Source organism: Strix uralensis, chromosome 9 (assembly GCF_047716275.1).
Source record: "Strix uralensis isolate ZFMK-TIS-50842 chromosome 9, bStrUra1, whole genome shotgun sequence".
NCBI classification, from domain to species: Eukaryota; Metazoa; Chordata; class Aves; order Strigiformes; family Strigidae; genus Strix; species Strix uralensis.
The window spans coordinates 6,009,768-6,072,982 of NC_133980.1; the positions used below are offsets into that span (position 1 = coordinate 6,009,768).

At 41.0% G+C, this 63,215-nt stretch overlaps 2 protein-coding genes and 1 long non-coding RNA gene across 6 annotated transcripts; 2 read left to right on the forward strand and 1 right to left on the reverse strand.

Annotated features, from left to right (window-relative positions):
* Positions 1-16,592: 16,592 nt before the first annotated feature.
* Positions 16,593-25,166, forward strand: SAMD7 (sterile alpha motif domain containing 7). The gene is made up of 7 exons (XM_074878166.1): positions 16,593-16,693; positions 16,830-16,966; positions 18,084-18,162; positions 20,930-21,609; positions 23,040-23,161; positions 23,863-23,973; positions 24,894-25,166. Exons 1-7 carry the CDS (start codon positions 16,593-16,595, stop codon positions 25,164-25,166), a joined length of 1,503 nt encoding a protein of 500 aa, XP_074734267.1.
* Positions 25,167-34,299: 9,133 nt separating this feature from the next.
* SEC62 (SEC62 homolog, preprotein translocation factor) lies at positions 34,300-53,093 on the forward strand. 4 transcript variants are annotated; one of them, XM_074878478.1, is made up of 9 exons: positions 34,300-34,450; positions 42,772-42,880; positions 43,274-43,379; positions 45,983-46,193; positions 47,586-47,678; positions 49,982-50,042; positions 50,934-51,053; positions 51,651-52,139; positions 52,685-53,093. In XM_074878478.1, the coding sequence occupies exons 1-8, from the start codon at positions 34,415-34,417 to the stop codon at positions 52,115-52,117; spliced, it is 1,203 nt and encodes a 400-aa protein (XP_074734579.1). In that variant the 5' UTR covers positions 34,300-34,414; the 3' UTR covers positions 52,118-52,139; positions 52,685-53,093. The 4 variants fall into 4 exon arrangements, with proteins under 4 accessions (XP_074734579.1, XP_074734578.1, XP_074734581.1 ...); XM_074878480.1 differs by adding an exon at positions 35,152-35,287 and having other exon boundaries at positions 34,395-34,450; positions 51,651-53,093; XM_074878477.1 differs by having other exon boundaries at positions 51,651-53,093.
* Positions 53,094-53,343: 250 nt separating this feature from the next.
* LOC141947406 (uncharacterized) lies at positions 53,344-58,737 on the reverse strand. Its single transcript, XR_012630106.1, has 3 exons — positions 58,675-58,737; positions 57,222-57,338; positions 53,344-53,613 (listed from the first exon to the last, which is right to left on the reverse strand). It is a non-coding gene; the product is annotated as an uncharacterized LOC141947406 (long non-coding RNA).
* Between the last annotated feature and the right edge of the window lie 4,478 nt (positions 58,738-63,215).

Sequence of the window (63,215 nt, forward strand, 5' to 3'; positions counted from 1 at the left end):
ATCCCAAAACAAAGTAGGATAACCAGAGCAAGGTGGCTGCACTAGGCTGAAGACATGAGCATTACTTTGCAATAGGCCCAGGCCGTGCTGTGAACATGCAATGTATCATGAGGGCCAGGCCCAGCCGTGCCCCCGTTAGCTGCTAGACCAGGCCTTGCTGAGTTGGGTGCTGTCTCCTCCATGGCATACTTCTGAACATGTGTCCTGCTCCTGCCTCATGGACCTGTGCAACTGCTTCTTGCAGTATGTCAGGGACAGCACCAGGCAGGCTTAGCTTTTGGAGTTTAAGAATAATAAACGCCTTCCCCTTTCTATCCAGTTAAATGGTTTGTGACCATCTGCCGAGTGCTCAGTGTCACACTTGTTTATATCTACTCTTCCCTCTGTGTAGACCTGGGGCAAGGTTAGGAACAGAACCAATTTTGGAACAAAACAGTTAAAGTTGCATCCCACACTGCATCCACTGGTGAGAGATTAATGTGGATTTTTGTACTTTGCCTCATTGTGACTCCTTAATCCGGCATATATTCCAAAGAAATAATGCCATTAGAAGATTAGTGCCGCAAGTTCATTTGAAAAAAAGGATTTGCAAACACTGAAATCCTATATTCTATGTACTTAATCACTGAGTATCATTTTGGGGATTTCCTCTCCCTTTAGTAGCACCTCTTTCAATGAAACCCAAGCAAAGTAGCAACTCTGTTTTGGATGGCCCTTTTTATCCATTAAAGAAAAACAAAACTCCAAGCATCTGGCTAAAATAATACAGACTCTAAACACACTGGACTAAACCCATTCTTGCTGTTGTACAATCCTTGCAGTTAAACCAGGGAGGCACTTGACCCAATATGCAGAATTTAATTATTTGGGATATTTATCTGCTAGGGATTTTTAACATTCTGAGTCCTGCATCATGTAGCACCACAGTGACCCTTGTTTGCTTCTAAGGCAGCTCCCCCTCCCCACCTTTGCTCACACCCAGTGAAGCCACTGTTCCCCTCTCTGTGGGAGGAGGACACTGAATCACTGCCTTGTTATCCTTCCTCCCTTTCCTTAGCAGGCATCTCTGCTGCTCTGTTTCCCCTTTCTGCATGACTGTCACTGCCTGCAGCAGCCTCCATGGGCTTCTCTTGCTCATCTCGATTTGTTGCAGGCTGCCTAGGTGAAGTGGGCAGTTACATGGGCCAAGAAATTGCTGGGGATGGAAAAATGCTGACTTGCTGGCTTTGCCAGTGCCAGGTGACTTGCTCTCGGGCTGTGCTGACTCAGAATACACATGCCAGGAGCTGCTGCCAAATGAGGGCAGGGGAAGACTGGCCTGCTCCAGTACCAGGTTCACTGCCCTCATCTTTCCCAGTCATGTACATCAAACCATGTCCTCCACAGCTCTCTCCATCCTCTCTCTCCTGCCATGTCCCTTCCCTTCATCCTCCAACTTTGACCCAGTTTTGACCACTTATAACTGAGGCAGCAAAATTCACCCTTGCCTACACAGCTGAGAAGCCTTCAGCTGGCACTGATGCTATGTTGCTAGCGCCACAGGATCTGTGTCATCCACTGATTTGATGTTGACTCTCTTTACACCCAGGCAATTCACAGAGCAGCAGAGATTGGCATTAGGGCCTGACAAAAACCTTCAGAAGAGACTGCACACAGGACGGGCTGGAGGGACCATTCCCCAGGCACGAATGAATAGATGCAGCTGCACTCACTAGCAAGCAGCGCTCTGCAGAACCCAGGTTAGGAAACGTAGCTTGGGCTTCCAGATAGAGCTCAGCAGTGTGCTGCTGTCTGAATAAACACTTTTTCCATATATTCTTATGCTCTCAGAAATATTGTGCAACACTGACACTTCCCTGGAGCAAACTAATTTCAGACTTCCCTGCACTTAGATCAGTGTGCATGCCTGAGGATTCAACTTGGGCCAAAGTATTTGAGTATTCTCATAATTGCCTACAAAATAAATACTTGGCCTTCTAATTTTAATGGCCCATTGACCTACAGTAGTCCCTGAGGCAGCTGTTTAAAATACATTTCACTGGGTTATGAAAACTAAATGCAACCCCTTTGTTCTTTATTTATGTACAACCACAGACTGATCACAGGAGGGGTTAGAAGAGGCACTGAGAACATACAAAACCAGCTAAAACCTTGGGTTCAGAAATGCATACACCTCTGAGTAACCTTAAACAGTCCCCTAAACTCAGTGAGACCTTTCATGGGTGGAAAGGCTGAGGAAAATTTTGAAATTTCACTGCACTTTTACACTTTAAAACATAAGAAAAAGTCAAGCTATGAAACTCTGGTGCTAGCATGCAAAGATGGGCTCTGCCTGACCTGAAGGGGCTGCACACTTGGCAGGACAATCTTGCAAGTGCACGTGCTGGATGAACTGGTCATGACCAGAGGTGTCCAATGGCCTCCATTGCCACTGATTTATTGCAGCTGTAAGAATTTCAACCTGGCATATACCAGCTAAACATGAACTGTAGAGTTCTAAAACATATTCTTTTTTTCAAAGACAGAATTTGCCTTACCTACTGTAAAATAATAGCAATGAGAGGTAGATGTTTCCAACTAATCTCTCATATTGAATATGCATTTTGATTTCCATAAAGAGCATGACTAAGAGATCTATCACAGCAAATGTATATTTATATCCACAATGCAGATATTTTTAACAGTCTGATATTATTGAGTTACTCTTTTTTAAACGGAACTACAAAAATTCAAACATAAATGTTTCATTCTCTATTACAATATACTAGTCTGAGGGAGAAGATTTTCAGGCTGGAAAATTCTTTTTGGTTGAACTTATGCCAGGATTAATCCCCTTTCAGTTAATCATTTACATGAATGAGTAATCTGCAGAGTTCATGCAAGGCCTACAAACTATATTAATTACTAGAATCCTAATTAGAAATCAACAGAGTCAAAGGATCAGTGTTACTTCCATACGGTACCATCTGGTACAACGGGTCTGGATAGTTCAGCAAAACCCCCCATTGCATTTTGTGGAACTTCATCCTGAAGATGTGTTGCCAGAGAGAGCAAGTTTATGCTGATATATGAGCTGGTTGTAAAGTATTTTTAGGGTCGTCCTAAATGACAGTATCTGAGTTCTTGTATTTCAGGTTGTTATTTCAAAAGTTACTTCCAAAAAGAGTATTTACTCAGTTTTCTTTTTGAATGCAATACCGATCAGTTGTAATTTGCCTTTCCACATTCAAAAGTACCCCAAATCCATATACGTGAAAAAAATCCCCAAACAAGCAAATACGAACATATGCCATAAAATGGTTTAATTAAAGATGGTAGGTGTGCGTATCATCATTTGCTTTGTTAATTATTACTCAAACGTAAAAAGGCACGTCCACAGTGAAGAGTGAAATTCTACAGATGACACAAACAGGGTAGAGTGTGGCTTCCATTACCTCTGGCAGGCGTGCGTGGAAGTGGTAATTAATATTACCAAGTGATTTGCTCTCTCAGCATGCAGTCAATTTCAAAATTTTGACTAAAACATTTCAGTCCTGTTAGCCAAACAAGAAATCAGGTGTTTGAAAACTCAACTTGTATGGTTTTAAATCCAAACCTTGCCAAATATTTTGACTCAGGGACACAAAATCCAGTCTTCTTTCAACATACAATGTCTAGTCAATTTAATTTTCAAAGGAACTTAATGGTTAGCCATATTTCATCACTTAGATTCACCCATTGGCTTTTGGAATTGAGATCAGCCACTCTAAGTAAAATTCAGTAGCTTCAGTTTTGTCCCTGTTTGGGCCCAGTTCTCTCTGATTAATTCCCAGATTTCCACTGGGAATGACAGAGCTGTGTAATTCACCTAGTCTCTCCAAAATTCTCTCAAGAGCTGTGGTAAATGTAATGCTTTTCCATTGAACAGCCAATTGTGTTACAAGCTGTTACCTTTCCAGCGAGTATTTGCTGATCTGGTCAGTATGTATTTAGTACACGTGAACACCAAAGTTGGACACTTCCCTCATCAGTGTCCTGCAACTCAGGAAGGAACTAGAGCACCCACCCTACAGCAAAGGGCTGAGAATTGGGAAAAAATCTGAACTCCCAAGGAGTGCTACAGCTTAAAGGCCATTCTGCATTCCTTGGATGTCAGATGATTACAGTGACACTGACACACAGCTTTGCCCATTCCCTTCTCTAGTTATTTTTCAATTTCTTGTGAGCAGACCCAGAAACAAGATCCTGTGTCTTTCTAAGCCAGCTGTGCCACCATAGAGTTCAGTTATTGTTTCTAATCCCAGGATTCTGGGACACCGCTTCTTGTTGAAGATCATTCTTGGGATTCACAGCCTGCCAGCCCCAGACTTCCCAACCCATCCATCAGACCACCCTATTTCTCACCTCTGCTGCCAGTTGTGGACACGCTACTCTTCTAGTTTAAACCTTTTGGGGAAAACATTGTAGTGAGGCTTAGCTAAAGAATTTAATATGTATGAACACAGATTTCATTTTGGAAAAAGAGAGAGTGATCTGTGATAAAGTTCTGGATCAGTCCAGCTCATTTCATTACACAGAAATAAGTCTCCACTGAAGTGTATCTTGCTTCAGTGCAGTTCATAAGAAATAAGGATTATCACTCTTTCCAGATTCCTCACTTATGGCAGACAGTGTTTAGAAACAGTGGATTAAAACCTGTTTAGACTCTAGTTTAGCAGGTTCTCTACTTATACAAATCCATTTCAGCATTGCATTTTGGTAAAGAACATAACTTTATTACAGTTCAAGAATTATCTAATACAATTTTTTGCCTTGCATTTCTGAAGACCACAAATCCCATCAGCTGAGCCATGTCTGTTATTGATTTTGTCAAAAGGGAGCAAAGAAAGTTCTGACCCAAATCAGTGCTGACAAAATGTCTGGTGACAACAGTAAGACTAGATCTACCTTAGTGCACAGAGCTGATTCCACGCTGCTAACCCTTTCTGAGACTTCCAAAACTGTGAAAGATGTGACAGTAGTATCCATTTCTTTCGAAATGAATTGAAAAAGAGAGCCTCCTCATTCATAATTCTGCTTTAGAATAGCACATAAACTGCCAAAAACTGTTGGGTTTTTGGTAGCATTCTTCCAGCTCCTTGTGGTCTATGACGAAGTGATGGTCTCTTGGGGCCTCCTGTACCAGATGGGTAAATTCCAGTTTTGAGGTTTCTGTGCTGCTTGCCTTAGAGGTAACCCCGGGCAATAAGCTGGGTAAGAGTGTACAGAAGGTGGTGTGACTCCAAATTCATCTTTCGCATTAGTAGATATCTGGTGTCAATACCTCAGGCTACAAACACCAGACACTGGGTGGGAGCTGTCAGGCTACAGTATCCCCTTTGTACAGAGGAATTGGAGTGTCAGGGTTTCCCCGCTCTGAGATTGCTCTGTGCAAAGGGGATAACGTGGGACTACACTGTCCTAAACCATTTTAGCTAATAGTGATACTAATTGACGGACCAAGGCCCAGAGCAATTTGATATACCCTACATTACTTTGTTCTATCATAACTCATCTCCCATGTCCCTCCCTCTCCCTCCTTTGCCATTTTTCCTGTAGGTGAAGATGACCAGCAGAAACAAGACTGCAAGAGACATGCAGACCACTGCATGATTCAGAAATAGACCCCTGCCTGACGCCTGTGAAATCCAGTCAAGAGCAACTAGATTTTGTCTGGAGAGGGACCATTAAAGCATCTTTTTGAATTGTGGTTGTCACACTTCACTACAGCACACCAGCAATCCTGCTTCTGTGCCAGAAACCAAAGGTTAGATGCCACAGGTCTTGCAAAGTAGCATGCTCTCTCTCCAAACTTCCCTCATTTGGTAAAACAGGAAAAAATAAACATATATCCTTATTATATTGCTGGTTTTGTTTCTACTTCAGGAAGTAGTTTTTCTGGTATTAAAGTTTTTGTGGTTTTCCTGAAACATGATTCACATGGACTAAACATCTGATGAAAAATGGATGCTGATACAAGACTTTGCTTTTAATTTATCCAGGCAATGCTGTATCTTACAAAGCATTTGCTTCAGCCTCGCCCAGACAATCTTGAAAAATCCCAGAAGAACAACTTTTTTCAAGACTGTATCTACTCATTACATTTCAAGTCACAGGCTTCTATAGGCAGTTACAGACTGAGTGGACTGAACAGAAATTGAAAATTATCTTTAAGCCTAGAATGCTTCTTCGATTCCTTGTCTGCCTGCATGTGCAAAGATCTGGACAACCACATGAAAATTATTCTCAGGTTCTTTTAGCTGGTCTCTAGTTTTTTCAAAGGAATTCCTAAAATTATTTTTAAAACCTATTATTGGAAATTTTTTTCAAACAATGATTCTGGGTGTGATTTTCTTCTTTATAAAGAAGGTCCAGACAGCAATAAAATACCCGTGATAGTATTTACAACAAAAATATTTAGAGAATCACAGTCACTTTAAAAAAAATGTTTAAATAATCCCACATTAGATACCATATATGTATTCCGTGCTATGTTATAAAAAAATAGTTTGTTTTCTGTAAGGACATGCTGAACTACAGTAGAATTACATCCCTTTGTTAATGATAACACTTCCATGAGAGTAATTTTCAACAGGAATGAGTCCATTTTCTCCAGGTTTAGGCACTATGTTAGCATTTGAGAAAGGATGAGGGGCAATTTTTTGTTGCAGCGAGCACCTGATGAACCTTAGGCAGGTGAATAAGGGATTAACAAACATCAACCCTGACATCCCATCAGCTGACATGGATATTAGAAGAAACTAACCACTCCCTGACATTTTAAAATCTGCCATTTACTGGCTATCCGTTCTGAGAGCTAACTCACTGACAGTGAGAATTAAAGGGTAAATTGCTGGCTTGAGCAGTATAACCATCTGATCCCTGTGTTAGCCTCACAATATGCTTAACAGGATTTCCATCTTCGAGTTCCCCCCAATCCAATCGGATACACAGTTCTGGGATAACACAGTTCTGGGGTAACTGCTTGCCAACAGTCAGAAGTACGCCCTTTCTGATAATGAGTATAAATAGGTAACGCAGTGAGTGAGAGCTAAGCAATTGTTAATCTTCTCTCATATTTCTTGTTGGAACAGGAAGATTTTAAGTGAATGCATCAAGCATCTTAAAAGCTAACAAGAGCTTAGCAGGTTAAATGTGAAATAGGTTTATCAGATCAGCACAGTGCTCTTCTTGTAATTATGTTTTTACAGCCTGGTTAGTGGATGGTATTGGAGAAGGGCTTGTGATGTCAGAGTGGGTAGGGCTTAGAAGCAGGGATGAGGGCTAGCCAAGATAAATTCAATCTGTATTTAAAGTAAAGTCAGCGTTAGTTAAGGCAGTTTTTGACATGTCAATCTTGATGTGTTTTAAAAGCTGCCAATCACATTACTGAGGCAGCTTGTGAGGAAGACTTATAGTGAAGGCACATACTCTTGGATGCTCATGGTGTCTTCATTTTACCCAAAACTAAGGTCTTCACAATAGATGTAAGTATACATGAAATAAAAATAAAAAGTGCTACTTTTTAATGTAAATGGAAATGCAACATCTGCTAAGCAATACCAAGAGGCATATGACTTTTCAGATTTTGACAGGAAAGACTTATCTCACAATAGAAACAGCACAGATCAAAGCAGACTTCTTCATGGTGTTTTTCTTTAAGAGCAGCACTGGACTTCAGAGAGTAAAGTCAGGAATTGGCAGGGGTGATACAAAAAAAGTAAAGTATGTGATTAACTATGTTCTGATTTCTCAGCAATCTGCTGTATCTATTCTTATGGGTATATAATCCTGCACATTCAGGTGCAAATGTTGTATTTTTTAAGACAAACTTGATAATTTTAGAAATATTTAAAGATCTATTTCACAAATGGAGAATTTTACTTCGGGCAGGCTTGTCATTGTATATTCAGTATTTTTCTAGAAAGCTCTGGATACAGATTGAGTTGTTTAATGTATATGCACAAATGTTTCACTGTCTTGTCTAACCGAAACAAAATATTCTTAAAAGCTAACTGGTTGTTAATACATATATTTTAATCTTTGTGCTACTTTATCTTTTTAAGGTATGATAGAAAAACCTCAATATTTTGCAGATACTTCCTGGAGCAGTGGATTTTCTAAGTCAGTGTGCAATCAGAATTAATCAAGGCTATCATCACACAGATATATTTGGATGTTTTAGTCTGATGTGTCTACATTAGATTTATCTCATTAAAATTTTGCTCGTGTGTATAGCCATTGTAACAAACCCCAGTGCTAGCAGCTTTGTGGAACACCAACAAATGCAGTGTGATATATTTTGTAAAAATAATATCATAAAGTGATGAGGGTTCCTTACATCTTGTTATTATCTGAATATGTGGGCGGAATTAACTGTAGACTGAGAAAGGCTTGGGCACTATTATATTGCCTTTGGAGCTAAAATTTCATGTTCCTCAATTACAGAATATGTGAATTTCTGTATCTCCCGGTGCCCCAGAGATACGGAAAGAGCGAGAGAGAGGGGCAATCCTAACTCAAGTAATTTTATCATGGTCTGATCCTGCACACTGGAGCTGAAAATGTTCAGTGTGTTCAAGATGCTGATTTCTGAATCTGTTTACAGGATCAGGGGTGCAATTTCACATGTTAATCTCACAAGGGGAAAAACTTTGTATTAAAACTTGTGACTTCATATATGAGTTGGAAAGCAACAGTGGTTTTAGTATCTGACATCTGTGACTTACATATATTTTAACATACCTGCAAATATTTTTTAAGATAACTGGATGCTGTCTTTTGCTTTGTAATAAAGAAAGCTAACCTGAAACGATTAATGATAAAACCCTGCACCATCTTGTTTTACCTTAAATGTAGATTTGGGGAAGTCCAAGGGATACTGCTGCAATATTTAATATCCTAACTGAAGAGGAACGGTACTGAGGATTCAGTACAAGTTTTCTAGATTCAAACTCTTAACCAGTGAAGTTAAAGAATTGTTAAATAAAAATAGTTTTAAATAGTCTTCCTAAAACCTGTTCCTCTTTCCACTACCCAGTTTCTTTTGGCACTGGGAGTGTTGTCATTAGCACTAATACTTCATGTTAAAGTGAGACACAAATCCCACTAAAATGCAACTGCATTTCATTTGGAAGTACTAGCCTTGCTCTCCAATCATCAGAAAGCTTTCCATCCCAAGACTTCCATTTCCAGTATTCAAAAATAAAAATAATAATAAAACCACCCCAAACTTTTATACTTTAAAAATGATTAAAAATATTAAAAATACAGAGTTTGGTTTCCCATTAACTGATCCCACATTTGGCAATCTTTAGGCTTCTAAAAGAATCAGAGGCAAGAGGATAATGTTTTAAATGTCATCCCTAATTATGAAATAAACCCACAAGGAAAACAAATTACATCATGCTTTTATCTCTGTGTCTATAACTGATATAACAGAGACCCATCCCTTGTGAACAGCTTCTCCATGTACCAGTTTGTCAAGATACAGGATGGGTGTACAATGTTACGCATGTTTATGCGTGTGTGCACACACCTTCTCTGCTACAACCGCTATCTTCATTAGTTCTTGCTTAGTTATTTTACTTAGTTTTTAAAAGGCATAATTAAAGCACTCAGTGTGATCCCAACTGGAGCCTTTGGGTGCTGCCACAAATACAAAGGAATAATTAGTACTATGGATCTGCAGAAACTGGTCCTGTGGTTACAGCACGGAGCTGAGGGAGAAGTGCTGAGCACAATTCCCACCTCAGCCGCTTCCTGTCCTGTACCTGTACACCTCCAGGGCCATAGCAAGTGGCAGAGCTGCTTCTTTGCCCCTCCCCATCTGTCTGTCTCACCCAGTAGGCTTTGAGGGCTCTTGCTGTGTGTTTGTGCTCAGCACGATGCATCTTCTCCTTCGGTTTTAGTCAATGCATTAAACTGACTGTTGCCTTAGTGGCACACAGGAATAACAGTTTCCCCTTGCCCCAGCCATTCCAGCACGAACAAGATGAACTTCTATTATGAACCTAACTAGTTCCTGAAGGATTGAGTTTGCCAGTACTAAGCCTTGATTTCTTCCTGAGACCAATGTGTTTAAAAAAAAAAATACGAGTGGCTTGCTGCTTGCAATCTTAGCTAGTTCAAAAATGGTGAAATATCCATGTCTTCATTTCAGTGTAAGGCACGCAATACAAACTCTACTGGCTGATACACACAGTAGAAATATATTTTCCTTTCTGTAGGGAATGTATCGTTCTCAATCCAGTTTTAGGATTACACTCTAATCACAGTCTCTGAGCAGTCTGTGCCCACGTATCTAGGATTAGAATTTATCCCTACAGCCTCTCCAGTGGTACCTTACCCCAATTAAGAAGACACTTTTCATGCTCCTATATGACATAATGTTGGTATAATTGCTTTCCTAAAGTAATTTATTTTGCTGACTGTGGGTTCTTGAATAAGTACAAGCTCTAGCTTTATGATTCTTAGCATAGGTTTAGGGCAAGAACCCTTGATACTACAGTTAATAACATTAGAGTATTAATAATATTGGAAAATTTATCTATTTTTTAAAAGAACATCTGATTTATCAAGTAATCAGGAGAGCTTTTTCTAAAAAGGGAGGCAACAGAAATGAAGATGAGACTACGTATGGAATTTATTCATGTATTTCACTCACAAGCACATATACCTGTTTATATTCTATGTTTAACTGATTTCTGACACAGATTTACTTGACCATTTTAAGCAGTACCCAGCTTCTTCCAAACAGTCTGTGGAGCCACTGCAAAGGTACACTAAACATTAGGTTTAAAAAAATGCTAAAAAAATTCCACGTATTGTCAATAAAAGCCAAATTAGTTAATGAAATCTTAATGCATTTAACTAAAAAAAAAATTGGTCTTCCAACAAGTCTCTATTATACATAAGACTATACTGTATTTTGCCAATGCAATGAAACAGACTGCTATAGACATTTTGAAACCGCGTAAGGCATGATTAGATTTGCAACTGCTTCTGGTTCATGAAGTTCGTGTCTTGCCACTTCTCATCTAATAAATTGAGACAGAATTAGTACTGGGTGAGTGGTTCTGCCTGCTGCCAAGAAGGGTTTGCTAAGGCTAAGACTCTAAAGGTAGAGATTAACTTGTCTTCATCCCTGTAATGTGCTGGACAGCCAGGATTTGTGCAATAGGATCACAGCAAAGACATATATGAATGTAACACTGGACAGCTGGTGTGTATGAATTTACATGAACCCTGATGTAAGATTCTGAGCTACTCTTAAATCCCAGCTAATATATGTATCAGAAGTATACTTTCTCTGTTCACTCAGAGATCTTTTTTTGCTGATGCTGGTTGCTAACATGCTAGTTTTTGTGGAAATAGTATGAACTTTAAGTACCCTAAATTTGACCTGCAAGTCAGAACCCCAGCTAAGTAACCAAAAAAGGTGTTTTTCCAAATGGAATAACATAGATTAGTCAAGTCCAGTATCTACTCTTGACACAGGGTTACATACAAGTCTTTACATTAGGTTATTAAGCTATTTATCCTGTCTGATCTATTCAATACTTCCCTGAACAGGAAATTCAGGGAAATAAACAAGTAATTTAATGCAGATGACATATACATACGAAATATGTCCTTTAAGCAAAGTTTACACAACCTTGATATTCTAACATTAAGCTAGGAAAAATAGATTAGCATTTCTGTTGAAATAATATCTGAAAACTTTTACTACAAATACCAGAGTTATTTTTATATATCTGAGAATAAACCCAAGCTAAATTAGCAGGATTGACTAAAAATGAAAAAACCAGAATGACTTCATGGAGCAACTCCAGTGAAAACCTCAATAAGAAATCAAACAGACCTTTTGGCTCATGACGATTCAAAAACAGGCAGTGAGAACAGTAAGCTAAAGCTTTAGTTGAAGAAGATACCAATGAACTTTCAAGCCATATTATTCCATTACTTTTTTCAATACTATCTCTTTTCCATGTCAAACCAACAGACCGCCTAGTCAACCTTTGCAAGGATAAGTTGCTTATGTAATGCACATTACCTGAATGTTGCTCTGTGAATCTTGGTTATTATCTAACAGATAATTATCAATAAATATGGATCAACTCCACTATGGACGCTGCTGTATAGGGTACCCTATATTCAGTGAAAACTCCATCATTTAAAAGAAAAATCATACTTTTAGAAAGAAAGATTTTAAGAATAGTCTTAAATCATTTCTGCTTCAGTCTGAAAGGAGGCTGTGTGAGAGACTACCTGTCAACAGACAGTATGTTAATACTTCACATCCAACACAAAATCCAGACTTGCTTTGGAAACTGTACAGACTACACAGAGAACACCACAGGGATACTGGTTTCTAATCACAGTCACTACCGTTTGGTTGTTGGTAGATGGCTGTCAGAACAGGCAGGGTATATGGGATCCCATGTGGAGATGGTGGATTTGGGTCAGAATAGATGAGTCTTTTCCCACTAGGTTTTCCATAATTCTACACTTCAAAGTTGTATCAATTAATTTTAGTCACAGGTGTGATTTTAGAGAGGAGTGGAGTGAGGGGTGTTACTACAACAGTAAGAGTGTAGAAGTACTAGGTAGACCTGATAAAGAAAAGTGTCATTTACTTGTACGTCTTTTTCCCCACACAGGGACAGCTTCCCCAGAATAAAATGCATTCACAGCTGTGATTAAAACAGGGGATTGCAGCATTCTAGCCATTCTTGAAAAGCCAAAATGGTACAGCTTGTCAGACATCTGACAGACAAAACTTTGTCAGTGTTAATACTAGCTTTTAGATTTTTTTTTTTTCCTGATTTACTAGAATAAAAAGGTCAAAACCTCCTGTTTTTTCCATTATGTCTATCTGAACCTCTGCTGGTTGCTTTGCACCTTCATAGTCTCTAGTCAGGTGCACCAGGCAAAGGCCAAAGACCAGGCTGTAAGGAGGTTAGCATGAAATTTAAAATTGCTGCTTTGTTTTCCAGAGTATTTAATACAGGGTCACTCATCTGCGAAAGGAAACCACCTAAATGTCTCCCTGGACCAATACGGTAGGGCAAATACCATCATCCCAGTTGCCATCTATGTTTTGAGCTGCTGTAAAGTTTAGTTCAGCATTAAATCGCTTTAGTACTGAGCTTTAAAATGCTTTAGCGGCTCAGAAGCACTTTGGCAGCTCAAATGCTCTTCATGAAGCACCCAGCATCCTAAACCGCTTTAAGTCTAAAGTATCCTAAAAAAAAAAAAAAGGCAAATGGAAACATGTCCAGCAGCACATGTTCAGATACATATGTCAAGAACAAAGGACATGGTGTTGTTCTTGGATTTGAGAGAGTTGTCTGCTTCCAGGAAGACCTGAATCTTGGCCAACATGAAATCTAGCACTAACAATATTTATAAATTTAAAGAACTTTTTATTCTGAGGGAACACCAGTAGTGTGGTCCAAATACAGCCTCTACTCTCAGTCTGAATGGCTGAAACAACTAACTTGCCTACTTTTTAAAACTCCTTTTGAGGCTGAGAACAAGTATCTTCACCATACCAAGAAAATGGTAAATTCCTGAAGCACATGAATTAGATTGATAGCTCTCCCTTAAAATTTTTTGTAACTCACCAATAGGTCAAAGGCAATAAAAGCAGTTATAATGATTAATTTATAATTGGTTTGGGTAACACAATACAGGATTTGGTTTGGATAATGAACAGTTTTTAAAGTTTGGTTCTCTTTTGAAAAGGGCTGGAAGTGAAAGAGGGAATTTTTGCTGTTCCTGCTTACTATTTCTAAAGAGTTTCTGTATCCTAGTTGGCTGGTTTAAAGGTAAACAAACCACTTAGCAATTGGATCCATCTTGTACTCATAATAATGTTAACATCTCAAACTCTGTTTGATCTCGCTGGTACTTGTACAACATCACTGCCTTTGGAGTGGTACCATATGCACAACTGGTCCCACAGCTGGATTTTACGATGCCAATGCCATTAATCACGGGCATTGATTTTGTATGACTAGAAGCAGGGGCAACACAGTCTAAAAATGAAAATATGTCTCAGCCTGCAAAGTAAGCAAGTTTGGCATAAATGCGAAAATACACAAGAAAGACCTGAGCAAAAGGTAGGTAGACTTCTCAGAGAAGGCTGGCATTTTAATGTAATAGCATCACCACAACATGCTAAAGGCAAATTGGCAAGTAAGCCATAAAAAGTCAAAGCATCCAAAGCTCTGAATGGTTTTGGCCATTTGTGCTTCAGAGATCGCATCTTTGTGGAGTGATTATTAACACGTATTCAGCAGTTGCCAGCACTCAGCTGAAATGGGAGGTAGCTGCTGTCAGGGAATTTGTCAGTGATGGCTTCCCTGCCACGGGATTCACGTCCCAAACTAGACCCAGCAGAGAGGAGTCTGCTGCTTTTAGTGGGACAGTCAGTCCTCTGTTTCTTACACCTTGTTTCTCAGTGATTCCTTTTGCTGGCTTTCATGGAGAAGTTCAGAAATGCATGATTCACCTGAGCTCTCTTTGACTTTGGTAGATTCCCTGTGCTGCTCTCTCTGCATTTCTAAGGTGTCCCTCACTGTTATCTATACCAAATGCCAGCTGGACTCATGGAGCTGTAACTCTCCATCTACACGATGAGAACACTTAAGCATTACATCCTCCATCTTTCCAAAGAGAGAAAGAATCTATCTCATCACAGCTCATGTGGAAGAAAATTCATGTCCTTAATTTCAATTTACTTTAAAAAAAAAATTTGAGGTGCAAATCTAGTTTGAAACAAATGTACAGATGTCCCTGCTGCCTTTAGAGCTAGCCTGCTCCCTCTCCCACACAGGATAGCTTTTTAACATCCAAGCTGTGTGTTATGGGACTTGTTTCCTTTGTGACCTACCTGCACAAATAATCCTGCTGTAGATCATTCCCCCAAAATCCTGAGCAGGGCATACTGGGGTTATTCATTCCTCTGGTATCAGGATCATTTGTAATCTAGTCACCTTCCTCTTTTTAGGAAGTTTCTAAATTCATTTAGAAATGCTCACACAATCCACCTCAATGCCAGTACAGCTATTCAGATATGGATCTGTAGCATTTTAGTGTGTAGTCTAGATTTCTACTCTTCATCCAGCTTTATTTACCTGTACATATATGGGTAATTAGTCTGAGCCTTACTGGTTTTATCTCTGTTTTGATCACTACAAAGCATGTTCTTTTACCTTTTTTACTTCATCTGGCAGTCTTAAGGGGCTGATTTCATTTGGAACATATTTCTACCATTTCTTTCCATCTGTTTCATTTAGTTTACAGTAGACAGGGCTCCAAACTATTACAATTCCCAAATTAAACCAAAGATACCTGCCTTCCTGAGCATGAGCACATATTCTCAGGGCTGCTGTGATATACCAGGGGCTGCAGGCAAAAGACTTTGGTTTAATTATGTCCTTCTGAGCAGCTAATATTTCTCAGCATCATGAGTTTCCTTGCATGGTAAGACCCAAGGACACTGAACAACTCAGTATAAACAAGGGCAACATTTGCATTGTCCTGAAAACTGAAATCCACAAGCACTGAAGGGTACAGCTGTGACCAGCAGAAGGACTACCTGCTTATCTGAGAAATAACTTGCATAACCTGCTCTGTTTCTTACATTGTTGAATGTTTTATTCTTTTCTTTGGGCCTGCTGATTCAGATCTTTACAACAGAAAAGTTGTTGCTGTCTCCTTGCAGCATGACTCCACGAGATCACATAAGAAAAATCTCTATCTTGGGGGAACAAGGAACACTAGAAGAAAAGCACTTATACCGACTAGCAAGTGGCATGGCAGCAGGAGGTAAGCAGGAAGAAACCCAACTGCATGTTTGTTTGTAGGATCGCTAATATCTGTACAACATACAAACAGCCAGCAACAGGCTTAATGTCTTTAAAAGGTATCTCAAATTCATCTTAGGAGTAACTGGAGAAACATTTATTAAAAGTTAACATGGGGGATTCTTGGCATTCAGAACTTGATCAAGAGATGCTAAGCATCTGAAGAGGCAAGGTCATGCAGGAACTCAGCAACAAAAGCCATAGCTAGACATTATGATGTCTGGCTCACCACTGCAGGCTCTTCTTTCTAGAGCTGCTGTCTCATGACAAGGCAGGTTCCAGCTAATAAAATTTTTCTAAAAATAAAATTGTATTAGAAATGAAAACTCTCTCAAGCAGAGAACCTAACATTCATGGCTATTCTCATCTGTTTAATAGTGATATATGAATTATTGTTGATTGTAAATTGTCCTTTTGTACCCTTGACTGCACATCCTGTTTATTTTTACTGCAGTTTGATTGTATAAAACTACATTATTTAAACAGTGTGGTTAAGGTGGCAGTGGAAATGTATTCTTTTTTAGTTGCTATTAAAAATTAAAAGTGTGATTTGCTAACTCGTACTAAAATGCCGTCAGTTGACAAAAAAAATTTTCTGGTAAAGTTATACTGCAGACAGAATAACTTTCTAATTTACTACATTGACAACAGAACTGTATATGCTTTGTGTCAGAACTGCGGCAGCGGCAAGAGATGCTAATGAGAAATCAGTTGATGGCAGTGAACCCCCAGCTAATGGGCACAGGCCAGCAGAGAATGCAGGCGATTCCCTCCCAGTTTGAGCCTCGACTGGTAGACAGGTATTTTGCACCACTTCACTATTACAACACTGCCATTAAAGAATAACTGTGCATGTGCTGTACCTGAGTATATAAAGATCTTATTCTTGACTCAACAATGTCCTTTGCATGTCTGAATGTACTTTTGTCCTCCCAGAGATCTGTTACCTTCAACTGAAATGATGGCATCAGCTGACCCAAGACAAATTCATATGGCATCCCACCTCGGACCCACAGTCCCACAGCACACAAACATGCCAAACATTTTGTCCAACCGTGTTTACCCAGGCCCAGGTAATGAAGCATTGTCTGCATCCTGACAAGTGACACCATGGAAATGAGAAAGCAAACTGCACCTAATAGTTTTTCATAGATCTATCAGTGGTGCCAATAAACAGTTTATTTGGAAAAAAACATCTCACTAAAAGGAGGCAGTCTGCCTACCAGAGATTCTAAACTGTGCCAGTTTAAGTCTAAACACCTCCATTTTAGTTTTTGTTAAATACACTGTTTTCAAAATCATTTGCATGTTTGTGTTCTCTCCTTCTCCTTTTGCATTTTATAACTAAACAGAAGGTTGTAGCTAAACATATTAGTCCAATCAACAACACTTTTTGGTACATTTAACTCTTGCTCATATATGAGCATAGGCTGCTTTAAAGACTACTTCACTGACCATATTCTTTAATCATAATATCACATGCCATCTTAGTCATGTAGGGCAACTACAGGTCCTTTTAATAAAGGCTCAAAATTACAGGGCACAGCTCTAAGGGGAAGGCTGGATACCACAGCATGGCAACACAACCGTGGCACACATGTCATGCTGCACATAAATTTATACATCACTTTATACAAAGAGGTCATATCTTAAGGTTCCTTCTTTGAGATAAGTGAGTTCTCAATGCCACATAGATCTATGAACAGGAATTTCTGGCTTCAGCTCCCCCCCCCCCCCCCCATGTCAATCTCAAATAAAAGATTGCCTCAAGAAGAAATGTCATTTAAAATTACATGGCATCTAGGCTGGAAACAGTCTTGAAGGAGCAGGTTTGCTTTGCTTAACTGTTGGTTATTATTTTCTAAGCAGCTATATATACTTCAAAGACATAAGTCACCAGATAAAACCACCCTGCTGACTCTTTCCTTTATGGATAATGGCAGGTATACCTAACTACAGATCTGATCCTGCAAACACCTGATGCAGGACTTCATGCTTCTACTACATATTCCCACCAAAGCAATCAATACAAATAGGATTTAACTTGAAGTTTGCTTTCTGGCAAAGCACATAGTTCAAATCTTAAAAAGCTTTTTAAAGTGTCTCTGCATTGCTTTGGAGTTTGTGCATTTGCTATTGCTTGAGGAAATAAGTGAATTTTACAGATTTTTCTTTCCTCTTCCCTTTAAGGATATAGTTTTCTGCAACCAGAATCCATGGAAGCTGTGGCCAGAAGACAGGAACTGGTTCAAAAGCAAAATATTGCCAGGTAATCAATAGCAAGCTTTGCTCTGAGGTGTGTGCCACGATTAGGGCAGCAAAAGCAGTTCGAAATCATTAAGTCACAGACTTTTTTATGGGTTTTTATTTACAGCAATTGAGATACTTTTTCAAGTCACCCAGAGAAGCAAAGGGCCCCTAAGGTCTAAAGCTACTGAACTTTCTGGTTGTCCCTATTCTCCTTTTAGCCTTAAAATAATACAAGAAAAAGAAACAAACCTCTCAGCTTGGTTAAAGAAACAAGCAGCAGACTTCAGTCCAAGCCCTTGAACTCTGGATCCAAACACCCTGAAGTTACAAAAAGTCAGAAACAAGTGCAAACTTTACAGCTGCGTGCTATCACACACAACATTTTAAGCCTCTACAGCTGGGCCCTTGGGGTAATTAGCTGTGTCTCTACCCAACCAAGGTGGACAGCTTTCCTAGTTTAACCAAATACCCTGAATGTCAGGGTGACTATAGAGAGTCCAGTTATTTGTACCAGTTTCAGTGTCATCAGTAGCTGGTCAGGTAGCCACCAGTGCCCTCTCTCACAGACACACCATTTCCATACAGGAACTCTAACCTCAACCACTCCTGCACTGGGCTCTGGCACAGTACAGAGCAGCAGTGCCCCTCACACAAAAAGACTAAGAGCAAAGAACACATAAATTCCAATTAGGCATCTCAAGAGAATTATGACAGAAGTGTTTTGAGCTCTTCAGTCAGCAAAGCTTGATTACTGAACTCCTCCAAGCACAAGATTTGCATTAACAATGCATTTCATATAGCTGATGTCTGCAAGCAGTTGGTGCTAATTGCTGTAAGGGGCCTTCAGACAAGAATGCGCCCAAGGACATAATTTTTGCAACTGTGATGGGTACATCCCAGGGAGGGCAGAGAAACCAACAGACACCTGTGGTAATCAAAGATAAGGAAGCTGAGAAACTTTACAGACAGAGCAATGAGTCAAGACAGGGCCTTATATGAAAAAACCTCAGAGTTCATGGAAAGGACACTAAGAGACACCTATTTAACAACCACTAGGGACCACCACAGACCACCAAAAACCCCCACAGAAGCTCCTCAGAGACCCCCAAATTTTAGTAGCTTGCACAATGTATTAACATATGCATGAATATAGGTGTGTACTTCTCAGAAATTACATGAATATTTCTTTTATTGTATATAATAAATGTGCTTTTGTCTTTCGGCATGCACATTAGGTGGAATGATCCCCGTGCATCCAGCACTGCAATAAAGAATGCCTGCCTTCTAAAAGCTTCAAACTAAGTCTTAGAGAGTTCTTTTGAGACCAAATTTACAGCAACACTGCCACATGGCAAAAAGTCTGAGAAAAACAAGCAAAATAGCTTCCAGGAAACATGGCCATCACATACATCCTCAGCAGAGCCAGGCCTGCCTGTTCAGGCTCTTCCCTCAGCCCACCAAACCCAGAAAAACCCCAACATAAAAGATATGAGATAACCTTTTACTCCAGTCTTTTACTATCCTGGCAACTTCAGCTAGCTTCATACTGCCTTCTGCAGCACACATCACCTTTAAACCTTGCATTTCCTCCTTTCACTCTTTATAGAAATCAGGTGTTGGCAAACAATCTCCTGCACTTGCTGCAGCTGTGCTGCTGAGCTCCTGGGCCTAAATCCTTGTTCTCCAAGGGTTTCTGCCTCATACCAAAGCTCAGTCATCTCCTGTCTGCTGATTCTTAGGGGAGTAAACTCTTATCAGCAGGAGTAGTCAGGAATGTAATGCTTGTTGCTGTTTTTCTCCACTTCAAGAGCTGTGTGTGAGCAGTCACAATTGGGCAAGACGTACAAGGACATGGTACATAGACAAAACACTTCCACTGGATCTCTGAAAGCAGATAATAACTTGGAGGTTGTTGCAAAGATGAAAAGAAGGCAGACAAAAAGCCCTGAATATTATGGAGTGATCAACTAATTCCTCCATATAACAAACACCCAAATAGATACCTTTTTGTCTGATCACTAGCTTTCCTCCAGAGAAAGCTGATGCCAGCAAAGGTTGGTACAATGGAGACACATACTACTCCTTGTACTCTCCGCATCTCACTGGTAAGCCCTCCTACCCACTATGCCAGGGGCAGGAAGCTGGCACAGACCCTGGAGCACTGGCTTTACCCACCAGGAGGGAGATCAGTTGAACACTTACCACCAGGATCTCACCCTTTCACACCCTCAGAGCCATGCTCAGGTGCCACTACGGAGAGTTACTCAAGAGACTTGCTCACATTAGCTTACTCTGAATGGATGCACAGGTTCTGGAGATAACATAATTCTAGTTCTTTATCACTTACAATAACACTGACATTTTCCAGTTTTCAGTATAATTTTCTGACTGGTAATGTAAATCACTTATTTTCTTTAGTCTTTGACCCTTGTGATCCTGGAGAAAATTTTCCAAATCCCATGTGAGCACAATCACTGTAACAATGCCTGGTTTGCCAATATACAAATAACACTTTTTTGTCTGAAATACTACCCAGAGGCATCACATGGAAGATACATTTTCTCTTCCTTTTAGTTTACTATATGTATCTGGCAGCACATTAAATACAGCCAGGATTGCCATTCCATCTGCAGTCAGTGACCTCTCACAGGTAACAATATAGGGAGGAGAGAAGAAAAGCTGTACTCTTGCCTATCCAATTGTTAGAGTTTTAATCTGCTACTGAAAAAAAAAGAGGTGATGAAGGAACTGAGTGACCCTAACTGCTTGTGCTCTGTGTGTCTCAGAATGGAAATGGAGATGAGTGCTATTTTTCAGCAAAAAGAAATGGAGAAGGCTCATCGGAAAGGGCTGCTGGGACTGGAAGCACCTTTCCTTTATCATGGGATGGCAGCTAGTCCCATTGCTTTCCGTGGCAGGCATAGACTGCCTGAAGGCCATCTTCCTGGGGATTTATATGTTCATCGTACCACCCTCGATGAAATTCATGGCAACACTATGCTCATGGCAACCAGTCCGTACCCGCCAGTCAGCACTTTGCAAAGGGAGAGGGGACGTCGCCCAGGGAGAAGAGCTGGAAATCACAAAACTGCAGACTGTAGTGCCAATGGCACAAAGAACCAAGCTGATGACAAAACTACGGACTCTGCTTCAGCTGCAGGAGATGATGAGAAAGAAGACAAGAAAGAAGCAGAGGTGGAGACACCAAACAAACATGAACAAAGCAAAAACCAGACTGAGCCACCTGCAGTTGCCAAAAACTGTAAAGAGTTTGAACAAGGCTTGAGAAAAAACTGTGCTACTCATGAAATTTCTACTGAAACCAACAGCTGCAGCAACACAAATGAGAAGGAATCTAATAGCTCCTGTGCTGCTTTTGATGACAAGTACATGTACCCTTCTGCAATCCCATTCTCAGCGTTACCATGTGGATTTCCAGTTCCCAGCAACCCACTGCTACCTTCAGGTTTGTCAAGTCTCCAGATTACAGTTAGAGGGGCATGTTGATATTATTTATTTTTATTGATTTGCTCTCTTATTTTTTCTCTCTGTTTTAAGCAAATTTTTGGTATGATACAGTCACGGCAATTAAATGTAGAATTCATATGCTGCAAATAGCAGTAACTTGGTAAATTCAAGTCAGCAAAGGTAAAGAATGGTTTTCCCCACCTGCAAACTGTGCAGCTTGCTGACATAATGGAGGTTTCAGCACCGTAGGCAGCAGTGCTTTACTTTGCAGGACAATGCAAATGCACAGCAAAAAGTCACAAAGCAGCCTCCTAACTGTTTCAGTGCTCTGTGCCATGCACTATACTGCTGCAGGGTGTCATCCCGTGTTTGTATCATTCCCTGGGGACAACACACTTGTCACCCCTAAGCTGTCAAGTTAGCAGCACTCTGAGATTCTCTGCAACTCTGTTCAACGTGTTACATTCTCTCCTCTCCTGGTGGTGTGGGCGAAACGCACGCAGCACGCAGCATACTGATCATAAACCCTGTGTATGTCAAACAGGACAAGGAGTCTGCTTAGAAGCTGCACTCATTTAGGAACAAACTTATCCCTGAGACTTGGTCTCCCCAAGAACAGAGCGTACGACACAGGCCTCTTGAGCCTCTGTACAAGAATCGTCATTTCCAAAGCTTTGCAGCTCTTGTTAAATGCACCAGTGCCAGTGGATGAGCCCTGGAAAAACTTCCCATTACCTGAAATGAGAAGAGGCTGGGGTGTTTGTCCAGGATCATCTACCAAAGACATACTGTATCACTGAAAAATATATAATCGTAGAATCACAGAATCATTTAGGTTGGAAACGACCTTTAAGATCATCGAGTCCAACCGTAAACCTAACACTGCCAAATCCACCAGTAAACCATGTCTCTAAAATGCACAGTAAGTATTCAGTTCCTGTCTGCAAAAGGAATTTCAATTAAAATAAACAAAAAAGCAGGATGCAATTGTGAGCTAGCCTCTCTCTTCTGCCCATAACTTTTCCATATGTCCTTGTAACTCACAGTAGGCACTATGGGCTAGCAAAGGCTTGGTTCTGTTCTACTGAAATATTAGTCAAGTTGAAATAACAGTAAAGTCTAAAGAATCAAAAGCATTGGATAATGTATTCAGTAGAAAAAATACTGCAGTATGATTTGTATGTGTAGTGGTACGTAAGGTGCCAGCAGTAAACAAAAGAAGCTACCAAAAGAAAACCCTCCAGAATCAGCTACTACTGACTATCTGGTGATTTTAGTGTCTAGGACTCCCATGTCTGCCTGTGACTACACACTGCTGTTAATGTATTAGGTTCTGGAGAAGTATAAAAATTCTCATGTTAACAATCATTTTCTATTGATTTGCCAGCAACGTTCTACAAATATAACATTCGTGTTTCCTCCTCAAAGGAGCTCATGGCCTGATCCTGAATGGAGAAGACATTTCTTCCATTGAAGACATTCGTAAGTGGACTGTTGATGACGTATACAACTTCATCGTTAGCCTCCCAGGCTGTTCGGCTTATGCTGAGGTGATTATAAACATTCATCACATTTTCAGATCTTTAGGACCATCTAGATTTAAAGGTCATCAAACAAATGTAAATGCTAGAGGTCAACTGGTTGTCACAAAGTTACAAAGGTAGTAATAGTTTTCATTGTGCTTCAACATATGAAGCCACTTACTTCTTAAGGGGAAAGCCCAGCAGCAATACAATAGTATAAGAAAAGTATCTTAATTTTTTCACTCCACATGCCCTGCACAGTTTTTATGCAGATTAAAGCAATTCTGCATTCCTGGATATTGATATAACCCACCTACCACCCCTGAGCTCTTACAGGCATCATTCCATTTGAAAAATTAAATATCATTAGAAATGCAAGAAAAGAGGTTGAAATCTTATATCTTCCTGGTAAAGCCTTAATAAGATCAATACTATTCTCTCACTGGTAACAGGCTGCTCACTTCCTAAAAAACCCTAAATAACTAAGTAACATTGAAACACTACAAAGTTCCCACTTGCCAAGAACCAGTAGATAAGCTACAGGCAAATGTGCTGATATCCACACACCTGAACAAGAGACCTCATGCTGCAGTTAGGAGATAAATACAAAGATAAAACAGTAAAATTATTATTTCCTCCTTTTGCTGTTTATGTCTCAGGATTAAGCATAAAAAATAACCAATGAAGTCTGTTTTAGCACACCACAATGTGTTTTATCATTTCATAAGATATTTAAAGATCACGTTATTGATGGAGAAACCCTCCCACTGCTGACAGAGGAACATCTCTTGGATACCATGGGATTAAAACTCGGACCAGCATTAAAAATCCGCTCTCAGGTACGATCATTAAATGTATGCCAAGATGGCAAGTCACAGAGACATGAAAGAGTCAGAAGCTAACAGGATGAAATTTCTCCAAATTAAATTTTTTTCTCACTGATAACTACCATATTAGGAGGAAAGAAATGACTCCAGCATAGTTTGCTTTTGCTTCTCTGCGTGTTACAACAACACACAGAGAGACACTAAGGGGAGGTTAAGACTGACTGAGAGACACTTAAAGTGGAGTCAGGATACAACAGCACTGGGGACCAGGCTGAGGTTGGAAATGGAAAAGACGTGTTTGACTAATTAACTCAGCTTCACTCCTCTTTTCCCTTCCCAGCCAGTAAGAACTGCTCTGGCACATGCTTGCTTTTGCTCCAAGCTGGCTTTTGAACCATACTAAGTAGAGGTTTCTACAGCCTTTCTGGGAAAATAATCATACGTGTTTCAGGGACAGGCTGTCCCTCCATGGTTAAAGTTTTCTGCTCTTAATTTCATCCCTTAATATCAACTCTGTGTGTTTCTGTTGTTGCCTGGTTCTTTCCCTTTTCTTTAACCCCTCACTCTCTCACTCTTCTCTCATTAAAACCACCTTCCCCACTCCTGGCTGGCAGTTTACCTCCCATGGTTGCACCCATGGGTGCTACAGCACCTAGAGAGCAAAAAGAGCCTGCTGTCAGGCCCAGCACTCTGGGCCGTTTCCCAAGCTGAGTATTGCCAAGCTCCTTCCACAAGAGCCTGGGCCTAGAAAAATATGAGAGAGGGAAATTGAAGAGATTTTTTTCACTTTTGCTAACCACTGATAACCCTTTGAGATGGTTGGGATCTCCTGGATGTCCCTGGCATTGTTACATGACAGTCAGCCTTGATGTCTAATGGCTTTAACACTATCTCAAGAAGCAACTGCTGCAATTGTGCTTTTGTCTTTAAAGGTGTCTCGACGTCTGGGCAATGTGTTCTACATGATGAATCCTCCTCTGGCCGTGCCCCTGCCACCTGCTCCAGGCAAACCCCCAGATCAGCCCTCTGACATAACCTCCCCTCTTCGCGGCAACAGCAGTGGCGATATGCTGGACAGTCCCTGCTCTCAGGACCCAGAAGCTTCAAAAGCAGTGGAACAGATCATTTCAGAAAGCAGGGAAAATCCATGTGACACAGCTGGATCTCAGGCTGACTTCCAGATGATGACTTTCCAAAAAAGTTGAGCTAAGTTCAGGATATAACATGATCTTAATAACACAGGAACCTCTAGTTACAAAGTGTCTGAGAAGTAGCTACAGCCTGAAACCGCTGTGTGACTGGGGCTGAATGAAATAAGCCACAAATGCAGCATGAGGAAGTGTGGTATCTGAAAGGCATTTAAAAAATGCAACTACATGTTAGTGCAATTATTTTCAAGTGCAATTCATTGAAAAGAATACCAGTACAGTTAACAGGTACATCTAATTTTTCATTAAAGCCCAGTGTCATCACTGAAATCTGTCAAGAGACTCGGAGTGCACTGTCTGTCTTACAGTGTGTTCCTGCGGGCAGCTGAGAAACTACAAGGAAAAGTTACAGCTTCCACACATAGCTGACTTCTGCTTCTGTGGAAAAAAATGTATACAGAAAATTTATATGGAATTCATTGGGAGAGTACAAAATTACCTGCAGAATTACCTAGACTCAGCAATTTGAGTTAATTCCATTGCTATTCTAGAAATAAGCCTTTCTAAGTGCCTGGGAAGGGTATGCAGGGTATAGACAAGATACACAGATTAAACCCTAGACATGAAAATATCGTGTGTAACAGCAATTTTAATTATTCTGAGGCATTCTTATCACTGGGGTTTGAATTTGTTTTGTATGATTGCACAGCTGAGATGAGTTTAGGAGGAACCATCAGCAGACTTTGCCATGAAGACCAGTCACTGGGACAGGAAGGTTCCTGCAGGGAGCAGGCTCAAAGCCACCCGGTTCCTGCCAAGCTCTGCCACAGACCTGTCCCCTCAGCTCACCTGGGCAAGCCAAGAAAGCCCTTCACTCAGCAGCACGCTCAGTGCTCTTCATTTTGGAAGAGGCCATCAATTTTAGCCTGAAAGCTCCCTTTTTGCTGCAAAAATATGGTTTCCCCTCACTTCTGCTACTGATGCTTCATTACCTCACAGCAAACAAGAACCACAAAATAGAGTTTTTAGCTAGGGATAAATCCTCAGCACTTTATTGTGATTCCTGTGTGAATTACCTTGCTTCCCTCTTTAGAGGTTTGGTCATACACTGGTCTTCCACGTAGGCTTTGGAAGTCATTATACTTCCACTCTCCTTGCAAGAATACTTCTTTATTCCGAAGGACACACAAATATTTTTGATAAAATTAATTTCTGTAAATTGAGAGTTGATAGATTGTGGATCTGCTGTATACAGCTGCTTTAGATTCTCTCCCCTTTGTTTAGTTTGTGTGGCCTCAAGTACTTCAGAACCAAGAGGTATGCTGCTGTTTAGATGGTGAGCGTCTAAACACATGAGGAGGGGGAATATTTCCATATTTTAGACTTTTACTTTAGCCTGAGATAAATTATTTTATATATTTGTGCACTAGATAATACGTGATTAGATGTTTGCAAGAGCAATTTAAGATGTTCATCTTACTATACTGTTCAAGCTTTGCAGCCTTCAGAAGGGCAAATAGCTATAGGACTTCTTTTCTGAACTAGCAAAGTCTTTCTGTGAAAGGAGTTGAGCCTGATTCTGCTTTCACTGAGAACTGCCACTGACACCAGTTATGGCAGGTTTGGGCTCTGTGCGTATATCTCCAAATACTGTAACTGGAGTGTACCTCTTAGGTTACCTCTTAGGAGGGTTAACCAATAAAATCCAGTAAGGCCCAGTGCAAAAGCATGGTTTGCTATGCAGCAAAATACTCCGAAGTTGCAGACAGACCCTAAAGTAATCCCCTCCTAAGTGAAATGTTGACCTTTTCATCTGTGATCTGGTGAAATAATGGGAGTCTTTCCCAAGAGTCTGTATTATGTCTTATGCATCATCTTTGGGTATTTTTCATATAAGAAACTATTTACTGAATACTCAATAGTGTTCAAAAAAAGCAAAATTATAACCTGAAGCTGGAAAGTTTAACTATAACTCCGTAAGACTGCCTAAAAGAAGTACAACAGCAGTATTAATCTTGAAACAGCAATTAGTTAGCTCTTAATCTCAATTGATTTCAAAAAGTGTTGACCTCTGTTCTCTTCATCAACTTTTCTACATTTTTTCATGGCTTTAAAATTTAGTAAGGCAGCCTGGAGAGTTTTATGTTGAATTGGGTAATGTAAATGTTTACTTTTTCAGATTCTGGATGAAACACAATTAATGGACAAAATCATATTCTGTTTGAAATGCTTTTACCTGTTATTTTAACACATCTTGGATTAGGTACACCAGAAAAAATGTTTTACTTTTACAGTAGATTTAACTATTGTGACTTCTTTTTTTTAATGTAGGCTGTTCATATACCGCGAGGGAAAAAGACAATAGGTTTATATAGTAAAAGTGCTTGTTAAAATCAAAAAAACCAACAGGGACACCAATTCTGTTTAGCACCTAAAACAATTTCTAACTTTTCTTTTGTACGATGGACGATCGTGCTGACAATGTCACTTCCTAAACACAGTGAATGAATTGGTTTTCAAATGGCATCCTACCTCCTCATTGTAAGAAATATTTGACTTAATCCACGTGAGACTTTCTCCACCCTAGAAGAATCTCTCATACGTTTCCAGGTCAATAAGGCCACGAGATGTCGCTGCAAAGCTACGAGAGGTTATCTACTACCCCTCAAAGGGAGATGCAGCACACTTGGAGTACAGGTGGCCTGGTAAGAGCAAGGACATGAAGAAACTTTGGTTTTATAAAGCAACAGCAGAGGAGCTTGACTTGAAATCCCATACGCCAGGGAAGAAAGATTGAAATCTGGTTCCGAAGAGTGTGACTATTTTTGTAAATGGACATGGACAATGCCAAAAGCGGAGAAAGCTGGGATGCAAACTTTGCAGTCTGGTGCTACCTCTGCAATTAAAGAAAACGTATAATCCTTTGCACATACAGGGCTCTTCTTCCCAAAATGACAAAAAGAATGACTTCATGGCTTCCTGTACTGGGGTGGAGATGTGCCAGAGCAGCCAAAATGCAGTAAGGCCTGGACTGCATACAGCCATAGAGTGAAATGGGAAGGAAAGGGGTTTACCTAAATGGACATTATCAATTCTACTTCTAATGAAGGAAATACCACTGCTAATGAATGTTTCCTCTCCTACAAGCACTTCAGAGAGAATGAAAAAAAAAAAAAACCAGGTAAAAATTAAAAAAATACATAGAATAAGTAGACAGACCCATATTTTCAGACTTTGATGTGTTTCAGGAATTATATTTATATGTAAACATTGGGGCCTTACCAATTCTCAGCAGCTACATGTTCTTTTTTGACTTTTAATGCTTATTCCAGCTGCAAAGGGGTGTAGCTAGCAATCACCAGTACGTAAGAAAGCTGGCAGAACTCTGCTACTTAATGACTTTCTGGTGCCTATGCCACCACTGTATTCATTTTTTTCTGCTATGCCACTAAAATCACAATGGGATAGAGATGATGTATTTTAATACGTGTGACATCATTAGAAATGTTTCACTTAACTTCTATTGCTGTATTAATCTGTAATAGAGATGCAGTTAATGAAGAAGATAATGTTTTTTATGAGATGTTGTAGAAGTATCTGATTTTGTCTGTATCTACTCGAAACGTGTAGGCTCCTAGGGACAGGGACTTCCATTTCTTTTTTTTATAGGGAAAAGGTTAAAGACAAGATAAATAAAAAGGTATAGCAAACACATAACAAAATGGTTCTGTACTATAAATAACAGTTTTAGGAAAGTCCTGAAAAGGAAGCAATGGCTTCCTACTATAACCTGTGTTTCTGACCTCATGATTGCTGCATATGACAATGATGTGGCATGCATATTCATGCAGACTTAAATAGATAATTTTCTGCCCAATTCCCCAGGTGAAAAATCTCTAAAAAACACTATGAATACACAGCAGTTAGGCAGAATTCCCATCTGGTGCAAGTTAGGCAGTCATTGTAATCAAGCACATGAAAACAAGAACAGGCAGCTAAGTCCACAAGGTGATGGTATTTCAAACTGACTCATATCCATGCCACCAGCTATTTTATAAAACTTAGTATTCTGAGACCTTATACAATTGTGAATCCTCCACAAAATAGTTTTCAGAATGTTAATTTATCCTTTGAGTGTGAAACAGAAAAAAAATCACCTCCAGTTTTTAAAATCACCTCTATTTTTTAAACTAAGTAGAAACTTCTCACATTTAGACTTTCCAAATACCCTAATACAATGTTGATTGGTTGTGTAGTGTTTTGTGTCGCCTTCAACAGCAGAAATTTTACAGAAAAGCACCCCAAAACTAGATACAGCTCTTGGGTTAATGGCATAATAAATAATCTATCTAAGCCCTTTATTATTCACTGGAAAATAACAAGCCAGCTCTGTGTGGCTGGGTGTTCATCAGGGTTCTGCTACCTGTGATGCTTGGTGTTGATTCAGCCCTGCACCTCTAATAAATAGCTATAGCGCTATGGCAATTTCAGCATAAGAAGAATAAATGTTAAGGTAAGAGAAAAATGTGTTTGTTTCGGGTTTGTGGGGTTTTCAGGTGGGGTTTGCTTTCTGTCTTTGCAGTTGCAAAGCTCTTTTCTTTCTTTGGGAAGGCTTTGCCTCTACTGTCACCTATATTGAGGCCACAAGAATTCTGTTGACTTGGCCTTTACGCAGTCCTTTCCTTTGTCCCATTGCCAAGTTTACCTAAGTCTGTATCCTTCCAGACAGACATTAGTTCTGCTACTATGCACATGTTCTTCTTGAACCAACAATTTCCCTGTTGGTGAGGATGCAGTCTTTCACCTAGACTGTAGAAAAGAGGAACCTATTGTCCATGTTGTATAGAGAATGATACAGTATTTTTTTCTGATAGTACAGCAAAGACTTGAATAGATGTTTTGTCTTATCAAAATTTAAAAACACGTGTATGTGGCATCTGCGTGTGTGAATTACTGAAATAAAAACCAGTCAACCAAAATAGCAAACAGAAAAAGCACTGCTGACCAAGGGGAAAAAAGAAAGCATCAAGCCAACCTGATTTTCATCTTTGCTGATTACCTTTCAGCCACAGGGTTCAAACAGCTCTGCTAGAGAGGAGTGCTGCTCAGTCTGTGACTCACAGGACTCCAGCAGTCTGTAAACAGTTTGCATTGAAAGATGGTCTGTAAAGCAATCACTGGCTTCTGGTTGAATCTGTTAATTGGAGAGACGTGAACTCAAGAATCATATTTTTATATATTTTTAACTCAAACACTTGTAGTCATAACGACAAAATTATGATTTTAACAACAACAATTAGTTTTTCCTAATTCTATGTCCTTAAATATTACCATTCGTCTCCTCCACTCCTGCCACTGCCAAAAAATACAGAGATACAAGCAAGCCTTTTATTAATTTTTTTTTTTTCCAAAACCTCAGCTGATTCTTCCAAAAAATGTATTGATGTATTTTCTATTTAACATAGTTATGTGTCCAGGTGCATCCCCACTGACTCCAGCACAGTCTGCTGGACCAGCAGATTGATGGTGGTCTTTAGGAAGAGCTATATGCCACTCCACGTTGGGAGAGACATGTCCTTATCAGGGTTCATCAGTTGTTGCGAAATTGAAAATAGATTCTTGCAACGAACAAAGCTGGTATTTGAAACAGATGCAATTAATTACAGAAGGACCAGAATCAGGAGAAATTAATTCTCAGTTCAACTATGTTTTTTGTAAGTTATATGTATCAAGTAATTCTGAGTTGTATAGAAATGAAAAGGAACTTGCAAGACTGGAAGTGTTTAAGAAGCTTCTTAGTGAAAGATAATTCTGGAGATTTGTCTAATGAATCCTTGTTGTTCTGCTAAATTAAAAGCTAAGTGGCTAACTAAATATTTATAAGCTTCTGAGATGGAAGTGACTCAGGATATGTCTACAGTGGAGTGTGCTTCTGAGTTATGACTCATGTATTTGTGGGTGGATTTTAGCTGAACCTGCCTTGAAATTATGTGATGCTGTAAAGTACAAGGCCCATATTCCTTATATTTTAAACCCATACTCAGTGCTGAAGCTGACTGGATGAAAAGGGGGGTCACTCCAGAGTCTGCAGCATGCTACCATCTGTAGATGAGCTAGGAAATGGCTCCTAACATATTCCTGGGGAATTTAGATTCCTCTGTGGAAGCTCTTTCCTTCCTGCCTTCCTGTCTTCCCTCCTGCCTGCCTTCTTGGCCATCAACGTAATAGTTGAGGTAATTGTGATTTGTGTTCTCCTCTCTCTTCCCCCAGAGACAGAAAGATTAACCATGGGTCCAGTGGGTAAGCTTCTTGCAAGTGAAAGCTTTGTTCTGCAGAACAGACACTTGCTCAGACTTCTAGTGTCACTTCAGTTTCTGTATTGTAGAAGGCAGTGTGACTCTAGAGATAATTCATGACGTGCTTGCCAGTAATTCAGTTGCCAACGTGTAGCCTTGCACTTCTGGCATGTATTAACCATGCCATAGTGGTAAGACCACATCATCTTAGGGACCCAGATGACTAACAATGAGCCCAAAACAATGAGATTACCAATAGCACAAATGCCAATAAATTGCCAAGAATAAGTGCATATAAGGGTATAAGGAAATACGTACCAGAAAGAGTAGGACACCACCTAACCCGAGGCCAAGAGAGGATACCTAAAGCAAAGTGTAAGAACAAAGCAAACATTTCAGAATACTTCCTTTATCTCCAGGGTCCTATCTCTCAGACAACCAGAGGTGATTTTTATATTTAATAGCTCCTGATACACTTTTGCTTCATGACTGTATCCAGCTGTTTTTTGAACAGTCTCCAGCATCCATACTGCCATATTAGATCACACAGCTGGAGCAAAGAGGCGAGAAGGAGGCAAAAGAAGCTAATGAAACGCTGTCGGTTTGGCTTCGGTTGAAAAAGGAAACCACTCCACTTGCATGCAATATCCTTCAAACAGTAATTTAAGTGGTCATGATTCTGAAACCCTGCTCTAATCAAAATGGCAGCTGGCACTTAGGAACTTAAGATTTTACTGCATGGTTCTGAAATGCTTCTTTTTGCAGCTTGCCCTACAGCTGACATAGACACTAACCTTAAACATAAGCTGTTTGAACCTTCACTTCCACTCCCTGGCTTTCTTGAGATTCAGCCACTTGCTTCTCTTCTGTTCTCCTGCCGTACTGACAACTGCAAATAAACTTGTCCCATGTAAGATTCAGTCTTGATAGGCTCTGTGCTCCATAGTGGCAGGAAGCTCACCATCCAGTGCCTCACTCTGAGGACACATTCCCCAGCCCACTTTCCATCCCTCGGTCCTTTCTTACAGTTCTGCTTGAAGTGGTCAGTTTGCTCCCTGTGCTGCACACCAAATCTGCTGCTGCATGCCCAGCAGTCCTGGGAAAAGCTCCTGCAAGTTGGAGTTTCTCAAACTTCAGATGAATTTAAAGTTCTGTGGGAAAAAAATAGAAAATACAGATTAACCAGAAATCTAAGGTGTTTTTCTGGCAGCAAACAGCTTGATGTACTGCAGATAATATACCATCCCCCCCTCCCCCCAAAAAAAGGCAAAAATAAGATCTAAGCATTAAAGGTGGGTTTATGAATCAGCACTAGATTCCAAGACACGGAAGGCATATGGGACGTAAGACCTTAAAAGAGCCTGAAAGTAGAGGTATGAGGGATGATGATCTGGAATGAGACCCATCACGAGGCGATTGCACTCTTCACGAGGAGGGCAGCTAGCGGACAGGCACGTGGTTCCAAACAGCCTCTCCCATAGAGCAGGGAGGAGTTTCACAGCTGAAGTTCAGCTTGTGCCTGTGCAGGGATAGCAGAGGAGCTCTGAGCTACACTGTGCTCGAACCCTTACTGCAGGCATTGTGTATTATTAGCAAGCCCGAAGTTACAGATGGCTAAAACTTCTTCCACAAGAAAGCCCCCATTTCAGATGTGCTTTTATGTTACTGTAAGTTAAGCACATGAAATAACTGTTAAACTTAAAAACGTATTTTTAAAATAAATGCAGTTTGCCTACTTTTTACAAGGCATTGTTTTATTGTAACATAAAAACTCTAATTCCCTATGCCTACAATTTTATCTTTTGAATTACACTTTTATAGTTCATTCACTCTGCAGTCAGTCAGCTTAATTTGTAACTTGTATAGATTTTCTGCCCAGCAACAGCAAAAGGAAAACATTCAAAGGATGTCGTACCAGAAAAAGCACAAAAACTGGCACGGTGACTCAGGGGCAAATACGCTGCTGGAAACAATTTTAGGCTTTTAGTTACCTAGTTTTCACTCTGAGAGGTTCCAAAAATCGTAAGAACGGGAAGGGGCAACAAGATTTGAAAGAACTGGACAAGACCATACAGGACTGCACATACTTTTCCATCCCAAAGTGCCAGGGTGTGGTTTGGAAACATGGAGCCAGGATAAACCATTATAGGCTTTGCTAACTTGGGTGACCTCATAGTGAAAGCATGCGGGACGACCTCTGACAGAAGGCCATTTTACTTTATATAGGTTGCTTTCTGAATCTAATTCTGAAGTACATGAAAAGGTCTGAGTAATCAGAGGCTGTTTAAATAAGTAACAACTAACAAAGGCCTGCTACATCAAGCATCTTTTAAGGCCTAATATCCTATTTAGGAGTATCAAAACTATACATTTTTACTGACAAAGAGCTGGAGCACCTTTATTCCAGCAGGATGGGCTAGCTCTTCAGATACCAAGTGAGACTTCTGAGCCCTGACAGGCACCCCGGCTTCGTCCAGCCTGCAGACATGGCCAGGACGTGGCTGCATCGCTGCCTCCTGCCCTGGGTAAACCCTGACGCGCAGCCCCGGCTGCCTGCGGGGGAACCGGGCGGCGAGAGGCCTCCATGTCCATCTGGAAGTTGGACTTTAGACGATGAGGCCTGAGCACCGCGGGGCGAGGCCCGGGCCCTGGAGCCTGAGAGGCCACATCTCCCCCGCGGGGAGTTTCTCATTAACCAGACTGCTACCGGGGGCGGGGAGAGGGCTGATACGGGGCCCAGCCCAGCCCTTTCGGCCGGGCAGCGACGCCTCTGAACCAGGGTTGACCCAGATCCACCGCGGGGACGCTGCGAGCCGGTTTTCCCCTCAGACCCCGACACCACTCGGCGAGGAGCCGGAGGCGACGCGGGCTGAGGCGGCTGAGGGGGCGCGGCCTTCCCGCCCTTCCCCCGGCTCCCGCCGCCTCTCGCGAGGCCGCCGCCGCCATCCCCCCCCCCTCCCCCCCCTCCGCCTCCCGGCTCACGTCACCGGCGGAGCAGACGGGGACAACATGGCGGAGCGGCGGAGGCACAGGAAGCGGATCCAGGTAGCCGAGCTTCTCCCTCCCTGCCCGGCTCGTACGCCCTCCCCGGCTTCAGGGTGGCCCGGCCCCGCCGGGTGGGCTGCGTCGGGCGGCCCGGCCGCCCCTCAGAGGAGCTTCCCCCTCTTCCCGGTTCTGCGGCCTCCCCGCCCCGACGCCGTGCCGTTGCGAGGTGGCGGCGGGCGGTGCCGGGCGGCCCGCGGGAGCCGGCGGTGAGGGAAGCGCCGTCGTCTCGGTCGCCGCCGGGGCAGCGGGAGCCCCGCAGGCGGTGGGGGGTGGGGAGCGCGGGAGAAGCGCCTCACCGGAGCTCGGTAAAAGCCCGGGCTGGCACCAGGCGACAGGTTTTCCTGAGAATTTTCTAGCAAATTCGTAAATCCTGGTAAATACCGAGTAACGCTGGAGCCCGCTGCGCGGCGGCGAAGTACAGGTAGGAGCGTTTCGGGGGTGCCGCCGCCCCGGGCCCCCCCAGCACCGGCTGCCGCGGCGGGGGCCTGAGGGGCGGCCGGCGGCGGGGCACCCGGCCCACCCGTTAGCCCGGGCCTCGCCTTTATCCGAGGGCCCGGCGGGTCTGCGCCCTCAGAACTGCATCGTCTTGATGAGCAGAGGGTGAGATTTGGAACTGTTACTGTTTGTAACCGCCGTGTTATACTTAGGGTTTCACCCGTTACCAACGTCGAACAATAGCTTAGTGTGGTATAACAACACAGGATCCCCAGGCGAGCGGCCACCTTAGCCGAGAGCTGGCACCCAGCGTGTCTGTTCCAGTGATTCGTAAGCAAAAGACGTGGGACAGATGGTAGAAGCATCTTAAAAACAAACGTGCTCCAGCCAGGAAATGATGCGGTAAGGAAAGGAAATTTGGGGTTGGAAAACGTAAACAAACAACCGCGTCTAAAAATAGACCTAATCAGCTTTGAGATCATGTTAAAATGTAGTGATAGTGATGTGGTGTCACTAAAGGCAAAGTGAAGACTGCTTAGGTATTTTCACTTACCTGGAAGTCTGAACTTCTCAATATGTCACTTTTAACGAGTTTCACAGAGGTTTTTTGATCCATGTTTTGGGCATAGTTACAGCCTCAGTTACTATAATGCCTGTTACTATCATGTATTATTAACACTAAGCCTAAACAGTGTTTGTTTGGGATTTATTGCTCTGCTGTAAGTGGAGATAATATTCATGAGAGAAATCGTAGAGCCGTTCAACAGTGTACATACACTTCATATGTCATCCTTCTGCTTGGCTGCCCTCTCCTTTCTCATCCTTTCCCTTCCCAGCCCACTTTCCCTTCCCCCAAGAAGATGGAGATGTGCCTGTGCTTGTAATGGTTCCTCTTTTTAATGGTTCCTTTTTTTCCCTTTAATTCAAATTACTGGGGCGGAGGGGGGGGGGAGAAATGTGGAGAGTAGTTAATCAAAATCTTGTTAAGCAAGCCTTATCAATCACTCACATTCAATGAATTATTGTAAAACACTACAGAATTATTCTCTTTTCGTAATCGTTACAGACTGTCCCTTACCAAGGATGACAACAGCTCAATAAAGCATCCATCAAAAACAAATTAAATGTAATCTAATGTTTTGTATAATACCCAAGGCTGTGGTCTTGCAGGCACTTAAGCACATGCTTAATTTCCAGACTGTTAGCAGTAAAAGTATTTCCCCCATCGATTGTTAGTAATTAAATCGATGTCTGGGTGCAGACACTTACGGTTTAAGATTGTGGCCTAAATTTGTGATATAATGTTGTAGATAAATGTGGTTTGCATGTTCATTGTTTCCCAGTGTATGTCAACAATAATGGGAACAAAGAATACTGTTGAGTGCCCAAAGGGTGTGCTTAGTTGGTCAGTGAATAAAACAACTTGTATTTTTCTTGGTGGTTGGTTTTGTTTTTTTTTTTTTTAAAGCTTTTTGAACTTTACTGGCATAGTTACAGTATGATTATCATGTTTCAGGTTATGCTGCAAGTTTCTTCTTCTAAAATGAAGTGTGGGATTTTTATTTGTAGGTGTTTCAGGTGCTTTAGAAGCGGGTACTTATTATAGGGTGATGTGTACCTGTTAATAAAGAGACTATTTATCATACTGTATGCAAGTCTGACATTTGAATACCCCACTGTCATTAAGGAGAGCTGTATTTCTTGACAAGAGTAAGATTCTTAGGAGGAGGCGGTGTATTTAGCTGTGGAAGAGACTGATTTAATACAGTTCAATTACAAGTGCTGTGTGTACGGAACCTGGATTCTGAATAATTTTTATAGGATTTGATGTCTGCCATCAAGATTGGACTCGTGGGAGTTAGGTCAGCTAGCTACACCTGAGATGAGACATGAAGAAGGTCTCGATAAGGTAGATCAACGTTCTGTCAAGCCTACTTTCTGTGTTTTCCATCAGAAGTGGTAACAGGGAAAATGTCTTTTAGAGAATGCATTTCCAGAAAGACACATTGCCCAATCTGTATTGCATAGCTTAGACTCTTCCTCTGGCAACAAGCTGAAAGTAATGGAAGTTGTCGAAATCTTACCTTCAAAAGTTTGAACAAAGACATTTTAAAGTTCTCAAAGTGTCATTCCTAACAGTAATTTAACTGCAATTAACATGGAGATTACTTCAGACATGGAGTAGTGAAAAGAGGCTGCTCTGTAGGATGGAGATTGCTTGAGCCAGTGGGCTCCAACATGATTCAAATTTCTGAAATCAAGAATGCCTGCTGTATATAAAGGACATTAAAAGAAAACCAACATATGTTGTCTAATGGCTAGTTTAATATTTTTCTTTAGACAGATACATCTCAAAACATGGGAGAAGTCTTTGAATGCCTGTTATTCCAACAACCTGATCAAAGCTTTTTCCATTTCTTGGAAAAAAATACGGTTCCATATGTATCCTGAAATACTCACTTAAGCACAAAATCTTCAGAGTTGGTTACTTTGACAAGCATTCAGCTGGGTAACACGTGGCACTTTGTTGGCAGGTCTGCAATTTGACTGTTAAGTAGGCATTAAGTTTTAATTACATTGGCCAGATTCCATTGTGCACAGTTTTATTCTGCCCATGTGAAGTTTTGTTTAGCTTTGCGTTGAGATTAATAGCACTTGTACAGCACCTTAGTGCTGCATCCTCTACTTTAGAAATGTTAATGCATATAAATACTGCTCTTACTAATAGAGAAAACAGTTCTTAGGCAGATGTCTCACTGCAGATTGATGGCTGAGGTGGCATCAGTGCCGTGTGCGTGCCATTAATGACACATACTTCTTGACTTATTTTTTTCTCTTGAATCTCTGAATTCAGGCTTTGAGATTCTCCTGATGAAGGACATCTACTAATCGATACTAACTGTTGTAGCCTACGGTTCTGTCACATTGTGATTTGGGCTCTGCTGATAGGAAAATGCAAGAGCTGCATTGCTGCTCCCTGTGCTTAGAGTTTTTTGTGAATGAGGGTGGAAAGGATCTTCAGAAATTACAGTGCAATGGTTTTCCAGTAATGCGGATTTTAATCCAGCTTGCCCGTTTGTCTTTATTTTCTCCTAAATTCTAGTAAAGCTGAGTGGGATGATAGCAAAGGAGAATGGCTAAATAACTCCTTCAAAAATGAATGGTATCAGGTGATAGAGGAGGAAGAAACAAAGTGAGGGGTGAAAAATAGGAATTAAAAGTAGCAGCCCCACTTGGCAGTAAAAGAAAAGTCACTGTCTTTTGAAAATCTGAGTTAAGTTTTTGGATGTGGGAAGGGAAAACATCGAAACAACTGGCCTAGGGTTAGAAGAGGACTGAAGCTGGCATGTTTTGGCTTCAAAGTATTGTACATTGCTCCTTTGGCATGTGTTTTAGAACCTGTAAGTTTACAGCTTGTGCTCAAAAAAATTAGTGATGGCTGAAAAGAAAGAAAGATGATGACAAATACTTTGTAGGATATGTATAGGACAAAAAAAATCTGTTAATCTTTTTCTGTGAAGAAAAGTTAATGTCTTGTGGCTAGCACACAGCCACAGTAATCCAGAAGAACTGGTTTCTCTGCATGGCTCTGCCACAGTTTCTTTTCAAAGACCTGGGGCAATCCATGTACTGGTCATCAGTGCAAGAGTCGGACAATTTCATGTTTATTAGTCACTGAAGAAAATACAGATGGAGTCCTAAGAGCAAGTCCTAAGACCCTAACGTGTTTGTTTACCCCCTACTCACTCCCACCCAGTGATCTATCGAATCATGTTAATTTGTGTGCTTTTTCTCTGTCCTACTGCACCTTGATTTATTTTGGGCAAAATATAAATGTTTCAGCAGGATGGATGAGGAGTACCTGCTCTCCTGGCACAGAACATCTTCTAGGCTAAGTTCCTGAGAGTCAACAGGGAAAGGAAAAAGATAATCTTGTGATTTAGCTCAAGCTTTGATGTGCTCAGACCATCTTCAGAGAAGATAACGCTAATGTGGCTGTAATGTCCTTATAATATGAGGAGAGATGTGAGGGATGAAACAAGGGTTAACAGTGTCATTTTTGACATAACCTCAGCTTAAACAGGCTGCGCGTGACAAATGTGCTTAAATTTCTTCTTTTCCTTATCTGAAAACTGTATAAACTATCAGGCTTCAGAAGTCTTTTGTGAGGGATGGTGTTCTGAAAGTCAAAGTTCTCAGATGTAAGAGCAAAGAAATAAACTAGATGTTTTATTGAAATCAAAGAATTTTGATGGTTGCTTTAAAACAGAGGAGCATAAATCCCTGTAATGTGTTTGTCTGCACGTGGTATAACTTGTCTTGTTAGTGATGGTTGTCATTTACTCTGTTCTCTGTTCTGATTTTCCAGAAACCTTGTTTATATTACAGTGTTGTGGAAGGAAATCATCCTGTCTTGGGTCGTGCCTGTCTTCTCACAGCTGTGATGCAAAGGGGAAAAAAAAAAATGAGTGAAATTTCAAACCGCAAATACGCTTTGGCCTTTTGACATCCACTGAGTGGTTCCAGGAGTAAGAGACCTGAATAAGTCCTACTTGGGTAGAGATGAGAGGGAGAAGGAAGCTCATGGGCATGCTGGTTTTAATAGCTCAGTTCAGATGCTTTAATTTTTAATGTGTACGGGCCTCGCTGCTGCTGCGGTCCCAGTTGGAGGTTGAATTAACTGGGAACTACTTGAGTGTATGGAAGGACGTTCAGAATGCACTCTCCTATACTTATATTTGGGAGATAATGGTAAAAAAATAATTTGATTAGTGTTTTCCTTTCACTTCAGTGGGTGTGGAAGGTCCCTGGGTTTGAAAATCTCAGTGTCGTTTTATGAATTCATATAAGGCAGAATTTTGATAGGAATGCTTGAGAGTTATTCTTAAAAATTTTAAAATGTCAGTGCATTTCTAGTAAGTAGGTAGACTGAACACTGCTTTTCCTGTCTTCCTGTAGATGGGGTTCTTCTGTCTAGATAAATAAGAAATTGGGTTTTGTTTTATTTTTAATGGCATTCTTCCAGAGTCTGTACATTATCAGGGATCATAAATCTCAACATTTTACATGCTGTCTAGTGACAACATGCATTTTTTGGTATGTAAAAATAGGTGCAAGGGTCTAAACCAAAATCTAGAGCAGAAGTATTTGGAAGCTTGACACTATCCTATTTTTTTAATTCCTTGAGAACAGTTTAATTGTAGAATTTTAATTGAGAAGACATTTTACAGCATTCCAGAAACATATTGCCTGAGATGTTTCTTGAATCTTTCTGTCTTTCCTGTAAAAGCAAACTTTAAATATCCTCAAGTTTTCATATGCTTTTTAAGGCTGTGTCATCTGTTTTAAACCTTTATAATTTATTGAGAAATACCCCTTGATTCACTTATATAATCTTTTTCCAAATGTATAAGGAGACTTACAGTGCCTGGGTTTTGGCTATTTTTACAACTTGAACATAAAGATCAGTTGAACTGCATCTTTAAAAAGTTGCGCTTAGGATACTGAAATTTTCAGTGCTTTTGTTGATTTTATGATGAAACGTAATGTTATTTTCTGTCAGTCGTCTGTTCTAATATTTTAACAGAAGCCTGGCTCTGCAAATAAAGGGATGAAAATAAGATGAAAAATGAAGATTAAATTGCAGAGGAAACTTTCTCAGAATAAGCTCAGTTAAGCTGTGTCAATCTCTCTCACAGGGAAGATTTTTTTGTTTGGGATGGTGTGAAACTATCCCACAGAAAAGAACAAAGCAATGGATAGTAAGGAGCAATCAAAAAAAAAAATCTCTTGGTGCCAGCCACTGCCTGCACAGCACATCACATGACCTAGCAGGATCATAAATATTTTAGGAAGAAAAAAAATTAGCAGAGGAAGTAATATTGATGTGAATATCTGTAGTTTCTCTTGACTGTTTTACTGTCTGTGCTGTGAAGAACAATATTTGTCCTGTGAGTTGTTGTTCCAAGTTTAATTTGCTGATAGGAAATACTAGAAAAGCATTATTTTGAAACAGTTGGCTGCATCAGTCATCAGTCTCCGTGGTACCTTAGCATGTGTGCCACATGGTAACAACAATGGTACGCGCTCGCTCATTTTCTTTAAATGCATTGTAACTCATTTTGTTGCTATTAAACCAAATCTGTTTTGGTACCAAACTTGGTAGTTTGTAAATCAGTGATTTACAATTACTGGTACAACTGTACCATATAAGGAGACATCAAACCGCAGTACATAAATTATGCATATACATGCACTGTCAGTTAGTGAATAGTTTTCTGTGTGTTATCTGATGTTTTATATGGATTTTTAAAATTTAAAAAGAAGGAAAAAAAGGATTGAACGTGGAGAAGTTAATGTAATCTGTATGAAGACTGTTGGGATTGTCTGGCTTAATTTGAGCACATGTTTTTGAAACTAACTGGTGAGTGTGAGAGCATATTTCTATACGTGTATGAAGAATTTAGACTTGAAAAAAATCTCAATAATCTCAGGACTAACAAACTATGGAGTCTTTTGGTCATTTGGATATCTTATGTCTATATTATTCTCTTTAAAATTGTCCTCAGATGGGAAAAGCAACAGTCCCATCTAGAAGGATAATTCATTAACCAGTTGATTTTGCAAGTTAGCTGTGCAGACTGTTGAAAATTAACAACTCTCACCATCTGAAGTTTTTATTCTGGTGCAACAACATCTATTTGACCTTGCATTTCCCCTTAACGTGCTTCCTGCTATATGGTTTTACATCTTAAAAGCAGTAATGGAGGGTGTATATGTTTATTGACCTTTAAAAACATTATGTCTTTAAATAGACTCTGGTGATTTACAGGAATCTATAGAATTCAATCTGTTTTGTGGCTTCTGTAATGTATTTCTTTGGCCAGCATGAGAAGAATAGGTACAGAAAAGGTAACTGGCAGTCTGAAAAGATGTCCTAGTGTTTCTCTGTTATTGATCTGTGAGTAGCAGGGGGATTTGGAGAATTAAGCCTTACTGATTAAAAGCACACTTCCAGAAAGGAATTTTTGAGGAAGTTTGCATGAGTCAGTGTAATATGCCAAATGTTTGTTTCAGATGCGGTTTTATGAAGCAGGAACATCAGAAAGGTCTTCCTTTCCTGCTTACAAATATTGGGTCTTAATTTGACATAATTGGAAATGCGCATCTCCATCCTTCTGTCTTACAAATCTTTGAATTCTAATACCTCTCTGCAAGTTGGTAAATGCACAGGATTTATGGATGCATGCACGCCTGGGCCTCCCTTTTCCTAAAACGGCTCTTTTGGCATTCGTGTACTTCATCCTGCTTTGCTTCATCCCGCTGTGCTTCATCCCGATGCTTCTAGTCTCTAGGTTGGAAGAATCTCCTCCGGTGTACTCTGATGTTCAAGTCATTTTGTAGTCACGCAGTGGTACTGAAATTTTCAAGCCAAATCCTTCAACTTCTTTGCAATGTGGTTTTCTCCTCTTTCATGTGAAATTCAAGCTGCTTTGTATTCTGTCAGTATGCCTGCACTGCTGCCATTTCATACGTGCTCATTCCTCGCTCTGTTGTTTTTCTTTGCTCTCAGCTTCACAACTGTTTTCATCCAAGCTTGTGTGCCTTAAGCAGCTTCCCATGTGCTCCCTGCTTTCCTCTTAGTTCCTCCTTTAGTTTGCTCTTTTTAAAGCTGCTCAAGGAGTTCGCAAAGGAATGCTTTTTTGCTTTATATAGACAGAAAATTCTTGGGAAAAATGACTATTTTCCCATCTTCTACATTCTGTTTGTTATTTATATGTTGACATAACATAACGAAGACTTTGCAATACCTGATTTTTAAGCCCGAATGTGTGTGTCTCCCATGTGTTTAAAACTGTATTAATTTTGCACTTTTACTGTTGCAGGAGGTCGGTGAGCCATTCAAAGAGGAGAAGGCTGTTGCTAAATACTTACGTTTCAACTGTCCAACAAAATCCACCAACATGATGGGTCACCGAGTGGATTATTTTATTGGTAGGGTGACTTTTAACCAGGGAATGAAACTTTCTTCTTCTAACATTGTACTTGGGGTGTGTGGGAGGGGCTGTGTTGTTTTTATTATTAGTGCTTTATCTAGTAAGGACTGACCTTACAGTTTGGTTTTGAAAACTTATCTTGGCATTAGATTACCATAAAATTAATCTTATCAGCCTGAAGTAAACACAATAAACTTTTTGCCCTGTGATTGAAAGGTGTGTGGCTGTCAGGAGTGCTGTATTTCAGAATAGTAGCTAGTCTTTAAATAGTAGCTAAATCTTTAAAGATTAAGAGGATGTGGAACATCACCAGAAGTGACTGCTTGATTTGGTTCAAGGAACGTAGACTAAATGTTAAAATAAGTATTTCTAACTCCATTTTTCCCTCTAGCCTCCAAAGCTGTGGATTGCCTCCTGGATTCTAAATGGGCAAAGGCAAAGAAAGGAGAAGAGGCTTTATTTACAACCCGAGAGTCTGTAGTTGATTACTGCAACAGGTATGACCTAGCCTAATACATTAATTTTATTAATGACTGTAGTTGTCAAGATGTCTTTGTTATTTAGGAAGCAATTTCACTTAGGCTTCGTGCATTCTAAAACATCTGTGGTTGTATGTGAAAATTATTGTATTTTTATTACTGTGTTTGAGGGTGGAAATAATGTAGTTTCATCATCTTTGTTCTCAAAACTCTCTCATGTTTTCATTATGCTGCTTAGGGCAGCAAGATGAACAAAACTATTTTTCTAAATTTCATCGTTATTTGAAGTTAGTAGGGTCAGAGCTCTCCAATCACTCCTTCCTGCGGACCCAGTCCACCCTCGTGGCGGAAGCTGGACTTTGAGGTTTGATTTATGCCTCTCAGGTGGTGTGACCCTGCTGCTTAGTGTACGCCAAGTGCTTTGTTTAGGTGAATGGCTTATTCTGACTGTGCCTGGTTTGGGGCAGACATGAGGGTTAAGAGGACTGCATACACTTGGAGAGCTCTGTGAAAGCTACTTAGAAATGAAGAATATGGCTAATATTTAGTCTTTTTTTCTGGCCTCTCTTAGATGGCCATCCAGCAAGGTGAGATTCTTCCCCCCAGTTCCAGGCCTGAGGCAGGGCTGATTCTGTATTTGAGCTTCAATCCTCTTACTTTCTTCAAGAAAGTTTAGAAAAGAGCATTATTTTAATACAAGTAAAAAAAAAAAAAACAGAAGTTTTGCCTCCCGGAGTCTTTGGACTGAGGTAGGAGTCTGTGTGTTTGTCTTCAGTTACTAAAGCACCAGATGAGGCGACAGTTGGTTAAGTCCTTCAGCTTCAGTAGTGTAAAGAATGCCTGTAGTGCATGGAGAAAATCAGTTCCACCCTCTGTTCCCAGCACTGATGTTTATCACCAGTATCATTATCACCAGATGATCCGTTTGGCACTGTACTGCGTCTGCAGTTGGGTTTCTCATGCTCGCCTCTGTATTGCTAATAATGCTAAGGCCATCTTGGGTAGTGAAGCTGGTTTTAGAGTTTTAAATGTTAGTGCTGTCCACTTCCTTTGCCTTTTGGAAGGGATGGAGGAATATCTTAATACAAAAATAATCTCTTCAGTATAAGACGCTGCTTAGTCTTGTACTCATATTAAAAACAAGTACCTTAACTCTGTTGGTGTGGCTATTGCTTGTTTTACCTGCCCTGTCAAACAAAAACCAAACATCAGATCCTGCTCCTTCATCCTATGTCAACTGCATCAATCAGTTGTGTATTTAAAACAAGTTACTAACTGAATTCATAACACTGTTCCCAGTACATAAGGTCTCCCAGTACACTTATATATTGATTTTGGTTCAGTAAATTTTCTTTTGAGGGGTTTTGTTCACAAATAAGCTACATTAGTAATGCTTTGTTCAGCGGATCTATAGAGGTTTGACAAGTTGGGATCAGCAAGCAGCCTGGACTTCAGTAACCATGTCAAGGTCTGTCCCGCGTCAGGACCTGGCTGTTGGCCGTGCTGGCGCCGCGACTGCCTGCTCCGAGCCGTAGGTCTCGCCCAGCCCCATCGTTTGATATTCCGTCAGAGCCAGAGGTAGCTCCTGCAAGTGAAAGAGTTGGCCTGCAGGCCGGACCTCTCCTGTAACCGAGCCCCCTAAACTTCCAGCTGTGAAGAAAAGTAGTTTCTCCCAAACAAGTGATTTTCTGCTGTTGGAAAGAGAAGTCACATCAACAGTTGTCTGAGGGAAGGTTTTTTTTATATGTCTGAAACAACTTTGCTTGGTAGTCAGCATGCACGTAAATTTAATTGGTGGAATGACTCCTCTCCCTTCAGCGAGTTTTCCTAATGCAAGGAGCAGTCCAGCATAAGGATCTGGTCTGCAGCAAGAGGTGTGAGAAACCAAATCGCATCAATTTGGAGCCATAGGACCAGGATTTTCGATGTGAAAGTGCTTGGATTTCCCAGCCCGCTGCGTCTCGCAGTCTGACAAGCGGCATTCTGTGCTGCTCTTCCTACTCAGAATTCGGCTGTGATCCTTTTGAGGGCGTTACTGGTTGGTGACAACCTTAAGACTATAAACACTGTTTCCTGGTGCCCCGCGGGCCGTAGATACGCTCGCTCTAAGGTACGTTTGTAGCCGCCGTGACTGGGATGCATGCACATGCACTGCAGTTTCAACAGGGTGCTGTTACTCATCCTGCACCTCTCGCTGAGGAATTTGATAAGCCATATGCCCACTTCCTTACTTTTGCTATGAAATACACTGACAGGAACTTGAAAATAAATATTGGATGCAGTTGCGTTGACGGGAAAGATAATTAAATTGACCTGGTGGGTTTCTCCATCCTATATCTCGAGTATTCACTTATATCTAGGCAAAATGCTGCCACAGAAAAGTATGTGTTTTACCCAGTTTTGAGCAGGTGAACAAAAAAAAGCAAAGCAAGAGGTGAGACACAGAATAACTAGGTCTGGTGTATTTATTTGCAAATAGAGCAGATGATGATGACCTCTGTCTTTCAATCCTGCTATTCATGATTATATTAAATAATCTAGAGTGTTATTTAATAGCATGAGTGTAAACGTTATTATCACAACCAGACTTAAATGTATCATTTAACTTCTTTTGCTTTAAGACTCCTGAAAAAGCAGTTCTTTCATCGAGCATTAAAAGTGATGAAAATGAAACCTGACAAGGATACGAAGAAAGAAAAGGAAAAAGGAAAGGCTGAAAGTGGGAAAGAAGAGGAGAAAAAGGGCAAGAAGGAAAGTGGCAAAGATGAAAGAACTAAGAAGGAGAAAGAAAAGGAAAAGAAAAAGGATGGTGAAAAAGAGGAGTGTAAGAAGGTAAGTGCTATCAGTAAGAGAAGAGACAAACCTGTAACAGAGAATACATTAACGGATTAAGATTACGTTGGTTTGAAAATATGGTTGATGGTTATAAAATATAACATACCTTTTTCTTGCCTGTTTTCATCTCTAAAATATCCAGGTTTTTTTAAACTGGAGTTTTGATCTAGAGCAAAAAAGAGGCTTCAGTTGGGCCTTTGTGTACCTCATCATCTCCTAATGTGGACTGAGTTAATCAAAAACTCTTTTTTGTCTTCAGCTGCAGCAGGCAGCAGTGCTTTGTACAAGTGTATGTTAGCATCGAGACACAGATAGTTTAAACTATTATTACTGTACAAGTTTTCATGTGTTTTTTCATGTTTTCATTCCTGATTTATTTATTAGCAGAACAGAATTCCTAAATTAAAATGTTAAGAACCTGCAGGAGAAACTTGATGAGGGGATGTGGTTTTTCTTCTACAAGGAGTGGTATGAATCCAGGGAGAGTTAGTGGGATAGTGCTCAAAAGTCATTCCCGTTCAGACACTCCCAAGTGAAACAATGGCACTTGGTGAGAGGTGCAGTCTGCCTGTTGTATGAAGGTCTAGATCTCAGAAGAAAGCTACATGGCTAATAAAAGAATTATAAATAATCTTGCTGGCAGTCTAAACATAGAAGCCAGTATATGATTACCCAGCTCTTTGAGGTACTTTAAAATGCTGATTATGAAAGTTGTGAACTCCTCCAATTCCCTGTCATCTGGAGAGTTACATTATTAAATATAATGTTAATTTTTAAACTAATCGTTAATTATTGAACTTATATTTTAGTGGATTATATAAGCCTGTGGGTAGTAACTTGAAGAACAACACAGGACAAAAATGAGATCATTAATTTCAAGCAAAGAAATAAGGAAAGGGAAGGAAACAGGAGACAGGGAAAAGGAAGCACAAGATCCAAAAAGAGATTGAGGAGGATACAGAATAAACAGGCAGAACCTGATTCTGAAAGGTTGCCCGTGTGGTGAATACGGCACCAAGGTACCAAATAATTCTAATCAGGTTAGTGCTTATGAAGCGTTGTACCCTGTTCTTGATCTTAGTGCAGACTTTGTTATCAGCAGAGCTTTGCTGTGCATTTGAAGACATAACATAATCCTGAAGTCAGTCTAGTCTTTAGACACTAACTAAAAATAAAATTTCTCTTTCCTTACAATTTTATTTTTGAGGTACCCAGTTGGTGATAAATGTGAACAGGAGGAAATAAAGCATCTTTACTTAAAAAAGTGTGAAAGTGATCTCAAGATTGGGGAAGTTACCAGACTCAATATATTAAAATACTAGAAATTAAAACCCTCTTAATTTTTTTGTATTTTTTTTTAATAGATATATAACTTGTGTTTGTCCTCAGGATGAGACCCCAGGAACACCCAAGAAAAAGGAAACTAAGAGGAAATTTAAACTTGAGCCACATGAAGACCAAGTTTTCTTGGATGGAAATGAGGTAAGATTTATGGGTACTTTCTAACTTTTTGTGTCAATGTATTATTGTCAGATAATAGGTTAATTTACTGGATTTCTGAAAACTTTCTCGACATTTTGAAAGAAAAATTAATGGCAATTGGATGACTGATCTTGAAACATCAGATTTTTAGATATTTGCAAGGAGGTTAGAGGGAGATAAATGTAGGACAGTAACTTAAAAAAAATCTAAAAGAAAACTTAATTGCCACTCGTTTAGGTGTTAGTGGCTGTGAGGTGAAATGTTTGTCCTCGGGGTGTAACGGGTGTCGGAGGCTGCCCACAGGGGTTCTGCAGCCGCCATGCCCAGAGGCTTTCAAGAAGGACTAGGTAAAGCCCGGCCTAACCAGGGCTGGCCTCACAGCTGACCCTGCTTCGAACAGGAGGGTGGACTAGAGACCTCCTGAGGTCCCTTCCAGCTCCAATTATCCTGTGGCACGCTGAAATATTTCTAAACAAGACACAAGCCTTTTAGGAGATGATGTTCGATCGCAGGAGGGGAAATCAAACATACCTGCCAGCCAGAGGCTGCCTGACTCTGTGATCTGAGCAGAGAGGGGACACTGGGGCCTTCCTGGATTCTCATCCTGGCTTTACCACTGAAATTGTGGTCTTAAATACTTCTCTTTGCTTTCGTGGAAGATAAAGAATTTAATTCTTTAACAGCTCTGTAACGTACAGTCATATTTGTGCTTTTAAGATTTAAGTGGTAAGTCTTTACTCCAGCAAAATTATACAGTGCTCTGCTGTGTGTTGCTGTACTGGAATCTCCCCTAAGATTCTTGTATACCTTTGGTTATCAAACAGATGTGGCAGCACATGCTGTAAATAAATCACTTGTGCAGAAAATGTATTTCCTTTATTTTACTCTTCTCGGTCAGTTCTTTTACACCTGCCTTTCTCTGTTTCATCCCACCTCGTATAGAATCACACCCACCTCTGATCCTCCCTGTTGTCTTTACACGGAGTAACCAGGATGGCATGCGGCATTCAGAATGAGGGTGCAGGACTGTATTTGCAGTAAACCAGTATTTACTTCTTGTCTTGACATAATTTACATTCTTGTTTATTAATGAGCTGACATTTTTTTAAGAACTGCCACTCCCAAGAGCTTTTTTTTAGTAGCTAATTTAGAGCCAATCCTTGTGTATTTACATCAGAGGTGGTTTTTCCCTTTTCTTCATTATTTTGCACTTACAAACACTGAATATTACACAGTCTTATTGCCCAGTCACCAGTGGTGCTCTTCAGTTTGTTTGGGCTCACAGAACAGTTGACTGACAGCAGAGCTGCACCTGTGTATAGTCAACTTTCATACCCTGTGAGAAGCAGAATATTAAATCTTGTTGCATCACACTGCAAAACTGTATTACAGCCTCTAAGGTGTCCTCCTGGTAGTTCCTGTTAACACATCTGCTAGGAGGTTGCTGGTTTCTAGTGATCAGCAGCTGCTTTTCACAGTTAATAGCTAAGGTTCAAACTGTTTAGTTTGGCAAGAAAAAAAACCTCCTATTTTTCTAGTTCAGAAAATCCTGCACTTTACCCAGAAGTTTTTTTCAATAAGACTAAGCAAATCTTATTCAAATGGATCCACAGTTCTCGCACCAACATTTGGTACCCAGTGTTGCACCTGTAGACATTTAGATAAGGGTGTGCTGTGGAACAGAGGGTGTGGTTACACTTGCCCAAGGCCATCAAACTTAAGCTGAATTGAGCATTTCAGCTGGTTGCTTTGTTCCGTATGTTCAGTCTGTTTTTTTTCTCCTAAGGGAATCTCTTCAGAGCTAGAAGTATTTCTTGTTTCCACTTGGTGGACCTGAGAAACTTTTTACTTTTTTACAAGTTTTTTGGCTTCATGCTGAGCAACACTAATGAATAAAGAAAGATAAAACCAAACCTTGATTCGGTGATACTTCTGAATCTTTCATTTCCCCATTGGTTTTACTGTCTGATTGTTTTCCCTGGGATTTTACGTCACCTGTAAGTTACTCTGGGTACAGCTTCTTTCATGAAGTAGTTCTTTGACAGATCCAGTCTGAGATTTCTGCTGGTTTTCTTACACAGCATGGAAACCCCTTCCTTCTTCCCCTCCTGGCTGAGGCAGTTGGTGTGGGGCCGCAGGCGTGCAGCCCCTCGGCCTCTGCCACGACACGGTGCTGACCACAGCGCCCGTTGGTCAGCACCCAGTGTTACAACACGGCGGTGAGCGCTTGGGTGAGGGAATAAATTAAATCCTTTATCAGAGAGCTTGTTTTCCAAGTGTAAACCAGATCATTTCTGTTCTAGGTCTATGTGTGGATCTATGACCCAGTTCACTTTAAAACTTTTGCCATGGGACTTGTCCTTGGTAAGTAAGAGTAGATATTGGTGAGCACGTCATAAATGTAAGCACAGTATCAACAGGCCTGTCTGTCCTTGGGGAAGTTTGCCTTTCTTCTGGACAAAGCTTTTGCTCTTCAGTGTCAGCATGATTTGATACCAGTCATAAGGATTTTGATCTTGGGGTGGAGGGGCTACACCTGGTAAAAAGAAAAAGCCAAAACGTGCTTTAGCAAATGTCTGAACTGGCACAGGTTTGCACGCTGTTTATTTCCGTTGCTTTAAGCTAATGAGGAAGTTGTCCAATAGGCAAATGTGGGTTATATAAAAATGTGAAAGATGTTAAAGGGATTTTAAACTTTGAACGATACCTTTCTGACCCTAGAACTTGTATTTGTGTAGGATAAGCCCAATCAGCTTTTATTTTTTTAATCTAAACTAGCACTGATGCTAACCGACATCGGTGAGCTAACAGATCACTGCACTGCTGGCCTAACACCCTTGACCTGTACCTTCCAGCTTCCTCGCCCTGGGAGAACCACCCTTCCCGAGAATCCGTGTCATCCCTTGGCACCATATTCAGGCCTCTGACTGGTCCCTGGGGCCATCACCATCTCCACCCAGCTCCCTGCGCCCGTTTCCTGCTGTGTGGGTTTTAGGCAGCTCCCTGCTCGCCCGTTTGCTCGTGCCCTCTCCTCAGAGGAACTCTCTTTGCTCTGTTGACCAAACACACAGTTGCTAAATGGTGTGTCTCTACCCAGAGCCATGGGACTAGACAAGGTTTCAGTCAAGGCCTAAAATACTACCAGTAATTCGTACTACACTAAGCCTTGAATAACTAGTAAGCCTAGAATTTTTATCCACATACCAGGAAAAACTAATCACAGTTTTCACGCTTTTCTCCTACCTTTCTGTTTAGTGATTGCTGTTATAGCTGCAACTCTGTTCCCGCTGTGGCCAGCAGAAATGCGTGTCGGTGTCTATTACCTCAGCGTAGGCGCAGGCTGTTTTGTCGCCAGTATTCTTCTTCTTGCCGTTGGTAAGTGTTGGTTTCACCGTCTCAGCAGGCGGGGTCTAGAAAGGCAGAGACCAACCAGCTCCTTAAACGTGGTCTGAGATGTACTGGGAGGCGAAAGGGTGGCTCGTTGCTGTCGGCAGCAGCCAGGCTGGCTCCGTGGATGTATTTCCCTCCTGCCCACTGGGTGTCACAGTTGTGCCACAGAAAGAGAGAGAGCTCACGCTTCTGTCACCTCTTTGTGTCCCCTGTAGAGTGGAGATCGTGTCACTGCCTCTGTTTAAAAAAAAAAAAAGGGCAAAACAAACCCAAGAACTGTACATAGAACAGATTCAGTGTGAGAATGGCGTAACCAGGATTTTAGCGCTTTTTTCCACTTGTATTTCTGTAGCAGAGGGGATTCAGGGCTAAATCATGGATAAGGTCCGTGGTTAGTGGGGTGGGGAGATGTGGTAAGAATAAACCATTCCTCAGTGCTGTTGTGGAATGGGGGCTTCTGCCCCAGGGTCGCCCCTGTCCCTGCCTTGGGGTGGGGCTTAGTAGGGGATATCTCTTACACTGTAGTTGTGCGGTGCGGATGTTTATAATAAAAACCCAAATGTCCCTTTTTTTTTAATACAGCTCGCTGCATCCTTTTCCTTATCATCTGGCTCATCACCGGAGGAAGGCATCACTTCTGGTTCCTGCCAAACCTTACAGCGGACGTGGGATTCATTGACTCCTTCAGGCCCCTGTACACACACGAATACAAAGGACCAAAAGCAGACTTAAAGAAAGAGGAAAAATCAGAATCCAAAAAGCAGCAAAAATACGACAGCGAGGAGAAATCAGATAGTGAGAAGAAGGAAGAAGACGATGGGAAAACAGAAGCAACGAGGAACTCGGGAACAGACGGCTCGGGAGGAGAGCGGCATTCAGACACTGACAGTGACAGGCGTGAAGACGACCGGTCCCAGCACAGTAGTGGAAATGGAAACGACTTTGAAATGATCACAAAAGAGGAACTGGAACAGCAAACGGACGAAGGGGATTGTGAAGAGGAAGAGGAGGAAGATACCGAAAGCAGGCCTTCACATGAAAAATCATAACTCACTGTGGTTTTGGGACTAAGTATGTGCAAATGGTTGGATTTTCTTTGTTGGCTGATCACCAAAACATAGACCATACAGTAGCATCTTTGTTTGCTGAAATATACATGTTACCAAACGGTTTTATATCTAGTTCCTTCATTTTTTTAACCATTAACTTGATTACTTGGTACTATGTTAATCATTAATAGCCATTGACAGAAGTTTTATCAATCTGACAAGTTTTCTATTGATTGATAGATTGCCCAGATCGTCCTCAAACATACTGAAAACCATAGTTTTCTGGTACTTGCATAACTGGTCAATTAGTTTAGCTTCTCAAACTTGCTTTTGTAAAACAGGTAAAAGTTGAATGACCAAATCTCAGATTATTCCTAGTTATACTCATTTGATAGCTAGTTAGGTAAAGCCCTTCTTAGCCCACAGCTTTCTTGATATTTTTCTTGACTTTGTTTTCAAAAGATTGTGAAAACTTTCCTAAGAAAACTAGTTTTAGCAGAAGTATTTTGCTGAAAATATAAAAGCTGGTAGTGCTGAATTTGGCTGCAGTGTTCTCTCTTTCTCCAGACTGCGTGCCAGCAACTGAGGAAATCCAAACTGGTTTTGTACATCTGGTTCAGAGAAAGATGTCATCTCCAGCAGGTGAAGGAGGCAGCACGGTTTGGAAATGATGGCTGTTTTCTTTCTCCTGCTCCATCATAATTAAAAAAAAAAAATGTATTCTGTACATAATTTACAAATAAAGCAAACCATTTACTTTAACTGCTACTTATTATTTAGAGATTTGATCCAGCATTCAGTTTGTATTATTAAAGCCATTTTGTGGTGTATCTATCGGAGAAATGCAAGTCAAGAGGACCTCACAGAATATTTGTGTATGATTGGTAGCTGTTCCACAAGAGCTTTAGTTTTGTGCCAACATTCCATGTATTTGAGTATGAGTAAATTGATCTTTATTAAATGAAAGCAAACAACATAGCTGTATGTATGCCTTAATGTTAAAACTTTCTATATTCTGGAACTGGAATACTTTTTAAACTGAAGATGCAGGAGAGTGTTCATCTGTTCAGAAATGTAGGGAACTCAAAGCTAATATGAAGTGACCATTAATAATTTGTTTATAAATACCTTGGAGTAGTTTGTGCAGTTTCTCTTGCGCATCCCTTTCTGCTGGGTGGTTGGAGGATGGACTGGATGTTTGGGTTAACTAAGCACTGAAGAATTAAGGCTTGGCATCGTTCCTCTAGATGACTTCAACAGTAACTACAGATTTGATTGTCTCCTGAACCCACTCAGAGGAGATAAGGGTAAGCTTGGTGTTTTAATAACGTTTTTTCCTGTTCTAAATTGCTGGAAGCAAGGGGGAGCATCAGCATTTTGGGTGAAGATCCTAATTTTTCAGATTGTGCAAATACATACCTCATAATGGGTGCACTGATAATTCATGGATATGGTGTGTTTGCTTCTTAAATCTCCTTAATCTTGAATCTCTTAGTCTAAAGGAAACAGATAAATTGGATCACTTTTTTATTAATACAGTAAAAAATTAAAGGACCCATTACCTGAACAGCCTGACTGCTGGACACTTGTGTGCTATCACTGATTAAAATAGCTAACACAGACCTGTTGCTGCCTTCAGGAGCTTCCTCGGGTCTGCTCTTTGTGATGACTTGGCCAGCAGCTGCCTTCTCGCGTGCTCAGCAGTGGGTTTAAGATGCTGCACTTTGCTCTGGCAGAGGCCGGTTTCCTTTGAGCATTTCCCATCTCCATGCCTAGTGCTGAGAAGGTTGCTGCCTGCCTTTCTGTGCTCGAATCTTGGGCTTGTTGGTGCTGGAATTCATGGGACAGCTGCCCTGAAGAGCAAGGACTGCAGCTTTTTATCCTGACAAACACTTGCAGCCCAAGAGAAAATCACAAAGGTACTTGGCCATGTTGAGTTAGTCATCAGGCCCCTTTGATATCAGGTATTTCAAAGTTGTTCTTACTGATTTTGACTTTTAACTTCCAGAGTCTAGGGTGACCTTATAGGAACAAGTATATACATACATATATTTAGTGGAAAATTATTTAAATAACTAGTCTATTAAAATGTCCTTCCTGCAATAAAATTTTATAGTGGTCTTACTGATACTCCTCCCCGTGTTTTACATACACAATAAAATTTTCTGATTGTTTTTCTTTGCAAGAAAATACAATTATTCCTTTTTTTTGGAATTAAATAATTACTGGTAAAACACAAATGAATATTTAATGCAGATCAGTATTTAGTGATGTTACACCCAAGTATGAGTACACTCTGGAATGGATACAAGCTCAGGTCACTTGTGTTCTGGTGTTCTTAACCAAAGGCAGATCTTTCTCTAGCTATTAAAAAATAATTAAAGATTATTCTTTGACAAACTCGCATATTTCTTTATCTGTAGAAATGTTAACAGCACTCGTGATGCTTGTACCTGTGACGATAAGCAACTTTCTAATAGCAAAGTACCTTTGTAGGAGCTGCTCAGGGGGAGCATTTACTTTCACCTGCTATATATCATACAGCAGATTCTTCTGACCTTTTTAAATACATATATTTTATGGGATATATATATAAATTGCTTGTTTAGGCCTGTTTCAGTTTGAAATCAATACCAGGTAGAGTTCACCAAGCATCACAAAGCATGAAGAAGGGCAGATAAAGATGGAGAATGTCTCATTTCCTCAGACACCTCTTACATGACTCTGCACCCAGGACTCACCTGCCTTTACTCAGAGCAGGAGGGAGGCTGGCAGAACCACCTGCCCTACTGAAACGTTACGTGTGGACGATGTAAACAGTAAATGTAGACATGTGGAAAATACACCTGACTGGCTTAGCCCCTTACTTTCCTTCCTGCAGCCACCTGCATTTCCCTCCGCGGCACTAAGCTGTAAGAGCCTCGTGGGGTTGCTCCCCAGCTCCTCTGAGGATAGAATTCTTTTCTAATAGGGTCACAATGACAGCAAAGGATTATTCAAACCTTACAGTTGGCATCAAAAGCACTGGGCAACAGAGACACATCCTCTTCCAGCTGCAGTTATTTTACTGGCAGCAGTTGGAAGTCCCTGTCAGAACCCCTCTTGGATCTGTTGCCAGACTGGGTTCAAGTGAGCTCAGTTTACAGAGTAAATAAACCCTTTTCACCTGCCTTGCTGTTGCGCCCTGCCCTTGCCCTGCCCTTTTCCTCCCTCGGGCAGTTGCTGAGCTGCTCACCCCTTGCTATCCCCAGGCCACAACTTACATACTCCAGCCACAAACCCAAGCAATTCACAAAATAAAATACACCTAAATACCACCTGGGGAAAAGACCACTGTGGAAGAGGGAAGGATCAGTACCAACGCCATGGTGAGGAGAGACAACCAGCTTCCCCATCACTGGGTGTTCCAGAGCCTAAACGAGCTCTTGGACCTGTGGACCTGACTGCAGACAACACAACCCAGCTGTTCCTAACAGGAAGGTGTCATTTTCCCTTTTCCCCATCCCCCAAATTTGCCTTATTCTGAGCTAGGTGCCCTGTGTTGCCATCAGCTTGGAGTAAAAGACAGGATTGTCAAGCAATGCTACGTCCTGCCTTTCAGAAGACAGGCCGGGCCTCCACTCTGAAGGATACTTGGGGCTCACCCATCCCGTGGCCCTTTCTGGGCCAGCCAGGCTGACAGAGCTCATGGCTTTGGCTCTGGGCACTGAGAAATGTTTGATACCAGCACCAGGGAGGTGTTGAGTCTGTGAGCCAGAGAGGTGCCAAATCCTAACACATGGCTCCGATGGCAACACTTGGTGATTTCAAAACAGGGCTGGGCCTTAAGTACCCCATGAAAGATGCTCTGGCCTTAACTTACTTACTAGGGGAGAGCTGAGTCCTTTTAATATCCAAATTCACTTCCCTCTTTCACTCCTCCTCCTCAGGTTAGCGCTTGAAGAGAGGAGAAGGGCCATCTCAAGGTGGCTGAAAACACCAGTCGGACAGGCTCAGAAAGACTGGTTGGGAAATAAAGCAAAGGGGAGCAGATACAGGATCCTAAGGGCTAGGGGAACCCCTGGCTTGACTTTATTCACAGCGGGCCAGACCCAGGGATGCCAAAGCCATTCACCAAAAACATAAAATTTCAGATCAACTTTTCAGAGAGGAAGGTTTCTCTGAGTTCCAGAAAGCTTGTATTTGCCTCACTTCCTTATATCTAAGTTCTTCATGAAGTTGCACTGGGATAAATTCAGAGTAAATCCACAAATTTGTAACATCACAGAGAGAGGGACAGGAGACAGACTGTAGTGGTAATTTCTCTGCTCACGCACAGTGGTCAGAAAGGAAGAGTCCTGCAGGAGATGCTCAGGGACTGCACGTCCTCATGTCCTCATCCCGCACCGCCTGCCCTCAGGCATAGCTGTTCATTTCCCAGGGGCTGTGGGAGGGGAGGGCTGTATCACTTACCGCTTGGCTGACAGTTTCCTCCAACTACTTCTCATACATTTTAAAAACCAAACCTAGAAATGCTGGAATCGGGCAAGTTTGAACAAAATTCTTCCTTATGCTATTTTTACCAGAAAGTCTTTATCAAACATTTTCCAATATCCAAAGTGGTTATGATGCAACTTAGCAGTGTTAGTGTAAGATCTACTGTTCAGCATTTAGCATGGAGATTATTGCTAGTGTTACCTTTTCTTTTAAATTAAGCAACTCTTGTTAGGAACTACAGTCTGTTCGGTGAAGGAGTCTCCACCTACTTGCCAGCACAGCTATGTGATAGATGTCTGGATTTTTAAATACAGGAGAGACAGAGAGATCAGTTCTGTCAGGGATCTTTCTCTAAAGAGTGGTGATATTTAGCTATATTGAACAAGGTTGACCCCCAGCTCACTCCAGAGGATTCCTCAGGCTACTGAGGTATTTTGTCTAACAAGAAGGGTTGACTGACTTGATTCTTAACCACTCTGATCAATCCCTCTCTATAAAATCAGAATAATACAGTAGATCTTTACCTGCTTTACCACTGTGCTGGTAAACAGCTGGTGTTTGCAGAACACTTAGCTGTAAGACCTGGACACTGACTTCTGATGAACTTTTACAAGTCATAGGTACTTACCTGTTGAGCATGATTTATTACTGATTCGGATCAAATACTCCAAAGGGAATTAGAGGAGACTGGTATGAAATGGTCCACGGCTCTGCTGTACACCAACACGGCACTGCAGCTTTCCCCCTTAGAGCATAAGAAGGACAAAACAATCCTATCAGTGTAAATGAACTGAGACTCAGCAGCTGCTGAATGTTTTCAATAGACTTCCTGGTAATGGCTGGTACAATTTCATTAGGGCTTCTCATTTTATTTAATAAAACATTGGGTGATTTTATTTGTAATACAGCAACAGGTGCAGGAAAACAAAAGGCACATTTCCTGATTGTGTCCACAAAGGGTCCATTACTTACTGGCTGACACAGTAGGCATCGTTTTGCCATGCGTATTTTTTTTTAATGTGAAAATAATGATCACTCAGAAAAATAATTGGTTTATGATAAAAGACTTTTCAGAGAGGATTAGTTTAGAGTTAGTACTAGCACTATGCAAACGGTTTCAGTGCAAGTTAAGTAAAGAGAGAGCTAACAGTACTGGGTAAACACTGATCATGCTTTAGATAGAGATCAAAGTACCCTCTGCAGGTGGTAACCACCATTAATCCTCATCATGTACAACAGAAACCAAACACAGAAAAGGTTAAACTTATGATCCCCCAAGTACCCTGCAGCCTGGATGCAGTAAAGAATGTAGGTGCTTAGGAGACACTCCTGCAGTTTACCTTTGCTAGTCAATAAACGAAACACAGAGAAGAGTCCTGAGTGACTCTCATTAGCCTTGCCAGTAAATCCTTATTTTCTCTCTCTGGCACATGAGACTTCAACCAATAGTTAAGAAAGGCTGTTTGCTGAGAATCAGAAGATGTAGTTTTGAATTGTTCAGATTGAGGATGGGATAAAATTACATTTCCCCCCTTTTTAGCTTCCTTTTAAATGAAAGTGCCACCATAGAATTTGTTTAAAATCGAAGTTTACCAGGAGGTACTAATACACTAAAAGGTTACAGAAGATTACGAGCTCTGTTTTGTTGTTTGTGGGCAACATAACAAGAGTAGGATCACACCTTGCACTTCATGTCAGCTTCAGTCTTAACATTTTTAGTTTCTTGCCACAGTGACCAGCAAGCCATGAATTGGGTTTTACAAATTACTGGTTTATGTAATGTAGTTTTCAGAGCTTGCTCTTCCTCTCTTTCTTCTAGTTCCCTGAAAAATTCTTTGTGTCAAAGACAAGCCAAAAAAAAAAAAAAAAGACTGCAGTGTCACCATGAGCACCAGGCAAGGTTACACCTTGTACAGGGAAAACATGTTGTGGTCACACACATCAAGGAAACACTACTTCTGAAAAATGCATCAAGGCTGGCATCAACTGTGTGCTGCATTTACTAGATTTTCACCAAATAAGCAGAGGTAAAATTCTATAACAAGATGTCTTCAAATTAAAATTACTAGGGAAATATTTACAGTTTCTTCTCAACAAGAACTTCCGATGAACAAACGTGTTACTTTCAAGATGAGCACCTTGGATGATTCAAAATTTAAAAGATTCCTGAAAAGTAAATGAAAACATCTCATAAATGGGACACTAGTCAAGTATTTTCTTCTTTAAAAAATAAAGTTAGTTAAATATTTTACTTGTCAAATATTTTATTACTTAAATATTTTATTAAAAAATTAAAATCTTCATAAACCTCACACTGTCTTTCTGAGACATGTAGCCTTTCAGGAACAGCAACTCCACAACCGCTTGCTCATCAGCCATTGCAAAACTCCGGTTGCTAATCCTCAGCTGACAAGGCATAAAATCTAATAGCGCATTAAACATGTTCAGCTAGGCAACACCCAGTTAAAGGCACATCCAGGAAAAAGAAAAGGATACAGGAAGGGCTGAACAGATTGGCACTCATCTCCACATACAAATACATTCCAGAGAAAACACTCTGCTCTCACCACAGTCTGCTGCCAGCTCTGCTCACTGCTGCTATGCCCGTTCACCTCCAAACTGAGTCATGCCCAACTCCTTGCTGCTCAGGATACTGTTTTTTCATAATAATTTTTCCAGGAGTTCACAGTGTAGAGCTTTCCCCACACATGACATCAAAATGCATAAATATGCATTTGATCTCCCGGTCTTGCTCCCACATGGCTTGAGGTGTCCAAGATGTCAATGTAAGATTTCTTTAAACACAAAAAGGTGAGGTTTAAATTTATTCCTTCTGCTCAACTGAATACAGGGGCAGATGGCAACTAGCTTCTGAAGCACAACACGTCACAAACAGGAAGAACTGGGGAAAAGTAAAGATTCAGTTCTAACTACATAGAAAGCACACCCTATACTCCTTCGTGTAATGGTAAAGGAGTTGTATTCATTATCTACACATACCCCTGTCTGAAGGAAACTTCCTGGTCCTAAATCAGGCAGCACTGAAGGTGAAGCAGAACTAACATGCAGAAACTCTGCTATTCCCCACTGGTCTTTCTGAGTGACTTCAGAAGCCGCAGTGAAATTAGAGGTGGTTTTTTTTCCTTGTTCCTTTCCCCTTTGTCCTAAAATCCAACTCTTACAGTTAAGTTCAACAACAAACCCAAAATATGAGCAACCAGCAGCAGGAAACAGTCTTGAAGAAGGAAGGAAGCATCTATGCAAATCTCTTGTGACTACAGGGGATAGAGAACGACAACAGGATCATCTGAAGAATGCACAAACAGCTTTTGCAAGAGATTTACTGTACCATTTCCTGTACTTTCCTCCTGGAGGAGGCAGTCTCCTGTCTTATTTTCACACACAGCTGCCTGCATGCAAGTATAAATTAATTTCTTAAACTTTTCTGTTGCTGCACATGAATATAAGTGCAGGCTCTTTAAGCAAGCAGGATGGGCTCAAGCGATTATTTACAGAGTATGGTATTTGTCAAGTACCTACAAGTTTTCCTGCAAAATTGCAAACTGATGCTAAAGAAGAGTCTGTCCCTATTCAATACTGAGTGTAAGCAGCTCCTAACACAGTGAGAAGGAGCTGCCAACGCTAAGCAATGCATTTGATTTCCAGGGCATCCCATCTTGCATTATCATTTCTCTGAAAAACAGGAAGATGAGATGTAGTATTCAGGAGCAGAAAACAACCACTTGAGAGTAATCAGTGAGTAATAAGTGAACTTTCAAACAAGCACCAGAGAGGGCCTCGGTGGAGTGAAAGGGAAGCCAAGAAGTAGTTCCAGCATTAACCCAGGCTGTAACTCAGGCAGCACAGTGCTCCTGTGGGCCACACCGAGGAGCCTGCTCAGAAGGCTCATGGAGCTGACATACTGCGCTGCATGCTCTGGAGGTCACACGCTCATTGGGATTTTTATCAGCAGAAAAAAAAAAAATCTTTAAATCATGCCCTTCCCCTCCTGGTTGCTCATTTCCATCATCCAGGTATCTCCCGACATAGGCCAGTGCAGTAGTTTCTGCAGTCATAAAGAAAGCCATGATCAGAAACAAAGAAAATGAGCAGAAAGACACCATCCAAACAATTCACTAGCTACCACTGGGAAAACCACATGAAGAAGAAAACTAGCTACTACTGAGGGCATTACCATTGAGATACTTGTGCGTGGGACCACGCTGTGGACTGGGTGCTCAGAAGGTAAAATACCCATCCCAGGTGTAAACATTTTCTTATCATATTGCAATTTGTGCAGCAGTCCTGGGAAGTACTGCTTGGATAAGTAAATATGGCCAATGTGAATGCTGCTTGAGATTACTTTAAATTCTCACATTTTTTCAGACTATAATACCAATCATCTTGTTTTTCAAAAAAAACCCACCTTTTTTTTTTTCCCTGAAGTTATTTAAAACTTGAGATAAACCAGGAAAGAAGAAAAAAGAAAAAAAAAAAAAGAAAAAAACCCTCTACTTGCATCTGAATTTAATTCTAGAGAATTAGTTGCTTTCAGAAGAGGTACCAGCCACTTGATACTATTGTACACACAGATCACAGACAGATAGATCAAACATGGATTTGCAATCTACCCTGCAAGAAAAACAGTAAAAAATGTTTCTCTCCCAACAGACACTAGGCATGCTAAAAATGTAGCTGCTCTATGATCAACGATGGAAGTTTAGACCCAACAACAGACACGTTAAATTGAGTAATACAAAACAAATCCCAAAAGCTCCCAAAGGTTTAGCTCTCCTCATTAGGCCCCAGACATCAGGTGTTCTACCTAAATTTCTCAGGTGGTCCAATCTGCAGGAAGCATCTAAAAGATGTCATTTATTCCCGCCAGAACGTAATTTTTGAGAAAGGCAGGACATTAGACACTATCTTTTCCCAGATCATCTAGACACTCACACTAGCAACTGCTGCTCAGTAAACTAGTTTGGATGAGCATCCCTTGGAGGCAGAGGCACAGCGGCAGGGCAGGTGCTGCAGCATCAAAGTGATTTCCAAGCCTCTCCTTAGATTTAGCCCTGAATTACCAGAAACATAAAGGGAAAAAACAAAAGATGTTGTAGTGTTACAGCTGTATTGCCTACATGCAGCAATCAGGACACCACTGCCAACTAACTTGAGAAGCACAGCTCAGGTCCATCAGCAAGACATTCCTGCGGTGCGATGTGCTCCTATCCTATGTGTGTTTGTAGATGGGAATTAAAACAACAAATGGAGAACTATGTTAGTACTTTAATCTGGAAGAGGTGAAAAGCTGTTACTGTGAATTTTTAAATTCTATTAAGTGGATTGCTACAGGATGGCCAAGCTAAAAAGCCAACCCATTTAGAAGGTTTTATATATACTTTCAGGATTATCTACTTTTCATTCTTCATGATCTTAAAACAAAAAATGGGTATTCCCTAACCTTTCTCCTACACTTTTCTTCTTAAGAATCTCAGAGGAAGACAGAACTGAGAGAGCCATTTGTAAAAAATCTTTTTGCCAAGACAACATTCACAGTAAAATATTCCTTAATATTTAGTGTTTTATAGATATTTAACTATATCATTACCAGAATGTAGTTGCCAGTTAAATATTAAGTTCCCCTATGGAAGACAATATACAGTATCGAGGGGTTTGTACAATTTTGTGTTGTATTTCAAAACCAGAAGTGTTCTAGAAAAGCATTACATGATGTTAAAAATTTGAACTGTGTTGCAAATACACCATTGGCTGATTTCTGCAATATTCGGATTCATTTGATGGCTTCATGATAGAAGTGGAGATATGCTGCAAAAAGGTGATTTGTCACAGTTTTAGAGGCATACCGTGTTCAGTGCAGGAAGAGTAATGTGTATGTGGAAGCCCACAAACCCAGCGCATTTCCCGTGCGACCATGCTCCAAGGTAACCCACGCTCTTCCCCATGGAGGGCTCGGTGGATGGGGACAGGAGAACCTCTGCCAGCCTGCAGGGACAGCAAACACCCTCACGGAGAGTCCTTCCAGCTGCAAGAGCAGGAAGGAAGCAGAAATTAGTTCTTCCAAAGTCTGCTGGGTACGTTCAGGGGCACCTCTGGGAGGGGATCAGCAGCCCCGCTCATCGTGACTAACTCTGTGTGGGTGAAACTGGTGACAATTTACCAAAGGGGCTGAGTCCCAAAGCCAGCGCGGGTGGGTAAGCACACAGCATGGGGACACAAGGCTTCGTAAATTAAATACTGTGTGGTGGCTGCCACACGCCATGCCACTGCAATCAAAGACTGAGGGCAACGGCCCCCTGGCCCTGAGGGCCCGGGCTCTCTCCAGCACCGGCTGAAGCACCCCACCATCCCCCTGCTGCCTTTTTTTCCCACACACGTCACACATTTAGAACAGAAAATGTTTACTTGCCACGTATATGGTGATTTCAGCAGCCCCACGAGGGCCGTTCTGCTCTGCCCTCGCTGCTCAGGTAACGCTCAGGTAACGCCAGGCGTTCACCTCGTTTCGCTTCCCTCAGTCACAGCGGGCGTGTGCGGAGGGAGGGATTAAACACAACATATTTAACCCTTTTCCTCAAAGCGGTTATTTTTCCCTCAACACGAG

What these genes read in the sequence shown, in the direction of transcription:
- SAMD7 (XM_074878166.1), top strand. Translation starts at nt 16,593, where the DNA reads ATGAGAAATCAGTTGATGGCAGTGAACCCCCAGCTAATGGGCACAGGC. An exon ending in CCGTGTTTACCCAGGCCCAG is followed by an intron (nt 16,967 to 18,083) that starts GTAATGAAGCAT and finishes CTTCCCTTTAAG; the next exon opens with GATATAGTTTTCTGCAACCA. An exon ending in GCTGTTCGGCTTATGCTGAG is followed by an intron (nt 23,162 to 23,862) that starts GTGATTATAAAC and finishes TCATTTCATAAG; the next exon opens with ATATTTAAAGATCACGTTAT.
- SEC62 (XM_074878477.1), top strand. Translation starts at nt 34,415, where the DNA reads ATGGCGGAGCGGCGGAGGCACAGGAAGCGGATCCAG. An exon ending in AAAAAGAGGAGTGTAAGAAG is followed by an intron (nt 46,194 to 47,585) that starts GTAAGTGCTATC and finishes GTTTGTCCTCAG; the next exon opens with GATGAGACCCCAGGAACACC. An exon ending in TGCCATGGGACTTGTCCTTG is followed by an intron (nt 50,043 to 50,933) that starts GTAAGTAAGAGT and finishes CTTTCTGTTTAG; the next exon opens with TGATTGCTGTTATAGCTGCA.